The sequence below is a fragment of the Saccoglossus kowalevskii genome, chromosome 17, assembly GCF_978046115.1.
Source record: "Saccoglossus kowalevskii chromosome 17, keSacKowa6.1, whole genome shotgun sequence".
In the NCBI taxonomy this organism is placed as follows: Eukaryota; Metazoa; Hemichordata; class Enteropneusta; family Harrimaniidae; genus Saccoglossus; species Saccoglossus kowalevskii.
This window is the reverse complement of record NC_140657.1, coordinates 31,796,123-31,868,211: the sequence shown is the minus strand read 5'-3', so window position 1 is coordinate 31,868,211 and position 72,089 is coordinate 31,796,123. Positions and strand designations below refer to the sequence as shown.

Here is a 72,089-nt window from a genome sequence, read left to right as displayed (position 1 = left end):
ATTTTACACAACTGAGCAGGTGTACAATGCATTATGGGAGAGAAATTCATATTTTACACAACTGAGCAGGTGTACAATGCATTATGGGAGAGAAACTCAAATTTTACACAACTGAGCAGGTGTACAATGCATTATGGGAGAGAAATTCATATTTTACACTACTGATCAGGTGTACAATGCATTATGGGAGAGAAATTCATATTTTACACCACCGAGCAGGTGTACAATGCATTATGGGAGAGAAATTCATTCCTTACACCCCAGAGCAGGTGTACAATGCATTATGGGAGAGAAATTCATATTTTACACAACTGAGCAGGTATACAATGCATTATGGGAGAGAAATTCATATTTTACACCACTGAACAGGTGTACAATGCATTATGGGAGAGAAATGCATATTTTACACAACTGAGCAGGTGTACAATGCATTATGGGAGAGAAATTCATAATTAACACCACTGAGCATGTGTACAATGCATTATGGGAGAGAAATTCATATTTTACACTACTGAGCATGTGTACAATGCATTATGGGAGAGAAATTCATATTTTACACAACTGAGCAGGTTTACAATGCATTATGGGAGAGAAATTCTTATTTTACACCCCAGAGCAGGTGTACAATGCATTATGGGAGAGAAATTCATATTTTACACTACTGAGCAGGTGTACAATGCATTATGGGAGAGAAATTCATATTTTACACAACTGAGCAGGTGTACAATGCATTATGGGAGTGAAATTCATATTTTACACAACTGAGCAGGTGTACAATGCATTATGGAAGAGAAATTCGTATTTTACACAACTGAGCAGGTGTACAATGCATTATGGGAGAGAAATTCATATTTTACACCACTGAGCAGGTGTACAATGCATTATGGGAGAGAAATGCATATTTTACACCACTGAGCAGGTGTATAATGCATTATGGGAGAGAAATGTATATTTTACACCACTGAACAGGTGTACAATGCATTATGGGAGAGAAATGCATATTTTACACAACTGAGCAGGTGTACAATGCATTATGGGAGAGAAATTCATATTTAACACCACTGAGCATGTGTACAATGCATTATGGGAGAGAAATTCATATTTTACACTACTGAGCAGGTGTACAATGCATTATGGGAGAGAAATTCATATTTTACACAACTGAGCAGGTGTACAATGCATTATGGGAGAGAAATTCATATTTTACACCACTGAACAGGTGTACAATGCATTATGGAAGAGAAATTCATATTTTACACAACTGAGCAGGTGTACAATGCATTATGGGAAAGAAATTCATATTTAACACCACTGAGCAGGTATACAATGCATTATGGGAGAGAAATTCATATTTTACACTACTGAGCAGGTGTACAATGCATTATGGGAGAGAAATTCATATTTTACACAACTGAGCAGGTGTACAATGCATTATGGGAGAGAAATTCATATTTTACACCACTGAACAGGTGTACAACGCATTATGGGAGAGAAATTCATATTTTACACCACTGAACAGGTGTACAATGCATTATGGGAGAGAAATTCATATTTTACACCCCAGAGCAGGTGTACAATGCATTATGCGAGAGAAATTCATATTTTACACTACTGAGCAGGTGTACAATGCATTATGGGAGAGAAATTCATATTTTACACAACTGAGCAGGTGTACAATGCATTATGGGAGAGAAATTCATATTTTACACAACTGAGCAGGTGTACAATGCATTATGGGAGAGAAATTCGTATTTTACACAACTGAGCAGGTGTACAATGCATTATGGGAGAGAAATTCATATTTTACACCACTGAGCAGGTGTACAATGCATTATGGGAGAGAAATGCATATTTTACACCACTGAGCAGGTGTATAATGCATTATGGGAGAGAAATTCATATTTTACATCCCAGAGCAGGTGTACAATGCATTATGGGAGAGAAATTCATATTTTACACTACTGAACTGGTGTACAATGCATTATGGAAGAGAAGTTCATATTTTACACCACTGAGCAGGTGTACAATGCATTATGGGAGAGAAATTCATATTTTACACCCCAGAGCAGGTGTACAATGCATTATGGGAGAGAAATTCATTCTTTACACCCCACAGCAGGTGTACAATGCATTATGGGAGAGAAATTCATATTTTACACCACTGAACAGGTGTACAATGCATTATGGGAGAGAAATTCATATTTTACACCACTGAGCAGGTGTACAATGCATTATGGGAGAGAAATTCATATTTTACACAACTGAGCAGGTGTACAATGCATTATGGGAGAGAAATTCATACTTTACACAACTGAGCAGGTGTACAATGCATTATGGGAGAGAAATTCATATTTTACACTACTGAACAGGTGTACAATGCATTATGGGAGAGAAATTCATATTTTACACCAGTGAACAGGTGTACAATGCATTATGGAAGAGAAATTCATATTTTACACAACTGAGCAGATGTACAATGCATTATGGGAGAGAAACTCAAATTTTACACAACTGAGCAGGTGTACAATGCATTATGGGACAGAAATTCATCTTTTACACAACTGAGCAGGTGTACAATGCATTATGGGAGAGAAACTCAAATTTTACACAACTGAGCAGGTGTACAATGCATTATGGGAGAGAAATTCATATTTTACACTACTGATCAGGTGTACAATGCATTATGGGAGAGAAATTCATATTTTACACCACCGAGCAGGTGTGCAATGCATTATGGGAGAGAAATTCATTCTTTACACCCCAGAGCAGGTGTACAATGCATTATGGGAGAGAAATTCATATTTTACACAACTGAGCAGGTATACAATGCATTATGGGAGAGAAATTCATATTTTACACCACTGAACAGGTGTACAATGCATTATGGGAGAGAAATGCATATTTTACACAACTGAGCAGGTGTACAATGCATTATGGGAGAGGAAGTTCATATTTTACACCACTGAGCAGGTGTACAATGCATTATGGGAGAGAAATTCATATTTTACACCACTGAGCAGGTGTACAATGCATTATGGGAGAGAAATTCATATTTTACTCAACTGAGCAGGTGTACAATGCATTATGGGAGAGAAATTCATATTTTACACAACTGACCAGGTGTACAATGCATTATGGGAGAGAAATTCATATTTTACACTACTGAACATGTGTACAATGCATTATGGGAGAGAAATTCATATTTTACACCACTGAACAAGTGTACAATGCATTATGGAAGAGAAATTCATATTTTACACAACTGAGCAGGTGTACAATGCATTATGGGAGAGAAACTCAAATTTTTCACAACTGAGCAGGTGTACAATGCATATGGGAGAGAAATTCATATTTTACACAACTGAGCAGGTGTACAATGCATTATGGGAGAGAAACTCAAATTTTACACAACTGAGCAGGTGTACAATGCATTATGGGAGAGAAATTCATATTTTACACTACTGAACAGGTGTACAATGCATTATGGGAGAGAAATTCATATTTTACACCACCGAGCAGGTGTACAATGCATTATGGGAGAGAAATTCATTCGTTACACCCCAGAGCAGGTGTACAATGCATTATGGGAGAGAAATTCATATTTTACACCACTGAACAGGTGTACAATGCATTATGGGAGAGAAATGCATATTTTACACAAACTGAGCAGGTGTACAATGCATTATGGGAGAGAAATTCATATTTAACACCACTGAGAATGTGTACAATGCATTATGGGAGAGAAATTCATATTTTACACTACTGAGCAGGTGTACAATGCATTATGGGAGAGAAATTCGTATTTTACACAACTGAGCAGGTGTACAATGCATTATGGGAGAGAAATTCATATTTTACACCCCAGAGCAGGTGTACAATGCATTATGGGAGAGAAATTCATATTTTACACTACTGAACTGGTGTACAATGCATTATGGAAGAGAAGTTCATATTTTACACCACTGAGCAGGTGTACAATGCATTATGGGAGAGAAATTCATATTTTACACCCCAGAGCAGGTGTACAATGCATTATGGGAGAGAAATTCATTCTTTACACCCCACAGCAGGTGTACAATGCATTATGGGAGAGAAATGCATATTTTACACAACTGAGCAGGTGTACAATGCATTATGGGAGAGAAACTCAAATTTTACACAACTGAGCAGGTGTACAATGCATTATGGAGAGAGAAATTCATATTTTACACTACTGAACAGGTGTACAATGCATTATGGGAGAGAAATTCATATTTTACACCACCGAGCAGGTGTACAATGCATTATGGGAGATAAATTCATTCGTTACACCCCAGAGCAGGTGTTACAATGCATTATGGGAGAGAAATTCATATTTTACACAACTGAGCAGGTGTACAATGCATTATGGGAGAGAAATTCATATTTTACACCACTGAACAGGTGTACAATGCATTATGGGAGAGAAATGCATATTTTACACAACTGAGCAGGTGTACAATGCATTATGGGAGAGAAATTCATATTTAACACCACTGAGAATGTGTACAATGCATTATGGGAGAGAAATTCATATTTTACTCAACTGAGCAGGTGTACAATGCATTATGGGAGAGAAATTCATATTTTACACAACTGACCAGGTGTACAATGCATTATGGGAGAGAAATTCATATTTTACACTACTGAACATGTGTACAATGCATTATGGGAGAGAAATTCATATTTTACACCACTGAACAAGTGTACAATGCATTATGGAAGAGAAATTCATATTTTACACAACTGAGAATGTGTACAATGCATTATGGGAGAGAAATTCATATTTTACACTACTGAGCAGGTGTACAATGCATTATGGGAGAGAAATTCATATTTAACACCACTGAGAATGTGTACAATGCATTATGGGAGAGAAATTCATATTTTACACTACTGAGCAGGTGTACAATGCATTATGGGAGAGAAATTCGTATTTTACACAACTGAGCAGGTGTACAATGCATTATGGGAGAGAAATTCATATTTTACACCCCAGAGCAGGTGTACAATGCATTATGGGAGAGAAATTCATATTTTACACTACTGAACTGGTGTACAATGCATTATGGAAGAGAAGTTCATATTTTACACCACTGAGCAGGTGTACAATGCATTATGGGAGAGAAATTCATATTTTACACCCCAGAGCAGGTGTACAATGCATTATGGGAGAGAAATTCATTCTTTACACCCCACAGCAGGTGTACAATGCATTATGGGAGAGAAATGCATATTTTACACAACTGAGCAGGTGTACAATGCATTATGGGAGAGAAACTCAAATTTTACACAACTGAGCAGGTGTACAATGCATTATGGGAGAGAAATTCATATTTTACACTACTGAACAGGTGTACAATGCATTATGGGAGAGAAATTCATATTTTACACCACCGAGCAGGTGTACAATGCATTATGGGAGATAAATTCATTCGTTACACCCCAGAGCAGGTGTACAATGCATTATGGGAGAGAAATTCATATTTTACACAACTGAGCAGGTGTACAATGCATTATGGGAGAGAAATTCATATTTTACACCACTGAACAGGTGTACAATGCATTATGGGAGAGAAATGCATATTTTACACAACTGAGCAGGTGTACAATGCATTATGGGAGAGAAATTCATATTTAACACCACTGAGAATGTGTACAATGCATTATGGGAGAGAAATTCATATTTTACTCAACTGAGCAGGTGTACAATGCATTATGGGAGAGAAATTCATATTTTACACAACTGACCAGGTGTACAATGCATTATGGGAGAGAAATTCATATTTTACACTACTGAACATGTGTACAATGCATTATGGGAGAGAAATTCATATTTTACACCACTGAACAAGTGTACAATGCATTATGGAAGAGAAATTCATATTTTACACAACTGAGCAGGTGTACAATGCATTATGGGAGAGAAACTCAAATTTTTCACAACTGAGCAGGTGTACAATGCATATGGGAGAGAAATTCATATTTTACACAACTGAGCAGGTGTACAATGCATTATGGGAGAGAAACTCAAATTTTACACAACTGAGCAGGTGTACAATGCATTATGGGAGAGAAATTCATATTTTACACTACTGAACAGGTGTACAATGCATTATGGGAGAGAAATTCATATTTTACACCACCGAGCAGGTGTACAATGCATTATGGGAGAGAAATTCATTCGTTACACCCCAGAGCAGGTGTACAATGCATTATGGGAGAGAAATTCATATTTTACACAACTGAGCAGGTGCACAATGCATTATGGGAGAGAAATTCATATTTTACACCACTGAACAGGTGTACAATGCATTATGGGAGAGAAATGCATATTTTACACAACTGAGCAGGTGTACAATGCATTATGGGAGAGAAATTCATATTTAACACCACTGAGAATGTGTACAATGCATTATGGGAGAGAAATTCATATTTTACACTACTGAGCAGGTGTACAATGCATTATGGGAGAGAAATTCGTATTTTACACAACTGAGCAGGTGTACAATGCATTATGGGAGAGAAATTCATATTTTACACCCCAGAGCAGGTGTACAATGCATTATGGGAGAGAAATTCATATTTTACACTACTGAACTGGTGTACAATGCATTATGGAAGAGAAGTTCATATTTTACACCACTGAGCAGGTGTACAATGCATTATGGGAGAGAAATTCATATTTTACACCCCAGAGCAGGTGTACAATGCATTATGGGAGAGAAATTCATTCTTTACACCCCACAGCAGGTGTACAATGCATTATGGGAGAGAAATTCATATTTTACACCACTGAACAGGTGTACAATGCATTATGGGAGAGAAATTCATATTTTACACCACTGAGCAGGTGTACAATGCATTATGGGTGAGAAATTCATATTTTACACAACTGAGCAGGTGTACAATGCATTATGGGAGAGAAATTCATACTTTACACAACTGAGCAGGTGTACAATGCATTATGGGAGAGAAATTCATATTTTACACTACTGAACAAGTGTACAATGCATTATGGGAGAGAAATTCATATTTTACACCAGTGAACAGGTGTACAATGCATTATGGAAGAGAAATTCATATTTTACACAACTGAGCAGATGTACAATGCATTATGGGAGAGAAACTCAAATTTTACACAACTGAGCAGGTGTACAATGCATTATGGGAGAGAAATTCATCTTTTACACAACTGAGCAGGTGTACAATGCATTATGGGAGAGAAACTCAAATTTTACACAACTGAGCAGGTGTACAATGCATTATGGGAGAGAAATTCATATTTTACACTACTGATCAGGTGTACAATGCATTATGGGAGAGAAATTCATATTTTACACCACCGAGCAGGTGTGCAATGCATTATGGGAGAGAAATTCATTCTTTACACCCCAGAGCAGGTGTACAATGCATTATGGGAGAGAAATTCATATTTTACACAACTGAGCAGGTATACAATGCATTATGGGAGAGAAATTCATATTTTACACCACTGAACAGGTGTACAATGCATTATGGGAGAGAAATGCATATTTTACACAACTGAGCAGGTGTACAATGCATTATGGGAGAGAAACTCAAATTTTACACAACTGAGCAGGTGTACAATGCATTATGGGAGAGAAATTCATATTTTACACTACTGAACAGGTGTACAATGCATTATGGGAGAGAAATTCATATTTTACACCACCGAGCAGGTGTACAATGCATTATGGGAGATAAATTCATTCGTTACACCCCAGAGCAGGTGTACAATGCATTATGGGAGAGAAATTCATATTTTACACAACTGAGCAGGTGTACAATGCATTATGGGAGAGAAATTCATATTTTACACCACTGAACAGGTGTACAATGCATTATGGGAGAGAAATGCATATTTTACACAACTGAGCAGGTGTACAATGCATTATGGGAGAGAAATTCATATTTAACACCACTGAGAATGTGTACAATGCATTATGGGAGAGAAATTCATATTTTACACTACTGAGCAGGTGTACAATGCATTATGGGAGAGAAATTCGTATTTTACACAACTGAGCAGGTGTACAATGCATTATGGGAGAGAAATTCATATTTTACACCACTGAGCAGGTGTACAATGCATTATGGGAGAGAAATGCATATTTTACACCACTGAGCAGGTGTATAATGCATTATGGGAGAGAAATGTATATTTTACACCACTGAACAGGTGTACAATGCATTATGGGAGAGAAATGCATATTTTACACAGCTGAGCAGGTGTACAATGCATTATGGGAGAGAAATTCATATTTAACACCACTGAGCATGTGTACAATGCATTATGGGAGAGAAATTCTTATTTTACACTACTGAGAAGGTGTACAATGCATTATGGGAGAGAAATTCATATTTTACACAACTGAGCAGGTGTACAATGCATTATGGGAGAGAAATTCATATTTTACACCACTGAACAGGTGTACAATGCATTATGGAAGAGAAATTCATATTTTACACAACTGAGCAGGTGTACAATGCATTATGGGAAAGAAATTCATATTTAACACCACTGAGCAGGTATACAATGCATTATGGGAGAGAAATTCATATTTTACACTACTGAGCAGGTGTACAATGCATTATGGGAGAGAAATTCATATTTTACACAACTGAGCAGGTGTACAATGCATTATGGGAGAGAAATTCATATTTTACACCACTGAACAGGTGTACAATGCATTATGGGAGAGAAATTCATATTTTACACCACTGAACAGGTGTACAATGCATTATGGGAGAGAAATTCATATTTTACACCCCAGAGCAGGTGTACAATGCATTATGCGAGAGAAATTCATATTTTACACTACTGAGCAGGTGTACAATGCATTATGGGAGAGAAATTCATATTTTACACAACTGAGCAGGTGTACAATGCATTATGGGAGAGAAATTCATATTTTACACAACTGAGCAGGTGTACAATGCATTATGGGAGAGAAATTCGTATTTTACACAACTGAGCAGGTGTACAATGCATTATGGGAGAGAAATTCATATTTTACACCACTGAGCAGGTGTACAATGCATTATGGGAGAGAAATGCATATTTTACACCACTGAGCAGGTGTATAATGCATTATGGGAGAGAAATTCATATTTTACACCCCAGAGCAGGTGTACAATGCATTATGGGAGAGAAATTCATATTTTACACTACTGAACTGGTGTACAATGCATTATGGAAGAGAAGTTCATATTTTACACCACTGAGCAGGTGTACAATGCATTATGGGAGAGAAATTCATATTTTACACCCCAGAGCAGGTGTACAATGCATTATGGGAGAGAAATTCATTCTTTACACCCCACAGCAGGTGTACAATGCATTATGGGAGAGAAATTCATATTTTACACCACTGAACAGATGTACAATGCATTATGGGAGAGAAATTCATATTTTACACCACTGAGCAGGTGTACAATGCATTATGGGAGAGAAATTCATATTTTACACAACTGAGCAGGTGTACAATGCATTATGGGAGAGAAATTCATATTTTACACAACTGAGCAGGTGTACAATGCATTATGGGAGAGAAATTCATATTTTACACTACTGAACAGGTGTACAATGCATTATGGGAGAGAAATTCATATTTTACACCAGTGAACAGGTGTACAATGCATTATGGAAGAGAAATTCATATTTTACACAACTGAGCAGATGTACAATGCATTATGGGAGAGAAACTCAAATTTTACACAACTGAGCAGGTGTACAATGCATTATGGGAGAGAAATTCATCTTTTACACAACTGAGCAGGTGTACAATGCATTATGGGAGAGAAACTCAAATTTTACACAACTGAGCAGGTGTACAATACATTATGGGAGAGAAATTCATATTTTACACTACTGATCAGGTGTACAATGCATTATGGGAGAGAAATTCATATTTTACACCACCGAGCAGGTGTGCAATGCATTATGGGAGAGAAATTCATTCTTTACACCCCAGAGCAGGTGTACAATGCATTATGGGAGAGAAATTCATATTTTACACAACTGAGCAGGTATACAATGCATTATGGGAGAGAAATTCATATTTTACACCACTGAACAGGTGTACAATGCATTATGGGAGAGAAATGCATATTTTACACAACTGAGCAGGTGTACAATGCATTATGGGAGAGAAGTTCATATTTTACACCACTGAGCAGGTGTACAATGCATTATGGGAGAGAAATTCATATTTTACACCACTGAGCAGGTGTACAATGCATTATGGGAGAGAAATTCATATTTTACTCAACTGAGCAGGTGTACAATGCATTATGGGAGAGAAATTCATATTTTACACAACTGACCAGGTGTACAATGCATTATGGGAGAGAAATTCATATTTTACACTACTGAACATGTGTACAATGCATTATGGGAGAGAAATTCATATTTTACACCACTGAACAAGTGTACAATGCATTATGGAAGAGAAATTCATATTTTACACAACTGAGCAGGTGTACAATGCATTATGGGAGAGAAACTCAAATTTTTCACAACTGAGCAGGTGTACAATGCATTATGGGAGAGAAATTCATATTTTACACAACTGAGCAGGTGTACAATGCATTATGGGAGAGAAACTCAAATTTTACACAACTGAGCAGGTGTACAATGCATTATGGGAGAGAAATTCATATTTTACACTACTGAACAGGTGTACAATGCATTATGGGAGAGAAATACATATTTTTCACCAACGAGCAGGTGTACAATGCATTATGGGAGAGAAATTCATTCGTTACACCCCAGAGCAGGTGTACAATGCATTATGGGAGAGAAATTCATATTTTACACAACTGAGCAGGTGTACAATGCATTATGGGAGAGAAATTCATATTTTACACCACTGAACAGGTGTACAATGCATTATGGGAGAGAAATGCATATTTTACACAACTGAGCAGGTGTACAATGCATTATGGGAGAGAAATTCATATTTAACACCACTGAGCATGTGTACAATGCATTATGGGAGAGAAATTCATATTTTACACTACTGAGCAGGTGTACAATGCATTATGGGAGAGAAATTCGTATTTTACACAACTGAGCAGGTGTACAATGCATTATGGGAGAGAAATTCATATTTTACACCACTGAGCAGGTGTACAATGCATTATGGGAGAGAAATGCATATTTTACACCACTGAGCAGGTGTATAATGCATTATGAGAGAGAAATTCATATTTTACACCCCAGAGCAGGTGTACAATGCATTATGGGAGAGAAATTCATATTTTACACTACTGAACTGGTGTACAATGCATTATGGAAGAGAAGTTCATATTTTTCACCACGGAGTAGGTGTACAATGCATTATGGGAGAGAAATTCATATTTTACACCCCAGAGCAGGTGTACAATGCATTATGGGAGAGAAATTCATTCTTTACACCCCACTGCAGGTGTACAATGCATTATGGGAGAGAAGTTCATATTTTACACCACTGAAAAGGTGTACAATGCATTATGGGAGAGAAATTCATATTTTACACCACTGAGCAGGTGTACAATGCATTATGGGAGAGAAATTCATATTTTACTCAACTGAGCAGGTGTACAATGCATTATGGGAGAGAAATTCATATTTTACACAACTGAGCAGGTGTACAATGCATTATGGGAGAGAATTCATATTTTACACTACTGAACAGGTGTACAATGCATTATGGGAGAGAAATTCATATTTTACACCACTGAACAGGTGTACAATGCATTGTGGAAGAGAAATTCATATTTTACACAACTGAGCAGGTGTACAATGCATTATGGGAGAGAAACTCAAATTTTTCACAACTGAGCAGGTGTACAATCCATTATGGGAGAGAAATTCATATTTTACACAACTGAGCAGGTGTACAATGCATTATGGGAGAGAAACTCAAATTTTACACAACTGAGCAGGTGTACAATGCATTATGGGAGAGAAATTCATATTTTACACTACTGAACAGGTGTACAATGCATTATGGGAGAGAAATTCATATTTTACACCACCGAGCAGGTGTACAATGCATTATGAGAGAGAAATTCATTCTTTACACCCCAGAGCAGGTGTACAATGCATTATGGGAGAGAAATTCGTATTTTACACAACTGAGCAGGTGTACAATGCATTATGGGAGAGAAATTCATATTTTACACCACTGAGCAGGTGTACAATGCATTATGGGAGAGAAATGCATATTTTACACCACTGAGCAGGTGTATAATGCATTATGGGAGAGAAATTCATATTTTACACCCCAGAGCAGGTGTACAATGCATTATGGGAGAGAAATTCATATTTTACACTACTGAACTGGTGTACAATGCATTATGGAAGAGAAGTTCATATTTTACACCACTGAGCAGGTGTACAATGCATTATGGGAGAGAAATTCATATTTTACACCCCAGAGCAGGTGTACAATGCATTATGGGAGAGAAATTCATTCTTTACACCCCACTGCAGGTGTACAATGCATTATGGGAGAGAAATTCATATTTTACACCACTGAACTGGTGTACAAAGCATTATGGGAGAGAAATTCATATTTTACACCACTGAGCAGGTGTACAATGCATTATGGGAGAGAAATTCATATTTTACTCAACTGAGCAGGTGTACAATGCATTATGGGAGAGAAATTCATATTTTACACAACTGAGCAGGTGTACAATGCATTATGGGAGAGAAATTCATATTTTACACTACTGAACAGGTGTACAATGCATTATGGAAGAGAAATTCATATTTTACACCACTGAACAGGTGTACAATGCATTATGGAAGAGAAATTCATATTTTACACAACTGAGCAGGTGTACAATGCATTATGGGAGAGAAACTCAAATTTTTCACAACTGAGCAGGTGTACAATCCATTATGGGAGAGAAATTCATATTTTACACAACTGAGCAGGTGTACAATGCATTATGGGAGAGAATCTCAAATTTTACACAACTGAGCAGGTGTACAATGCATTATGGGAGAGAAATTCATATTTTACACAACTGAGCAGGTGTACAATGCATTATGGGAGAGAAATTCGTATTTTGCACAACTGAGCAGGTGTACAATGCATTATGGGAGAGAAATTCATATTTTACACCACTGAGCAGGTGTACAATGCATTATGGGAGAGAAATGCATATTTTACACCACTGAGCAGGTGTATAATGCATTATGGGAGAGAAATTCATATTTTACACCACTGAACAGGTGTACAATGCATTATGGGAGAGAAATTCATATTTAACACCACTGAGCATGTGTACAATGCATTATGGGAGAGAAATTCATATTTTACACTACTGAGCAGGTGTACAATGCATTATGGGAGAGAAATTCATTCTTTACACCCCACTGCAGGTGTACAATGCATTATGGGAGAGAAATTCATATTTTACACCACTGAACAGGTGTACAATGCATTATGGGAGAGAAATTCATATTTTACACCACTGAACATGTGTACAATGCATTATGGGAGAGAAATTCTTATTTTACACCCCAGAGCTGGTGTACAATGCATTATGGGAGAGAAATTCATATTTTACACTACTGAGCAGGTGTACAATGCATTATCGGAGAGAAATTCATATTTTACACAACTGAGCAGGTGTACAATGCATTATGGGAGAGAAATTCATATTTTACACAACTGAGCAGGTGTACAATGCATTATGGGAGAGAAATTCGTATTTTGCACAACTGAGCAGGTGTACAATGCATTATGGGAGAGAAATTCATATTTTACACCACTGAGCAGGTGTACAATGCATTATGGGAGAGAAATGCATATTTTACACCACTGAGCAGGTGTATAATGCATTATGGGAGAGAAATTCATATTTTACACCCCAGAGCAGGTGTACAATGCATTATGGGAGAGAAATTCATATTTTACACTACTGAACTGGTGTACAATGCATTATGGAAGAGAAGTTCATATTTTACAACACTGAGCAGGTGTACAATGCATTATGGGAGAGAAATTCATATTTTACACCCCAGAGCAGGTGTACAATGCATTATGGGAGAGAAATTCATTCTTTACACCCCACTGCAGGTGTACAATGCATTATGGGAGAGAAATTCATATTTTACACCACTGAACAGGTGTACAATGCATTATGGGAGAGAAATTCATATTTTACACCACTGAGCAGGTGTACAATGCACTATGGGAGAGAAATTCATATTTTACTCAACTGAGCAGGTGTACAATGCATTATGGGAGAGAAATTCATATTTTACACAACTGAGCAGGTGTACAATACATTATGGGAGAGAAATTCATATTTTACACTACTGAACAGGTGTACAATGCATTATGGGAGAGAAATTCATATTTTACACCACTGAACAGGTGTACAATGCATTATGGAAGAGAAATTCATATTTTACACAACTGAGCAGGTGTACAATGCATTATGGGAGAGAAACTCAAATTTTTCACAACTGAGCAGGTGTACAATGCATTATGGGAGAGAAATTCATATTTTACACAACTGAGCAGATGTACAATGCATTATGGGAGAGAAACTCAAATTTTACACAACTGAGCAGGTGTACAATGCATTATGGGAGATAAATTCATATTTTACACTACTGAACAGGTGTACAATGCATTATGGGAGAGAAATTCATATTTTACACCACCGAGCAGGTGTACAATGCATTATGGGAGAGAAATTCATTCTTTACACCCCAGAGCAGGTGTACAATGCATTATGGGAGAGAAATTCATATTCTACACAACTGAGCAGGTGTACAATGCATTATGGGAGAGAAATTCATATTTTACACCACTGAACAGGTGTACAATGCATTATGGGAGAGAAATGCATATTTTACACAACTGAGCAGGTGTACAATGCATTATGGGAAAGAAATTCATATTTAACACCACTGAGCAAGTGTACAATGCATTATGGGAGAGAAATTCATATTTTACACTACTGAGCAGGTGTACAATGCATTATGGGAGAGAAATTCATATTTTACACAACTGAGCAGGTGTACAATGCATTATGGGAGAGAAATTCATATTTTACACCACTGAACAGGTGTACAATGCATTATGGGAGAGAAATTCATATTTTACACCACTGAACAGGTGTACAATGCATTATGGGAGAGAAATTCTTATTTTACACCCCAGAGCAGGTGTACAATGCATTATGGGAGAGAAATTCATATTTTACACTACTGAGCAGGTGTACAATGCATTATGGGAGAGAAATTCATATTTTACACAACTGAGCAGGTGTACAATGCATTATGGGAGAGAAATTCATATTTTACACAACTGAGCAGGTGTACAATGCATTATGGGAGAGAAATTCGTATTTTACACAACTGAGCAGGTGTACAATGCATTATGGGAGCGAAATTCATATTTTACACCACTGAGCAGGTGTACAATGCATTATGGGAGAGAAATGCATATTTTACACCACTGAGCAGGTGTATAATGCATTATGGAAGAGAAATGTATATTTTACACCACTGAACAGGTGTACAATGCATTATGGGAGAGAAATTCATATTTTACACAACTGAGCAGGTGTACAATGCATTATGGGAGAGAAATTCATATTTTACATCCCAGAGCAGGTGTACAATGCATTATGGGAAAGAAATTCATATTTTACACAACTGAGCAGGTGTACAATGCATTATGGGAGAGAAATGCATATTTTACACCACTGAACAGTTGTATAATGCATTATGGGAGAGAAATGCATATTTTACACAACTGAGCAGGTGTACAATGCATTATGGGAGAGAAATTCATATTTAACACCACTGAGCATGTGTACAATGCATTATGGGAGAGAAATTCATATTTTACACTACTGAGCAGGTGTACAATGCATTATGGGAGAGAAATTCATATTTTACACAACTGAGCAGGTGTACAATGCATTATGGGAGAGAAATTCATATTTTACACCACTGAACAGGTGTGCAATGCATTATGGGAGAGAAATTCATATTTTACACAACTGAGCAGGTGTACAATGCATTATGGGAAAGAAAATCATATTTAACACCACTGAGCAGGTGTACAATGCATTATGGGAGAGAAATTCATATTTTACACCACTGAACAGGTGTACAATGCATTATGGGAGAGAAATTCATATTTTACACCACTGAACAGGTGTACAATGCATTATGGGAGAGAAATTCTTATTTTACACCCCAGAGCAGGTGTACAATGCATTATGGGAGAGAAATTCATATTTTACACTACTGAGCAGGTGTACAATGCATTATGGGAGAGAAATTCATATTTTACACAACTGAGCAGGTGTACAATGCATTATGGGAGAGAAATTCATATTTTACACAACTGAGCAGGTGTACAATGCATTATGGAAGAGAAATTCGTATTTTACACAACTGAGCAGGTGTACAATGCATTATGGGAGAGAAATTCATATTTTACACCACTGAGCAGGTGTACAATGCATTATGGGAGAGAAATGCATATTTTACACCACTGAGCAGGTGTATAATGCATTATGGGAGAGAAATGTATATTTTACACCACTGAACAGGTGTACAATGCATTATGGGAGAGAAATTCATATTGTACACAACTGAGCAGGTGTACAATGCATTATGGGAGAGAAATTCATATTTTACATCCCAGAGCAGGTGTACAATGCATTATGGGAAAGAAATTCATATTTTACACAACTGAGCAGGTGTACAATGCATTATGGGAGAGAAATGCATATTTTACACCACTGAGCAGGTGTATAATGCATTATGGGAGAGAAATGTATATTTTACACCACTGAGCAGGTGTACAATGCATTACGGGAGAGAAATTCATATTTTACATCCCAGAGCAGGTGTACAATGCATTATGGGAAAGAAATTCATATTTTACACAACTGAGCAGGTGTACAATGCATTATGGGAGAGAAATTCATATTTTACAGAACTGAGACGGTGTACAATGCATTATAGCAGAGAAATTCATATTTTACACCCCAGAGCAGGTGTACAATGCATTGTGGGAGAGAAATTCATATTTTACACTACTGAACAAGTGTACAATGCATTATGGGAGAGAAATTCATATTTTACACAACTGAGCAGGTGTACAATGCATTATGGGAAAGAAATTCATATTTTACACAACTGAGCTGGTGTACAATGCATTTTGGGAGAGAAGTTCATATTTTTCACAACTGAGTAGATGTACAATGCATTATGGGAGAGAAATTCATATTTTACACAACTGAGCAGGTGTACAATGCATTATGGGAGAGAAATTCATATTTTACAGAACTGAGACGGTGTACAATGCATTATAGGAGAGAAATTCATATTTTACACAACTGAGCAGGTGTATAATGCATTATGGGAGAGAAATGCATATTTTACACTACTGAGCAGGTGTACAGTGCATTATGGGAGAGAAATTCATATTTTACACAACTGAGCAGGTGTATAATGCATTATGGGAGATAAATACAAATTTTAGACAACTGAGCATTTGTACAATGCATTATGGGAGAGAAATACAAATTTTCCACATCTGAGCAGGTGAACAATGCATTATAGGACAGAAATAACAATTTTATAAAAGATGAAGCCTTTTATTAGAGAATTAGAATCTGGTTTATAATGAAAACATTTACTCTGGTTCCAACTAAAATAAAGTTCATTTGATTCTTTCAAATAGAAAAGTAAACTAATTGAGAAATGTTGATATATTTAAGATGACCAACGGCTACACACCAACTGCAGAGGTCGATTTGAACATGGAACTGCAAACTATTTTGTTCTCTAATATTGTTTTCTCCCATAGCGTCATATACATCAACACGTGAATTAAACAAGGCAATCAACAAACGGAGATTTAACACGGAATAGAAGAGGGCGCACATTCCTCGGTGAAACATGTTGGCTAGACTGGCAAAGTCGGGACTTCTTTTTTGTTTTACAAAAAGAAATAATTAATTGTTCTTTTAATCCTTTTAGCGTGATCGCGAAAATTAACATGACCGCTAAAGAAAAAAATTTCGCAGTCACGCTAGTTTTCGCGATCACGTTAAAATTGCTAAATTGACAATTAATTATATTTTTTTGTAAAACAAAAATCAAGTCCCGACTTTACCAGTATACCTGTTGGCTCTTCTAATAGAGCAAATACGATAACTGTTTTATTTGGAATAAACAATGATAACAGAAATGGTACTTTGGTATATGTTATGTATTTTATCCAGGTATAAAAATGGTCATACTTTTGAGCACTAAGGGGCACATCCACTACCCAGCAATGTATCAACTGCCCCAGGGCAAAAAAGCATGCAAAATAAATCCTAAAACCTATGGTTATATTTTAAATTATTCAACATGGGATCAAATGTCTAGTTTGCCAAATCTTCATAAAGAATACACACGCTCTAAATCACACTGTTTAATATATATTGCTCGAATTTAGTATATTTTTCAGTATTTGTTGTTTTCTCTAGGACCTATGTTAAAACAAATATTGTTTGTAAAAATCTGACAGATTCAAATTTTCAAGTGTTTTATCGTGAACTAAGACTCGTGAATCCACATGACTCCCGTTTCTTTTAACATTCACCAATTAGTCGCGATACTGCGCCGTCACATGGGCAAACTTTGAATATTCAATAATAATGGCCGAGAGAGGGCGCTGCGTCGAACCTTTGAAGATCATATATAGAAGATAATATTTGGTAATCGTAGTCCTAAAATAACTATTAAAAATAGCTAGACGTTTCGAGCAATGGCTCTCTATCGATAGCATAGAAGAAAATGTCTTTGAAAAAAATGATTCTTGGCATGCATTATTGTACAAATACACAAAAACAAAAATATTGTGTATTAATTTGGGCATAATTTTAGTAACTGTTTTCAGGCCGGTAATCATCTAAATCATCAGTTTAGGGTACTTTGTAATTTCTTTAGCGGTCATGTTAGTTTTCGCGATCACGCTAAAAGGATTAAAAGAACAATTAATTATTTCTTTTTGTAAAACAAAAAAGAAGTCCCGACTTTGCCAGTCTAGCCAACATGTTTCACCGAGGAATGTGCGCCCTCTTCTATTCCGTGTTAAATCATCTGTATCATGATCATGATGGCGGCGGTGTTGAAACTAGCGATACTGCTCTTTTTCTGTTTATTACCCAATTCTGTTGTTTATTCAAAGTTAGACCAGCCAGTTACCTTCAACTCATGCAAGTACAGCGTTTCTGGCCTTTGGAAATACAAGAGTAACAAAGAAAACAAAACAGATCGGTACTTTAGATTACATGTACATGTAGATGACGACCAGAGTGGCAGCACGTCGATCAGCTCATCTGAGATTTTTTTCAAATCGGCATCAAAATCTCACCATCTCCATAGTAACCAGGTTGAGAAGCAGGATGTAACAATTTCTTTGCACGATACCCATGTGAAAGTAAGCCTCTTGAACTCGATGGAGAGTATTTTTGTTTTTATGTATTTGTACAATGATGCATGCCATGAATAACTACAGTTTAGGTTCTCCCATTTGAAATTTGGGATGATGTAAGAATTTAGTTTGATTCAAATACAGATATGTTTATTTAGCATATTTTCCATTCTACAGCAGTTGTCCATTTTTTTGTCTGCCTCGACCATTTTGTTTTTTAAAAATCCTCCTGCCTCATCATTTTTCAAATATCATGTAACAGTAATACATTATACAGTTAAACTTAGCGGAAATAATGAATAGAATATTATTTTAAAGTTTCAGCTTAGTCATATGTGCAATCCTGCTTGCTGTACAGGTTGGCGGGGTAAAATAATTTGCTGAGAATTCTAAATATCGTTTATGCTAATTGTGGAAACAATAGAAAAATTCTTCATTGTATGAAGCTGGGGGAAATGCGTAATGTTTGCTTTTAATTCAGCTTGTCATTGTACTATTCATTGATATTTGAATTGTATTCAGTGTAACCGGCCTGAAAACAGTTACTAAAATTATGCCCAAAATAATACACAAAAAACGACTGTGCATTCAAATATTAAAATATATATTTAAAAAAATATATAAATATATAAAAATAATAATGCACAATAAATAGATACAAATATTTTTGTTAATTCCATTAAATATTGGTGTATACAGTGACAGGACTGGAACACATTTTAAAGGCATCAATATAATTATTTTCATCATAAAAATGATTAATCTTATCTTATCTTGTAGTAAACATTCATACAGAGACAAAACATGCCAGATAAAAACAAAAATTGGACTTTGATAGATTTCTGGCTTGATTTGCTTGGTGTGAACAAACTCTTGTCAATGTCTAGTGATGTTAATGTAAAATGAAGATTAAAATCTGCACCCATGCTTTTTGAGCAAATCAAAAATTCACCATTTCTTGTATGTGTAAATGCTCTAGAAACCTTACTCATTCTGTTGCATTTTACCATTTTTATAGAAGTTGTTGCTTTTAATACGAATTTAATAGTAATGCACATACCTTATTAGTTTAGCACTAAAATCTGTGCTTTTTATTACCCTTATTTGCATTAATTAGTTAATTTTAAGTTAATTGACACATATACATGTGTATGACTGAAATGAATAGTCCTCATTAATGGCTCACATATATGCATCTTGTTTAAATAAATTATAGAAAAAAACAGCAACATAAAATGTGCAAAATGTGCTGGAAATCCATTGGCGGGAAAACGGAAAACAGAGCATGTTTCATTAAATCTTGATTTGTTTATTTTTTGTCAACAAAATTTTTTTATATAACCACACAAATTATAAAACAAACAAAAGGTTTTTAAGATTTGATCATATGTGTTGGAATTTATATTAATTGATCATCAGAAATGAACTTAAATTTGATGTTTAGCTCTACAAATAATGCCTAGACATGATAGTTAGTTTATCTTATTAGCCATTCAAATGTATGTAGATTTAATCAAATTAATGTCATTGACGTGAGTCATAGCAAAGTGTTTTGCCTCACTATAGGTAGTTTATCTTATTAGCCATTCAAATGTATGTAGATTTAATCAAATTAATGTCATTGACGTGAGTCATAGCAAAGTGTTTTGCCTCACTATAGGTAGTTTATCTTATTAGCCATTCAAATGTATGTAGATTTAATCAAATGATTGTCATTGACGTGAGTCATAGCAAAGTGTTTTGCCTCACTATAGGTAGTTTATCTTATTAGCCATTCAAATGTATGTAGATTTAATCAAATGATTGTCACTGACGTGAGTCATAGCAAAGTGTTTTGTCTCACTATAGGTAGTTTATCTTATTAGCCATTCAAATGTATGTAGATTTAATCAAATTATTGTCATTGACGTGAGTCATAGCAAAGTGTTTTGTTTCACTATAAGTAGTTTATCTTATTAGCCATTTAAATGTATGTAGATTTAATCAAATTATTGTCATTGACGTGAGTCATAGCAAAGTGTTTTGCCTCACTATAGGTAGTTTATCTTATTAGCCATTCAAATGTATGTAGATTTAATCAAATTAATGTCATTGACGTGAGTCATAGCAAAGTGTTTTGCCTCACTATAGGTAGTTTATCTTATTAGCCATTCAAATGTATGTAGATTTAATCAAATGATTGTCATTGACGTGAGTCATAGCAAAGTGTTTTGCCTCACTATAGGTAGTTTATCTTATTAGCCATTCAAATGTATGTAGATTTAATCAAATGATTGTCATTGACGTGAGTCATAGCAAAGTGTTTTGTCTCACTATAGGTAGTTTATCTTATTAGCCATTCAAATGTATGTAGATTTAATCAAATTATTGTCATTGACGTGAGTCATAGCAAAGTGTTTTGTTTCACTATAAGTAGTTTATCTTATTAGCCATTTAAATGTATGTAGATTTAATCAAATTATTGTCATTGACGTGAGTCATAGCAAAGTGTTTTGCCTCACTATAGGTAGTTTATCTTATTAGCCATTCAAATGTATGTAGATTTAATCAAATGATTGTCATTGACGTGAGTCATAGCAAAGTGTTTTGCCTCACTATAGGTAGTTTATCTTATTAGCCATTCAAATGTATGTAGATTTAATCAAATGATTGTCATTTGACGTGAGTCATAGCAAAGTGTTTTGCCTGACTATAGGTAGTTTATCTTATTAGCCATTCAAATGTATGTAGATTTAATCAAATGAATGTCATTGACGTGAGTCATAGCAAAGTGTTTTGCCTCACTATAGGTAGTTTATCTTATTAGCCATTCAAATGTATGTAGATTTAATCAAATTATTGTCATTGATGTGAGTCATACCAAAGTGTTTTGTTTCACTATAGGTAGTTTATCTTATTAGCCATTTAAATGTATGTAGATTTAATCAAATTATTGTCATTGACGTGAGTCATAGCAAAGTGTTTTGCCTCACTATAGGTAGTTTATCTTATTAGCCATTCAAATGTATGTAGATTTAATCAAATGATTGTCATTGACGTGAGTCATAGCAAAGTGTTTTGCCTCACTATAGGTAGTTTATCTTATTAGCCATTCAAATGTATGTAGATTTAATCCAATGATTGTCATTTGACGTGAGTCATAGCAAAGTGTTTTGCCTCACTATAGGTAGTTTATCTTATTAGCCATTCAAATGTATGTAGATTTAATCAAATGAATGTCATTGACGTGAGTCATAGCAAAGTGTTTTGCCTCACTATAGGTAGTTTATCTTATTAGCCATTCAAATGTATGTAGATTTAATCAAATTAATGCCATTGACGTGAGTCATAGCAAAGTGTTTTGCCTCACTATAGGTAGTTTATCTTATTAGCCATTCAAATGTATGTAGATTTAATCAAATGATTGTCATTTGACGTGAGTCATAGCAAAGTGTTTTGCCTCACTATAGGTAGTTTATCTTATTAGCCATTCAAATGTATGTAGATTTAATCAAATTAATGTCATTGACGTGAGTCATAGCAAAGTGTTTTGCCTCACTATAGGTAGTTTATCTTATTAGCCATTCAAATGTATGTAGATTTAATCAAATGATTGTCATTGACGTGAGTCATAGCAAAGTGTTTTGCCTCACTATAGGTAGTTTAACTTATTAGCCATTCAAATGTATGTAGATTTAATCAAATGATTGTCATTGACGTGAGTCATAGCAAAGTGTTTTGTCTCACTATAGGTAGTTTATCTTATTAGCCATTCAAATGTATGTAGATTTAATCAAATTATTGTCATTGACGTGAGTCATAGCAAAGTGTTTTGTTTCACTATAAGTAGTTTATCTTATTAGCCATTTAAATGTATGTAGATTTAATCAAATTATTGTCATTGACGTGAGTCATAGCAAAGTGTTTTGCCTCACTATAGGTAGTTTATCTTATTAGCCATTCAAATGTATGTAGATTTAATCAAATGATTGTCATTGACGTGAGTCATAGCAAAGTGTTTTGCCTCACTATAGGTAGTTTATCTTATTAGCCATTCAAATGTATGTAGATTTAATCAAATGATTGTCATTTGACGTGAGTCATAGCAAAGTGTTTTGCCTGACTATAGGTAGTTTATCTTATTAGCCATTCAAATGTATGTAGATTTAATCAAATGAATGTCATTGACGTGAGTCATAGCAAAGTGTTTTGCCTCACTATAGGTAGTTTATCTTATTAGCCATTCAAATGTATGTAGATTTAATCAAATTATTGTCATTGACGTGAGTCATACCAAAGTGTTTTGTTTCACTATAGGTAGTTTATCTTATTAGCCATTTAAATGTATGTAGATTTAATCAAATTATTGTCATTGACGTGAGTCATAGCAAAGTGTTTTGCCTCACTATAGGTAGTTTATCTTATTAGCCATTCAAATGTATGTAGATTTAATCAAATGATTGTCATTGACGTGAGTCATAGCAAAGTGTTTTGCCTCACTATAGGTAGTTTATCTTATTAGCCATTCAAATGTATGTAGATTTAATCAAATGAGTGTCATTTGACGTGAGTCATAGCAAAGTGTTTTGCCTCACTATAGGTAGTTTATCTTATTAGCCATTCAAATGTATGTAGATTTAATCAAATGAATGTCATTGACGTGAGTCATAGCAAAGTGTTTTGCCTCACTATAGGTAGTTTATCTTATTAGCCATTCAAATGTGTGTAGATTTAATCAAATTAATGCCATTGACGTGAGTCATAGCAAAGTGTTTTGCCTCACTATAGGTAGTTTATCTTATTAGCCATTCAAATGTATGTAGATTTAATCAAATGATTGTCATTTGACGTGAGTCATAGCAAAGTGTTTTGCCTCACTATAGGTAGTTTATCTTATTAGCCATTCAAATGTATGTAGATTTAATCAAATTATTGTCATTGACGTGAGTCATAGCAAAGTGTTTTGCCTCACTATAGGTAGTTTATCGTATTAGCCATTCAAATGTATGTAGATTTAATCAAATGAATGTCATTGACATGAGTCATAGCAAAGTGTTTTGCCTCACTATAGGTAGTTTATCTTATTAGCCATTCAAATGTATGTAGATTTAATCAAATGAATGCCATTGACGTGAGTCATAGCAAAGTGTTTTGCCTCACTATAGGTAGTTTATCTTATTAGCCATTTAAATGTATGTAGATTTAATCAAATTATTGTCATTGACGTGAGTCATAGCAAAGTGTTTTGCCTCACTATAGGTAGTTTATCTTATTAGCCATTCAAATGTATGTAGAAATAATCAAATGAATGTCATTGACGTGAGTCATAGCAAAGTGTTTTGCCTCACTATATGTAGTTTATCTTATTAGCCATTCAAATGTATGTAGATTTAATCAAATGAATGTCATTGACGTGAGTCATAGCAAAGTGTTTTGCCTCACTATAGGTAGTTTATCTTATTAGCCATTCAAATGTATGTAGATTTAATCAAATGATTGTCATTTGACGTGAGTCATAGCAAAGTGTTTTGCCTCACTATAGGTAGTTTATCTTATTAGCCATTCAAATGTATGTAGATTTAATCAAATGAATGTCATTGACGTGAGTCATAGCAAAGTGTTTTGCCTCACTATAGGTAGTTTATCTTATTAGCCATTCAAATGTATGTAGATTTAATCAAATTATTGTCATTGACGTGAGTCATAGCAAAGTGTTTTGCCTCACTATAGGTAGTTTATCTTATTAGCCATTCAAATGTATGTAGATTTAATCAAATTAATGTCATTGACGTGAGTCATAGCAAAGTGTTTTGCCTCACTATAGGTAGTTTATCTTTTTAGCCATTCAAATGTATGTAGATTTAATCAAATGATTGTCATTTGACGTGAGTCATAGCAAAGTGTTTTGCCTCACTATATGTAGTTTATCTTATTAGCCATTCAAATGTATGTAGATTTAATCAAATGAATGTCATTGACGTGAGTCATAGCAAAGTGTTTTGCCTCACTATAGGTAGTTTATCTTATTAGCCATTCAAATGTATGTAGATTTAATCAAATTATTGTCATTGACGTGAGTCATAGCAAAGTGTTTTGCCTCACTATAGGTAGTTTATCGTATTAGCCATTCAAATGTATGTAGATTTAATCAAATGAATGTCATTGACATGAGTCATAGCAAAGTGTTTTGCCTCACTATAGGTAGTTTATCTTATTAGCCATTCAAATGTATGTAGATTTAATCAAATGAATGCCATTGACGTGAGTCATAGCAAAGTGTTTTGCCTCACTATAGGTAGTTTATCTTATTAGCCATTCAAATGTATGTAGATTTAATCAAATGAGTGTCATTTGACGTGAGTCATAGCAAAGTGTTTTGCCTCACTATAGGTAGTTTATCTTATTAGCCATTCAAATGTATGTAGATTTAATCAAATGAATGTCATTGACGTGAGTCATAGCAAAGTGTTTTGCCTCACTATAGGTAGTTTATCTTATTAGCCATTCAAATGTGTGTAGATTTAATCAAATTAATGCCATTGACGTGAGTCATAGCAAAGTGTTTTGCCTCACTATAGGTAGTTTATCTTATTAGCCATTCAAATGTATGTAGATTTAATCAAATGATTGTCATTTGACGTGAGTCATAGCAAAGTGTTTTGCCTCACTATAGGTAGTTTATCTTATTAGCCATTCAAATGTATGTAGATTTAATCAAATTATTGTCATTGACGTGAGTCATAGCAAAGTGTTTTGCCTCACTATAGGTAGTTTATCGTATTAGCCATTCAAATGTATGTAGATTTAATCAAATGAATGTCATTGACATGAGTCATAGCAAAGTGTTTTGCCTCACTATAGGTAGTTTATCTTATTAGCCATTCAAATGTATGTAGATTTAATCAAATGAATGCCATTGACGTGAGTCATAGCAAAGTGTTTTGCCTCACTATAGGTAGTTTATCTTATTAGCCATTTAAATGTATGTAGATTTAATCAAATTATTGTCATTGACGTGAGTCATAGCAAAGTGTTTTGCCTCACTATAGGTAGTTTATCTTATTAGCCATTCAAATGTATGTAGAAATAATCAAATGAATGTCATTGACGTGAGTCATAGCAAAGTGTTTTGCCTCACTATATGTAGTTTATCTTATTAGCCATTCAAATGTATGTAGATTTAATCAAATGAATGTCATTGACGTGAGTCATAGCAAAGTGTTTTGCCTCACTATAGGTAGTTTATCTTATTAGCCATTCAAATGTATGTAGATTTAATCAAATGATTGTCATTTGACGTGAGTCATAGCAAAGTGTTTTGCCTCACTATAGGTAGTTTATCTTATTAGCCATTCAAATGTATGTAGATTTAATCAAATGAATGTCATTGACGTGAGTCATAGCAAAGTGTTTTGCCTCACTATAGGTAGTTTATCTTATTAGCCATTCAAATGTATGTAGATTTAATCAAATTATTGTCATTGACGTGAGTCATAGCAAAGTGTTTTGCCTCACTATAGGTAGTTTATCTTATTAGCCATTCAAATGTATGTAGATTTAATCAAATTAATGTCATTGACGTGAGTCATAGCAAAGTGTTTTGCCTCACTATAGGTAGTTTATCTTTTTAGCCATTCAAATGTATGTAGATTTAATCAAATGATTGTCATTTGACGTGAGTCATAGCAAAGTGTTTTGCCTCACTATATGTAGTTTATCTTATTAGCCATTCAAATGTATGTAGATTTAATCAAATGAATGTCATTGACGTGAGTCATAGCAAAGTGTTTTGCCTCACTATAGGTAGTTTATCTTATTAGCCATTCAAATGTATGTAGATTTAATCAAATTATTGTCATTGACGTGAGTCATAGCAAAGTGTTTTGCCTCACTATAGGTAGTTTATCGTATTAGCCATTCAAATGTATGTAGATTTAATCAAATGAATGTCATTGACATGAGTCATAGCAAAGTGTTTTGCCTCACTATAGGTAGTTTATCTTATTAGCCATTCAAATGTATGTAGATTTAATCAAATGAATGCCATTGACGTGAGTCATAGCAAAGTGTTTTGCCTCACTATAGGTAGTTTATCTTATTAGCCATTTAAATGTATGTAGATTTAATCAAATTATTGTCATTGACGTGAGTCATAGCAAAGTGTTTTGCCTCACTGTAGGTAGTTTATCTTATTAGCCATTCAAATATATGTAGAAATAATCAAATGAATGTCATTGACGTGAGTCATAGCAAAGTGTTTTGCCTCACTATATGTAGTTTATCTTATTAGCCATTCAAATGTATGTAGATTTAATCAAATGAATGTCATTGACGTGAGTCATAGCAAAGTGTTTTGCCTCACTATAGGTAGTTTATCTTATTAGCCATTCAAATGTATGTAGATTTAATCAAATGATTGTCATTTGACGTGAGTCATAGCAAAGTGTTTTGCCTCACTATAGGTAGTTTATCCTATTAGCCATTCAAATGTATGTAGATTTAATCAAATGAATGTCATTGACGTGAGTCATAGCAAAGTGTTTTGCCTCACTATAGGTAGTTTATCTTATTAGCCATTCAAATGTATGTAGATTTAATCAAATTATTGTCATTGACGTGAGTCATAGCAAAGTGTTTTGCCTCACTATAGGTAGTTTATCTTATTAGCCATTCAAATGTATGTAGATTTAATCAAATTAATGTCATTGACGTGAGTCATAGCAAAGTGTTTTGCCTCACTATAGGTAGTTTATCTTATTAGCCATTCAAATGTATGTAGATTTAATCAAATGATTGTCATTTGACGTGAGTCATAGCAAAGTGTTTTGCCTCACTATATGTAGTTTATCTTATTAGCCATTCAAATGTATGTAGATTTAATCAAATGAATGTCATTGACGTGAGTCATAGCAAAGTGTTTTGCCTCACTATAGGTAGTTTATCTTATTAGCCATTCAAATGTATGTAGATTTAATCAAATGATTGTCATTTGACGTGAGTCATAGCAAAGTGTTTTGCCTCACTATAGGTAGTTTATCTTATTAGCCATTCAAATGTATGTAGATTTAATCAAATGAATGTCATTGACGTGAGTCATAGCAAAGTGTTTTGCCTCACTATAGGTAGTTTATCTTATTAGCCATTCAAATGTATGTAGATTTAATCAAATTATTGTCATTGACGTGAGTCATAGCAAAGTGTTTTGCCTCACTATAGGTAGTTTATCTTATTAGCCATTCAAATGTATGTAGATTTAATCAAATTAATGTCATTGACGTGAGTCATAGCAAAGTGTTTTGCCTCACTATAGGTAGTTTATCTTATTAGCCATTCAAATGTATGTAGATTTAATCAAATGATTGTCATTTGACGTGAGTCATAGCAAAGTGTTTTGCCTCACTATAGGTAGTTTATCTTATTAGCCATTCAAATGTATGTAGATTTAATCAAATTATTGTCATTGACGTGAGTCATAGCAAAGTGTTTTGCCTCACTATAGGTAGTTTATCTTATTAGCCATTCAAATGTATGTAGATTTAATCAAATGATTGTCATTTGACGTGAGTCATAGCAAAGTGTTTTGCCTCACTATAGGTAGTTTATCTTATTAGCCATTCAAATGTATGTAGATTTAATCAAATGATTGTCATTGACGTGAGTCATAGCAAAGTGTTTTGCCTCACTATAGGTAGTTTAACTTATTAGCCATTCAAATGTATGTAGATTTAATCAAATGATTGTCATTGACGTGAGTCATAGCAAAGTGTTTTGTCTCACTATAGGTAGTTTATCTTATTAGCCATTCAAATGTATGTAGATTTAATCAAATTATTGTCATTGACGTGAGTCATAGCAAAGTGTTTTGTTTCACTATAAGTAGTTTATCTTATTAGCCATTTAAATGTATGTAGATTTAATCAAATTATTGTCATTGACGTGAGTCATAGCAAAGTGTTTTGCCTCACTATAGGTAGTTTATCTTATTAGCCATTCAAATGTATGTAGATTTAATCAAATGATTGTCATTGACGTGAGTCATAGCAAAGTGTTTTGCCTCACTATAGGTAGTTTATCTTATTAGCCATTCAAATGTATGTAGATTTAATCAAATGATTGTCATTTGACGTGAGTCATAGCAAAGTGTTTTGCCTGACTATAGGTAGTTTATCTTATTAGCCATTCAAATGTATGTAGATTTAATCAAATGAATGTCATTGACGTGAGTCATAGCAAAGTGTTTTGCCTCACTATAGGTAGTTTATCTTATTAGCCATTCAAATGTATGTAGATTTAATCAAATTATTGTCATTGACGTGAGTCATACCAAAGTGTTTTGTTTCACTATAGGTAGTTTATCTTATTAGCCATTTAAATGTATGTAGATTTAATCAAATTATTGTCATTGACGTGAGTCATAGCAAAGTGTTTTGCCTCACTATAGGTAGTTTATCTTATTAGCCATTCAAATGTATGTAGATTTAATCAAATGATTGTCATTGACGTGAGTCATAGCAAAGTGTTTTGCCTCACTATAGGTAGTTTATCTTATTAGCCATTCAAATGTATGTAGATTTAATCAAATGAGTGTCATTTGACGTGAGTCATAGCAAAGTGTTTTGCCTCACTATAGGTAGTTTATCTTATTAGCCATTCAAATGTATGTAGATTTAATCAAATGAATGTCATTGACGTGAGTCATAGCAAAGTGTTTTGCCTCACTATAGGTAGTTTATCTTATTAGCCATTCAAATGTGTGTAGATTTAATCAAATTAATGCCATTGACGTGAGTCATAGCAAAGTGTTTTGCCTCACTATAGGTAGTTTATCTTATTAGCCATTCAAATGTATGTAGATTTAATCAAATGATTGTCATTTGACGTGAGTCATAGCAAAGTGTTTTGCCTCACTATAGGTAGTTTATCTTATTAGCCATTCAAATGTATGTAGATTTAATCAAATTATTGTCATTGACGTGAGTCATAGCAAAGTGTTTTGCCTCACTATAGGTAGTTTATCGTATTAGCCATTCAAATGTATGTAGATTTAATCAAATGAATGTCATTGACATGAGTCATAGCAAAGTGTTTTGCCTCACTATAGGTAGTTTATCTTATTAGCCATTCAAATGTATGTAGATTTAATCAAATGAATGCCATTGACGTGAGTCATAGCAAAGTGTTTTGCCTCACTATAGGTAGTTTATCTTATTAGCCATTTAAATGTATGTAGATTTAATCAAATTATTGTCATTGACGTGAGTCATAGCAAAGTGTTTTGCCTCACTATAGGTAGTTTATCTTATTAGCCATTCAAATGTATGTAGATTTAATCAAATTAATGTCATTGACGTGAGTCATAGCAAAGTGTTTTGCCTCACTATAGGTAGTTTATCTTTTTAGCCATTCAAATGTATGTAGATTTAATCAAATGATTGTCATTTGACGTGAGTCATAGCAAAGTGTTTTGCCTCACTATATGTAGTTTATCTTATTAGCCATTCAAATGTATGTAGATTTAATCAAATGAATGTCATTGACGTGAGTCATAGCAAAGTGTTTTGCCTCACTATAGGTAGTTTATCTTATTAGCCATTCAAATGTATGTAGATTTAATCAAATTATTGTCATTGACGTGAGTCATAGCAAAGTGTTTTGCCTCACTATAGGTAGTTTATCGTATTAGCCATTCAAATGTATGTAGATTTAATCAAATGAATGTCATTGACATGAGTCATAGCAAAGTGTTTTGCCTCACTATAGGTAGTTTATCTTATTAGCCATTCAAATGTATGTAGATTTAATCAAATGAATGCCATTGACGTGAGTCATAGCAAAGTGTTTTGCCTCACTATAGGTAGTTTATCTTATTAGCCATTTAAATGTATGTAGATTTAATCAAATTATTGTCATTGACGTGAGTCATAGCAAAGTGTTTTGCCTCACTGTAGGTAGTTTATCTTATTAGCCATTCAAATGTATGTAGAAATAATCAAATGAATGTCATTGACGTGAGTCATAGCAAAGTGTTTTGCCTCACTATATGTAGTTTATCTTATTAGCCATTCAAATGTATGTAGATTTAATCAAATGAATGTCATTGACGTGAGTCATAGCAAAGTGTTTTGCCTCACTATAGGTAGTTTATCTTATTAGCCATTCAAATGTATGTAGATTTAATCAAATGATTGTCATTTGACGTGAGTCATAGCAAAGTGTTTTGCCTCACTATAGGTAGTTTATCTTATTAGCCATTCAAATGTATGTAGATTTAATCAAATGAATGTCATTGACGTGAGTCATAGCAAAGTGTTTTGCCTCACTATAGGTAGTTTATCTTATTAGCCATTCAAATGTATGTAGATTTAATCAAATTATTGTCATTGACGTGAGTCATAGCAAAGTGTTTTGCCTCACTATAGGTAGTTTATCTTATTAGCCATTCAAATGTATGTAGATTTAATCAAATTAATGTCATTGACGTGAGTCATAGCAAAGTGTTTTGCCTCACTATAGGTAGTTTATCTTATTAGCCATTCAAATGTATGTAGATTTAATCAAATGATTGTCATTTGACGTGAGTCATAGCAAAGTGTTTTGCCTCACTATATGTAGTTTATCTTATTAGCCATTCAAATGTATGTAGATTTAATCAAATGAATGTCATTGACGTGAGTCATAGCAAAGTGTTTTGCCTCACTATAGGTAGTTTATCTTATTAGCCATTCAAATGTATGTAGATTTAATCAAATGATTGTCATTTGACGTGAGTCATAGCAAAGTGTTTTGCCTCACTATAGGTAGTTTATCTTATTAGCCATTCAAATGTATGTAGATTTAATCAAATGAATGTCATTGACGTGAGTCATAGCAAAGTGTTTTGCCTCACTATAGGTAGTTTATCTTATTAGCCATTCAAATGTATGTAGATTTAATCAAATTATTGTCATTGACGTGAGTCATAGCAAAGTGTTTTGCCTCACTATAGGTAGTTTATCTTATTAGCCATTCAAATGTATGTAGATTTAATCAAATTAATGTCATTGACGTGAGTCATAGCAAAGTGTTTTGCCTCACTATAGGTAGTTTATCTTATTAGCCATTCAAATGTATGTAGATTTAATCAAATGATTGTCATTTGACGTGAGTCATAGCAAAGTGTTTTGCCTCACTATAGGTAGTTTATCTTATTAGCCATTCAAATGTATGTAGATTTAATCAAATTATTGTCATTGACGTGAGTCATAGCAAAGTGTTTTGCCTCAGTATAGGTAGTTTATCTTATTAGCCATTCAAATGTATGTAGATTTAATCAAATTATTGTCATTGACATGAGTCATAGCAAAGTGTTTTGCCTCACTATAGGTAGTTTATCTTATTAGCCATTCAAATGTATGTAGATTTAATCAAATTATTGTCATTGACGTGAGTCATACCAAAGTGTTTTGTTTCACTATAGGTAGTTTATCTTATTAGCCATTTAAATGTATGTAGATTTAATCAAATTATTGTCATTGACGTGAGTCATAGCAAAGTGTTTTGCCTCACTATAGGTAGTTTATCTTATTAGCCATTCAAATGTATGTAGATTTAATCAAATGATTGTCATTGACGTGAGTCATAGCAAAGTGTTTTGCCTCACTATAGGTACTTTATCTTATTAGCCATTCAAATGTATGTAGATTTAATCAAATGATTGTCATTTGACGTGAGTCATAGCAAAGTGTTTTGCCTCACTATAGGTAGTTTATCTTATTAGCCATTCAAATGTATGTAGATTTAATCAAATGAATGTCATTGACGTGAGTCATAGCAAAGTGTTTTGCCTCACTATAGGTAGTTTATCTTATTAGCCATTCAAATGTATGTAGATTTAATCAAATTAATGCCATTGACGTGAGTCATAGCAAAGTGTTTTGCCTCACTATAGGTAGTTTATCTTATTAGCCATTCAAATGTATGTAGATTTAATCAAATGATTGTCATTTGACGTGAGTCATAGCAAAGTGTTTTGCCTCACTATAGGTAGTTTATCTTATTAGCCATTCAAATGTATGTAGATTTAATCAAATTATTGTCATTGACGTGAGTCATAGCAAAGTGTTTTGCCTCACTATAGGTAGTTTATCGTATTAGCCATTCAAATGTATGTAGATTTAATCAAATGAATGTCATTGACATGAGTCATAGCAAAGTGTTTTGCCTCACTATAGGTAGTTTATCTTATTAGCCATTCAAATGTATGTAGATTTAATCAAATGAATGCCATTGACGTGAGTCATAGCAAAGTGTTTTGCCTCACTATAGGTAGTTTATCTTATTAGCCATTTAAATGTATGTAGATTTAATCAAATTATTGTCATTGACGTGAGTCATAGCAAAGTGTTTTGCCTCACTATAGGTAGTTTATCTTATTAGCCATTCAAATGTATGTAGAAATAATCAAATGAATGTCATTGACGTGAGTCATAGCAAAGTGTTTTGCCTCACTATATGTAGTTTATCTTATTAGCCATTCAAATGTATGTAGATTTAATCAAATGAATGTCATTGACGTGAGTCATAGCAAAGTGTTTTGCCTCACTATAGGTAGTTTATCTTATTAGCCATTCAAATGTATGTAGATTTAATCAAATGATTGTCATTTGACGTGAGTCATAGCAAAGTGTTTTGCCTCACTATAGGTAGTTTATCTTATTAGCCATTCAAATGTATGTAGATTTAATCAAATGAATGTCATTGACGTGAGTCATAGCAAAGTGTTTTGCCTCACTATAGGTAGTTTATCTTATTAGCCATTCAAATGTATGTAGATTTAATCAAATTATTGTCATTGACGTGAGTCATAGCAAAGTGTTTTGCCTCACTATAGGTAGTTTATCTTATTAGCCATTCAAATGTATGTAGATTTAATCAAATTAATGTCATTGACGTGAGTCATAGCAAAGTGTTTTGCCTCACTATAGGTAGTTTATCTTATTAGCCATTCAAATGTATGTAGATTTAATCAAATGATTGTCATTTGACGTGAGTCATAGCAAAGTGTTTTGCCTCACTATATGTAGTTTATCTTATTAGCCATTCAAATGTATGTAGATTTAATCAAATGAATGTCATTGACGTGAGTCATAGCAAAGTGTTTTGCCTCACTATAGGTTGTTTATCTTATTAGCCATTCAAATGTATGTAGATTTAATCAAATTATTGTCATTGACGTGAGTCATAGCAAAGTGTTTTGCCTCACTATAGGTAGTTTATCGTATTAGCCATTCAAATGTATGTAGATTTAATCAAATTATTGTCATTGACGTGAGTCATAGCAAAGTGTTTTGCCTCAGTATAGGTAGTTTATCTTATTAGCCATTCAAATGTATGTAGATTTAATCAAATTATTGTCATTGACGTGAGTCATAGCAAAGTGTTTTGCCTCACTATAGGTAGTTTATCTTATTAGCCATTCAAATGTATGTAGATTTAATCAAATTAATGTCATTGACGTGAGTCATAGCAAAGTGTTTTGCCTCACTATAGGTAGTTTATCTTATTAGCCATTCAAATGTATGTAGATTTAATCAAATGATTGTCATTTGACGTGAGTCATAGCAAAGTGTTTTGCCTCACTATATGTAGTTTATCTTATTAGCCATTCAAATGTATGTAGATTTAATCAAATGAATGTCATTGACGTGAGTCATAGCAAAGTGTTTTGCCTCACTATAGGTAGTTTATCTTATTAGCCATTCAAATGTATGTAGATTTAATCAAATGATTGTCATTTGACGTGAGTCATAGCAAAGTGTTTTGCCTCACTATAGGTAGTTTATCTTATTAGCCATTCAAATGTATGTAGATTTAATCAAATGAATGTCATTGACGTGAGTCATAGCAAAGTGTTTTGCCTCACTATAGGTAGTTTATCTTATTAGCCATTCAAATGTATGTAGATTTAATCAAATTATTGTCATTGACGTGAGTCATAGCAAAGTGTTTTGCCTCACTATAGGTAGTTTATCTTATTAGCCATTCAAATGTATGTAGATTTAATCAAATTAATGTCATTGACGTGAGTCATAGCAAAGTGTTTTGCCTCACTATAGGTAGTTTATCTTATTAGCCATTCAAATGTATGTAGATTTAATCAAATGATTGTCATTTGACGTGAGTCATAGCAAAGTGTTTTGCCTCACTATAGGTAGTTTATCTTATTAGCCATTCAAATGTATGTAGATTTAATCAAATTATTGTCATTGACGTGAGTCATAGCAAAGTGTTTTGCCTCAGTATAGGTAGTTTATCTTATTAGCCATTCAAATGTATGTAGATTTAATCAAATTATTGTCATTGACATGAGTCATAGCAAAGTGTTTTGCCTCACTATAGGTAGTTTATCTTATTAGCCATTCAAATGTATGTAGATTTAATCAAATTATTGTCATTGACGTGAGTCATACCAAAGTGTTTTGTTTCACTATAGGTAGTTTATCTTATTAGCCATTTAAATGTATGTAGATTTAATCAAATTATTGTCATTGACGTGAGTCATAGCAAAGTGTTTTGCCTCACTATAGGTAGTTTATCTTATTAGCCATTCAAATGTATGTAGATTTAATCAAATGATTGTCATTGACGTGAGTCATAGCAAAGTGTTTTGCCTCACTATAGGTACTTTATCTTATTAGCCATTCAAATGTATGTAGATTTAATCAAATGATTGTCATTTGACGTGAGTCATAGCAAAGTGTTTTGCCTCACTATAGGTAGTTTATCTTATTAGCCATTCAAATGTATGTAGATTTAATCAAATGAATGTCATTGACGTGAGTCATAGCAAAGTGTTTTGCCTCACTATAGGTAGTTTATCTTATTAGCCATTCAAATGTATGTAGATTTAATCAAATTAATGCCATTGACGTGAGTCATAGCAAAGTGTTTTGCCTCACTATAGGTAGTTTATCTTATTAGCCATTCAAATGTATGTAGATTTAATCAAATGATTGTCATTTGACGTGAGTCATAGCAAAGTGTTTTGCCTCACTATAGGTAGTTTATCTTATTAGCCATTCAAATGTATGTAGATTTAATCAAATTATTGTCATTGACGTGAGTCATAGCAAAGTGTTTTGCCTCACTATAGGTAGTTTATCGTATTAGCCATTCAAATGTATGTAGATTTAATCAAATGAATGTCATTGACATGAGTCATAGCAAAGTGTTTTGCCTCACTATAGGTAGTTTATCTTATTAGCCATTCAAATGTATGTAGATTTAATCAAATGAATGCCATTGACGTGAGTCATAGCAAAGTGTTTTGCCTCACTATAGGTAGTTTATCTTATTAGCCATTTAAATGTATGTAGATTTAATCAAATTATTGTCATTGACGTGAGTCATAGCAAAGTGTTTTGCCTCACTATAGGTAGTTTATCTTATTAGCCATTCAAATGTATGTAGAAATAATCAAATGAATGTCATTGACGTGAGTCATAGCAAAGTGTTTTGCCTCACTATATGTAGTTTATCTTATTAGCCATTCAAATGTATGTAGATTTAATCAAATGAATGTCATTGACGTGAGTCATAGCAAAGTGTTTTGCCTCACTATAGGTAGTTTATCTTATTAGCCATTCAAATGTATGTAGATTTAATCAAATGATTGTCATTTGACGTGAGTCATAGCAAAGTGTTTTGCCTCACTATAGGTAGTTTATCTTATTAGCCATTCAAATGTATGTAGATTTAATCAAATGAATGTCATTGACGTGAGTCATAGCAAAGTGTTTTGCCTCACTATAGGTAGTTTATCTTATTAGCCATTCAAATGTATGTAGATTTAATCAAATTATTGTCATTGACGTGAGTCATAGCAAAGTGTTTTGCCTCACTATAGGTAGTTTATCTTATTAGCCATTCAAATGTATGTAGATTTAATCAAATTAATGTCATTGACGTGAGTCATAGCAAAGTGTTTTGCCTCACTATAGGTAGTTTATCTTATTAGCCATTCAAATGTATGTAGATTTAATCAAATGATTGTCATTTGACGTGAGTCATAGCAAAGTGTTTTGCCTCACTATATGTAGTTTATCTTATTAGCCATTCAAATGTATGTAGATTTAATCAAATGAATGTCATTGACGTGAGTCATAGCAAAGTGTTTTGCCTCACTATAGGTTGTTTATCTTATTAGCCATTCAAATGTATGTAGATTTAATCAAATTATTGTCATTGACGTGAGTCATAGCAAAGTGTTTTGCCTCACTATAGGTAGTTTATCGTATTAGCCATTCAAATGTATGTAGATTTAATCAAATGAATGTCATTGACATGAGTCATAGCAAAGTGGTTTGCCTCACTATAGGTAGTTTATCTTATTAGCCATTTAAATGTATGTAGATTTAATCAAATTATTGTCATTGACGTGAGTCATAGCAAAGTGTTTTGCCTCACTATAGGTAGTTTATCTTATTAGCCATTCAAATGTATGTAGATTTAATCAAATGAATGTCATTGACGTGAGTCATAGCAAAGTGTTTTGCCTCACTATAGGTAGTTTATCTTATTAGCCATTCAAATGTATGTAGATTTAATCAAATGATTGTCATTTGACGTGAGTCATAGCAAAGTGTTTTGCCTCACTATAGGTAGTTTATCTTATTAGCCATTCAAATGTATGTAGATTTAATCAAATGAATGTCATTGACGTGAGTCATAGCAAAGTGTTTTGCCTCACTATAGGTAGTTTATCTTATTAGCCATTCAAATGTATGTAGATTTAATCAAATTATTGTCATTGACGTGAGTCATAGCAAAGTGTTTTGCCTCACTATAGGTAGTTTATCGTATTAGCCATTCAAATGTATGTAGATTTAATCAAATGAATGTCACTGACATGAGTCATAGCAAAGTGTTTTGCCTCACTATAGGTAGTTTATCTTATTAGCCATTCAAATGTATGTAGATTTAATCAAATGAATGCCATTGACGTGAGTCATAGCAAAGTGTTTTGCCTCACTATAGGTAGTTTATCTTATTAGCCATTTAAATGTATGTAGATTTAATCAAATTATTGTCATTGACGTGAGTCATAGCAAAGTGTTTTGCCTCACTGTAGGTAGTTTATCTTATTAGCCATTTAAATGTATGTAGAAATAATCAAATGAATGTCATTGACGTGAGTCATAGCAAAGTGTTTTGCCTCACTATATGTAGTTTATCTTATTAGCCATTCAAATGTATGTAGATTTAATCAAATGAATGTCATTGACGTGAGTCATAGCAAAGTGTTTTGCCTCACTATAGGTAGTTTATCTTATTAGCCATTCAAATGTATGTAGATTTAATCAAATGATTGTCATTTGACGTGAGTCATAGCAAAGTGTTTTGCCTCACTATAGGTAGTTTATCTTATTAGCCATTCAAATGTATGTAGATTTAATCAAATGAATGTCATTGACGTGAGTCATAGCAAAGTGTTTTGCCTCAGTATAGGTAGTTTATCTTATTAGCCATTCAAATGTATGTAGATTTAATCAAATTATTGTCATTGACATGAGTCATAGCAAAGTGTTTTGCCTCACTATAGGTAGTTTATCTTATTAGCCATTCAAATGTATGTAGATTTAATCAAATGAATGTCATTGACATGAGTCATAGCAAAGTGTTTTGCCTCACTATAGGTAGTTTATCTTATTAGCCATTCAAATGTATGTAGATTTAATCAAATTATTGTCATTGACGTGAGTCATAGCAAAGTGTTTTGCCTCACTATAGGTAGTTTATCTTATTAGCCATTCAAATGTATGTAGATTTAATCAAATTAATGTCATTGACGTGAGTCATAGCAAAGTGTTTTGCCTCACTATAGGTAGTTTATCTTATTAGCCATTCAAATGTATGTAGATTTAATCAAATGATTGTCATTTGACGTGAGTCATAGCAAAGTGTTTTGCCTCACTATATGTAGTTTATCTTATTAGCCATTCAAATGTATGTAGATTTAATCAAATGAATGTCATTGACGTGAGTCATAGCAAAGTGTTTTGCCTCACTATAGGTAGTTTATCTTATTAGCCATTCAAATGTATGTAGATTTAATCAAATGATTGTCATTTGACGTGAGTCATAGCAAAGTGTTTTGCCTCACTATAGGTAGTTTATCTTATTAGCCATTCAAATGTATGTAGATTTAATCAAATGAATGTCATTGACGTGAGTCATAGCAAAGTGTTTTGCCTCACTATAGGTAGTTTATCTTATTAGCCATTCAAATGTATGTAGATTTAATCAAATTATTGTCATTGACGTGAGTCATAGCAAAGTGTTTTGCCTCACTATAGGTAGTTTATCTTATTAGCCATTCAAATGTATGTAGATTTAATCAAATTAATGTCATTGACGTGAGTCATAGCAAAGTGTTTTGCCTCACTATAGGTAGTTTATCTTATTAGCCATTCAAATGTATGTAGATTTAATCAAATGATTGTCATTTGACGTGAGTCATAGCAAAGTGTTTTGCCTCACTATAGGTAGTTTATCTTATTAGCCATTCAAATGTATGTAGATTTAATCAAATTATTGTCATTGACGTGAGTCATAGCAAAGTGTTTTGCCTCAGTATAGGTAGTTTATCTTATTAGCCATTCAAATGTATGTAGATTTAATCAAATTATTGTCATTGACATGAGTCATAGCAAAGTGTTTTGCCTCACTATAGGTAGTTTATCTTATTAGCCATTCAAATGTATGTAGATTTAATCAAATTATTGTCATTGACGTGAGTCATACCAAAGTGTTTTGTTTCACTATAGGTAGTTTATCTTATTAGCCATTTAAATGTATGTAGATTTAATCAAATTATGGTCATTGACGTGAGTCATAGCAAAGTGTTTTGCCTCACTATAGGTAGTTTATCTTATTAGCCATTCAAATGTATGTAGATTTAATCAAATGATTGTCATTGACGTGAGTCATAGCAAAGTGTTTTGCCTCACTATAGGTACTTTATCTTATTAGCCATTCAAATGTATGTAGATTTAATCAAATGATTGTCATTTGACGTGAGTCATAGCAAAGTGTTTTGCCTCACTATAGGTAGTTTATCTTATTAGCCATTCAAATGTATGTAGATTTAATCAAATGAATGTCATTGACGTGAGTCATAGCAAAGTGTTTTGCCTCACTATAGGTAGTTTATCTTATTAGCCATTCAAATGTATGTAGATTTAATCAAATTAATGCCATTGACGTGAGTCATAGCAAAGTGTTTTGCCTCACTATAGGTAGTTTATCTTATTAGCCATTCAAATGTATGTAGATTTAATCAAATGATTGTCATTTGACGTGAGTCATAGCAAAGTGTTTTGCCTCACTATAGGTAGTTTATCTTATTAGCCATTCAAATGTATGTAGATTTAATCAAATTATTGTCATTGACGTGAGTCATAGCAAAGTGTTTTGCCTCACTATAGGTAGTTTATCGTATTAGCCATTCAAATGTATGTAGATTTAATCAAATGAATGTCATTGACGTGAGTCATAGCAAAGTGTTTTGCCTCACTATAGGTAGTTTATCTTATTAGCCATTCAAATGTATGTAGATTTAATCAAATGATTGTCATTTGACGTGAGTCATAGCAAAGTGTTTTGCCTCACTATAGGTAGTTTATCTTATTAGCCATTCAAATGTATGTAGATTTAATCAAATGAATGTCATTGACGTGAGTCATAGCAAAGTGTTTTGCCTCACTATAGGTAGTTTATCTTATTAGCCATTCAAATGTATGTAGATTTAATCAAATTATTGTCATTGACGTGAGTCATAGCAAAGTGTTTTGCCTCACTATAGGTAGTTTATCTTATTAGCCATTCAAATGTATGTAGATTTAATCAAATTAATGTCATTGACGTGAGTCATAGCAAAGTGTTTTGCCTCACTATAGGTAGTTTATCTTATTAGCCATTCAAATGTATGTAGATTTAATCAAATGATTGTCATTTGACGTGAGTCATAGCAAAGTGTTTTGCCTCACTATATGTAGTTTATCTTATTAGCCATTCAAATGTATGTAGATTTAATCAAATGAATGTCATTGACGTGAGTCATAGCAAAGTGTTTTGCCTCACTATAGGTTGTTTATCTTATTAGCCATTCAAATGTATGTAGATTTAATCAAATTATTGTCATTGACGTGAGTCATAGCAAAGTGTTTTGCCTCACTATAGGTAGTTTATCGTATTAGCCATTCAAATGTATGTAGATTTAATCAAATGAATGTCATTGACATGAGTCATAGCAAAGTGTTTTGCCTCACTATAGGTAGTTTATCTTATTAGCCATTCAAATGTATGTAGATTTAATCAAATGAATGCCATTGACGTGAGTCATAGCAAAGTGTTTTGCCTCACTATAGGTAGTTTATCTTATTAGCCATTTAAATGTATGTAGATTTAATCAAATTATTGTCATTGACGTGAGTCATAGCAAAGTGTTTTGCCTCACTATAGGTAGTTTATCTTATTAGCCATTCAAATGTATGTAGAAATAATCAAATGAATGTCATTGACGTGAGTCATAGCAAAGTGTTTTGCCTCACTATATGTAGTTTATCTTATTAGCCATTCAAATGTATGTAGATTTAATCAAATGAATGTCATTGACGTGAGTCATAGCAAAGTGTTTTGCCTCACTATAGGTAGTTTATCTTATTAGCCATTCAAATGTATGTAGATTTAATCAAATGATTGTCATTTGACGTGAGTCATAGCAAAGTGTTTTGCCTCACTATAGGTAGTTTATCTTATTAGCCATTCAAATGTATGTAGATTTAATCAAATGAATGTCATTGACGTGAGTCATAGCAAAGTGTTTTGCCTCACTATAGGTAGTTTATCTTATTAGCCATTCAAATGTATGTAGATTTAATCAAATTATTGTCATTGATGTGAGTCATAGCAAAGTGTTTTGCCTCACTATAGGTAGTTTATCTTATTAGCCATTCAAATGTATGTAGATTTAATCAAATTAATGTCATTGACGTGAGTCATAGCAAAGTGTTTTGCCTCACTATAGGTAGTTTATCTTATTAGCCATTCAAATGTATGTAGATTTAATCAAATGATTGTCATTTGACGTGAGTCATAGCAAAGTGTTTTGCCTCACTATATGTAGTTTATCTTATTAGCCATTCAAATGTATGTAGATTTAATCAAATGAATGTCATTGACGTGAGTCATAGCAAAGTGTTTTGCCTCACTATAGGTAGTTTATCTTATTAGCCATTCAAATGTATGTAGATTTAATCAAATGATTGTCATTTGACGTGAGTCATAGCAAAGTGTTTTGCCTCACTATAGGTAGTTTATCTTATTAGCCATTCAAATGTATGTAGATTTAATCAAATGAATGTCATTGACGTGAGTCATAGCAAAGTGTTTTGCCTCACTATAGGTAGTTTATCTTATTAGCCATTCAAATGTATGTAGATTTAATCAAATTATTGTCATTGACGTGAGTCATAGCAAAGTGTTTTGCCTCACTATAGGTAGTTTATCTTATTAGCCATTCAAATGTATGTAGATTTAATCAAATTAATGTCATTGACGTGAGTCATAGCAAAGTGTTTTGCCTCACTATAGGTAGTTTATCTTATTAGCCATTCAAATGTATGTAGATTTAATCAAATGATTGTCATTTGACGTGAGTCATAGCAAAGTGTTTTGCCTCACTATAGGTAGTTTATCTTATTAGCCATTCAAATGTATGTAGATTTAATCAAATTATTGTCATTGACGTGAGTCATAGCAAAGTGTTTTGTTTCAGTATAGGTAGTTTATCTTATTAGCCATTCAAATGTATGTAGATTTAATCAAATTATTGTCATTGACATGAGTCATAGCAAAGTGTTTTGCCTCACTATAGGTAGTTTATCTTATTAGCCATTCAAATGTATGTAGATTTAATCAAATGAATGTCATTGACATGAGTCATAGCAAAGTGGTTTGTCTCACTATAGGTAGTTTCTACAGACGAGTGCTACTATGGAAAAGTGATAAACTGTGGCCACATATTATGGGAGGATGGAAACTCTTGGGTCAAAGTTCAGGATATCAACCATGTTCACATTGTATACATGAACCATTTGGGTGAGTTGATTTGTTGCCATGGTGATGTGGATTTCACCATCTCTCTTCTATTGCTGTTCCAGAAACTCACTGCGCATCTATCCTCATAAATCAAGTCATGTTAAAAAATCAAACTTGAATATGAACGTCCTTTTGCTTGTTAACCTTGCTCAGTGATCTCATTGACCAGTAACATCACCAACATGTTCAATGACCACACCAAGTTGTTGTAATCTTACCAAGCTTCTCAGTGACCTCATTGTGCACAGACACGTTTTCAAATTGATGTCTTTTTCTGAAAAATGTGTTCTTGTTTTCATGCTTCTTGAAATTCTAAGAGAAAAATGAAAAAAAAGCTGCGACTCACACAATTTCAACCAACGTGCGTGGACACAAGATATGACATATGTTTTTGTAAAGGCATGAGGTGTGTTCTAATAGGTATTAGTCGAGCAGGATTTGTATAGTCATATGATCAAATTTGTTACTGTGAGGAAGATCACGATTCATGACGGCTAAATTTTTAGCAATAGACGCTGACACTTGAGAACCTAAGAGAAATTTTCACTAAATTGCAAAATTGTTTTAAAAAAACCAAAACTGTTTACAGAGGTTTAGAAGTATGGTACAATGATGACTGTAACCACAGCAACCACAAAGCTAATTGTTAATTTTTTTCCGCATTACTTAATAGATGTTGGCTACAATGGTCTTACCACCGAGAAGGGATTTGTAAATAATGTGCTGAACCAATATTTTAATATTTACTACCCAAGAGCAATCCGAATTGCGAACACTCTGCGTTTACTTGGTGGTAATGAGACGTTCATTTATACGACCCATCCATGGCTGGTCAGTCTTTATTTAGACTGCCCTCCCAGTTTAGAACTTGCTGGTATTAAACTTATAGTAAGTTGTGCACAGATTAGATCATATGTTTTATTTGTAGCATCACATTACTTAAAAATCTCATGCTTTTCTCTTTTCTTGTATAAACGTTTATTCATATGTGAGACTTTTTTCAGACATCTCTCTCAGGGAATAAGCTACTTGTTATGAGTATACTTTTATTCTATCATTTTATCATGTCTGGTGTAGAATAGACTAGCACTCAGGACTGACCAGTTATTGTCATTCCCATCTCCCAAACCTAATACCACGTGTTTAGTTATCTGAGTAGAATGTACTCTGATGAATTTATACTTAGCAGACAACTAGGAGATCAAACTATAACATCCTTTATGTAAGGCACGGTTACTAAAAAAGACGGTTAGGAAACAAACCATGTTCTTTTCATCGGCTGCGTGTCGTGGGTAAACATTTGAAACAAAAGACGTACTAATCTGTGATAAAGATAGGCTAATCATTAACATAAAATGTAGACAGGAAATCACGCAAATATGACATCAGTTTTTCCAGAGTTCATTGCAATCAACAACTGCACGCCATTTTATTGTTCATCTGTGTCAATGTTTTAAGTTACTAAATTGTAAGTTGTTCCAGTGAATCCTGACAAACTCAATACAAATTTGCCAGTCTTGTATGGCATTTTCGTTTCTAAAGAACAAGATCAGCAGAAAACTGAAATAAAAAAACCAACAACACATGATCAGAAAAAAAGATGTCAAAGAAACCATACAAATGTTTATATTTCAGCCATGCGAAAGTTTTAATGAGGAGTCATGATACCACATACATTTGGTTTGAAATATGTGATAAGATAACTGAAATGACCCACCCATGCTCCACATGCTCTACGGTGTCTACAAAAAAAGTGTAAAGACTTTAAACAAAATGGCTGATTCAGTGACACGAAAGCACAACGATAACATTTACTCTAATAAGCCCCCGTATCACATACAACCGTCATAAGTATGCACAGTAGTATACTAAAAATTGATTTGGTAGTATTTTTTATAATATGCATTTTAAAATTAGATTTAGAATTTTTGTTTTTCTTCCGAAACCCAAGCCTACTTTCAACAGTGAAAACGATAAATGACGATTCTCGATTCTGAATGTTATTACAGTCACAAGAGTACTCATGCGAATTGTACGTATAGTTCTTCGTAGAGCCTGTGCACTAAATGTGGATATTCTATCGAAAACGAGCTGAAAATTTCAAGTTCACGGGACATCAAGTGATCGACACAAGAAAGAAACAAAATGGTGGGCCTTGAAATCTCAAGCGATAGATGGCATACACAGCGCGACACACATCCTTGAGGGATTAGGCAGAGTCACACCTCTTAACAATATCGTTTTTTTTAGTAACCGTGTGTAAAGTGATCATGCTAAGCACACAGTCAACTGAGAGAAACAAACACAGATTAAACACTTTGACACAGTTTTATCAAATCATTTTTGTATATCAATACATGAAAAAGTGACAATTATTTTATACAAAGAGTGAATTTTCTTGAAAAAATGATTTTTGCATTGGTTCCTATTATAACTAGAAATTATACACAAGGACATCAGATGAAGGATTCATGTATTGATATGAATTCTGATTTACAATTTAGAGTTTCCAGTGTGATAATATATATATTTAATTTTAAAGTTCATCCCATAATTCATAAGCTAAGTTAATGATCAGGAGATGCAATGTTTGAACCTTTTCCCACAATGAATTATTCCTATGCTCAGTAACATGCTCAGTAGATGCAATGCTTGAACCTTTTTCCCACAATGCATTATTCCTATGCTCAGTAGATGCAATGCTTGAACCTTTTTCCCACAGTGCATTATTCCTATGCTCAGTAACATGCTCAGTAGATGCAATGCTTGAACTTTTTGCCACAGTGCATTATTCCTATGCTCAGTAACATGCTCAGTAGATGCAATGCTTGAACTTTTTGCCACAGTGCATTATTCCTATGCTCAGTAACATGCTCAGTAGATGCAATGCTTGAACTTTTTGCCACAGTGCATTATTCCTATGCTCAGTAACATGCTCAGTAGATGCAATGCTTGAACTTTTTGCCACAGTGCATTATTCCTATGCTCAGTAACATGCTCAGTAGATGCAATGCTTGAACTTTTTGCCACAGTGCATTATTCCTATGCTCAGTAACATGCTCAGTAGATGCAATGCTTGAACTTTTTGCCACAGTGCATTATTCCTATGCTCAGTAACATGCTCAGTAGATGCAATGCTTGAACTTTTTGCCACAGTGCATTATTCCTATGCTCAGTAACATGCTCAGTAGATGCAATGCTTGAACTTTTTGCCACAGTGCATTATTCCTATGCTCAGTAACATGCTCAGTAGATGCAATGCTTGAACTTTTTGCCACAGTGCATTATTCCTATGCTCAGTAACATGCTCAGTAGATGCAATGCTTGAACTTTTTGCCACAGTGCATTATTCCTATGCTCAGTAACATGCTCAGTGGATGCAATGCTTGAACTTTTTCCCCATAATTCATTATTCCTATGCTCAGTAACATGCTCAGTAGATGTAATGCTTGAACTTTTTCCCACAATGCTTTATATATTCATATGTTCAGTTACATGCTCAGTAGTTGCAAAGCGTGAACTTTTTCCCACAATGCATTATTCCTATGCTCAGTTACATGCTCAGTAGATGCAAAGCGTGAACCTTTTCCCACAATGCATTATTCCTATGCTCAGTAGATGCAAAGTGTGAACTTTTTCCCACAATGCATTATTCCTATGCTCAGTAACATGCTCAGTAGATGCAAAGTGTGAATTCATAACTTCTTTTATAAACATTAGTAAAGTTCTGTGTTATTGCATAATTCTTATTTGTGAAAAAATTTAAAGACTTACTCACACCATTTCAATTTTGTTTTTAATTAAAAGTGTCCATCAAAAGAAGACAAGAATCGTTTTAAAAAAGCAGTCAAGCGAGGTGACATAACGTGGCATGCTGGACCAATGAACTTGCAGACAGATAATATTGACAAATCACTTTTTGAGTATTCTTTGACTATCAGCGAAGACTTGGATAAAAGATTTGGAATTGTGAGAAAAAACAGAGTTCTTAGTCAGCGTGATGTTCCAGGTATGTTTGGTATTTAATTTACTATTTTTTTTGAAAGATAACTATTAGTAAATACTTTTTAAAAAAGTGATGAAAGGTATGCAACTCCATGCACAGTGGTATGTGATGAAAGGTATGCAACTTAGATATCCATGCACAGTGGTATGTGATGAAAATTCCATTATATATGCAGGGTTCTGCCCAGCCTGACTTGAGTGTCAGTTGCTAATTAATATTCATGAGCTCATTAATATTCATTTTAATACTTGCGTCAGTTGAACATGTTCTAACCAATAGCATCACAGAATACAGTGGAGGCTCAACAAGTATGATTGCATAGAAATCAGCTAGTTTATAGTCTCATTCAAAACACAAGACAAATTTACATGTTTAGTAGTATATAAAAACATGACTTTGTAGTTTTATATTTCAGGAATTACACAGACAGTGATACCAAGTTTATTGAAACATGGAATACAAGCAGTGTCTGTTGGTGTAAATAGTATGAGTAGTCCACCAGCTGTACCCAATCCATTCATATGGAAATATTATAATGATTCAGTACTTGCCATGTGGCATCCAGGTAAGAATCTGTGCTTGCCATGTGGCATCTAGGTAAGAATCTGTGCTTGCCATGTGGCATCTAGGTAAGAATCTGTGCTTGCCATGTGGCATCCAGGTAAGAATCTGTGCTTGCCATGTGGCATCTAGGTAAGAATCTGTGCTTGCCATGTGGCATCTAGGTAAGAATCTGTGCTTGCCATGTGGCATCCAGGTAAGAATCTGTGCTTGCCATGTGGCATCTAGGTAAGAATCTGTGCTTGCCATGTGGCATCCAGGTAAGAATCTGTGCTTGCCATGTGGCATCCAGGTAAGAATCTGTGCTTGCCATGTGGCATCTAGGTAAGAATCTGTGCTTGCCATGTGGCATCCAGGTAAGAATCTGTGCTTGCCATGTGGCATCCAGGTAAGAATCTGTGCTTGCCATGTGGCATCTAGGTAAGAATCTGTGCTTGCCATGTGGCATCTAGGTAAGAATCTGTGCTTGCCATGTGGCATCTAGGTAAGAATCTGTGCTTGCCATGTGGCATCCAGGTAAGAATCTGTGCTTGCCATGTGGCATCTAGGTAAGAATCTGTGCTTGCCATGTGGCATCTAGGTAAGAATCTGTGCTTGCCATGTGGCATCCAGGTAAGAATCTGTGCTTGCCATGTGCCATCTAGGTAAGAATATGTGCTTGCCATGTGGCATCCAGGTAAGAATCTGTGCTTGCCATGTGGCATCCAGGTAAGAATCTGTGCTTGCCATGTGGCATCTAGGTAAGAATCTGTGCTTGCCATGTGGCATCCAGGTAAGAATCTGTGCTTGCCATGTGGCATCTAGGTAAGAATCTGTGCTTGCCATGTGGCATCTAGGTAAGAATCTGTGCTTGCCATGTGGCATCTAGGTAAGAATCTGTGCTTGCCATGTGGCATCCAGGTAAGAATCTGTGCTTGCCATGTGGCATCCAGGTAAGAATCTGTGCTTGCCATGTGGCATCTAGGTAAGAATCTGTGCTTGCCATGTGGCATCCAGGTAAGAATCTGTGCTTGCCATGTGGCATCTAGGTAAGAATCTGTGCTTGCCATGTGGCATCCAGGTAAGAATCTGTGCTTGCCATGTGGCATCCAGGTAAGAATCTGTGCTTGCCATGTGGCATCTAGGTAAGAATCTGTGCTTGCCATGTGGCATCCAGGTAAGAATCTGTGCTTGCCATGTGGCATCCAGGTAAGAATCTGTGCTTGCCATGTGGCATCTAGGTAAGAATCTGTGCTTACCATGTGGCATCTAGGTAAGAATCTGTGCTTGCCATGTGGCATCCAGGTAAGAATCTGTGCTTGCCATGTGGCATCTAGGTAAGAATCTGTGCTTGCCATGTGGCATCTAGGTAAGAATCTGTGCTTGCCATGTGGCATCCAGGTAAGAATCTGTGCTTGCCATGTGCCATCTAGGTAAGAATCTGTGCTTGCCATGTGGCATCCAGGTAAGAATCTGTGCTTGCCATGTGGCATCCAGGTAAGAATCTGTGCTTGCCATGTGGCATCTAGGTAAGAATCTGCTTGCCATGTGGCATCCAGGTAAGAATCTATGCTTGCCATGTGGCATCTAGGTAAAAATCTGTGCTTGCCATGTGGCAAAAAAAAGATATAAAAACACTTTATAACTGCAATTAAAAGCCCCCAAAATAATAATGACAAATGTGGAAATAAAAAAAAAGATAATTGGATTCTATACATCAGATTTAAATGTAGCACTGATTGCTGTTAGACAGTAGTTTTAACATCTGACTTTGTCTCTGTCTAGGTGGTTACCCTGATTCACCTGGTACTGGACCGCTTATTCCTGGTGGTTTATCACGTGATGATTGTGTGATTGTAGATGGATTTGATCATGCATTGTGTTTTGCTTTCCGTACTGACAATAGAGGACCTCCCTTGGATGCCTTGGTAGGTTGTATTATATTCCAAAGTTAATGTCAACATTTGTCACTTTTTACAAAATAAACCTAAAAAATAAATATTTCTATTTATATAAATATTGAAAAATAAAACTGCAAGCAATGATTAGGATTGGTTCCAAGTAGCTATGGTTTTATAAAATATTATTATAAATACCTGTATTTATGATGGTCATATATCTTGTCAGACAACACAATTATAGCAATGGTTGCATGTCCCTATCTGCAATAGTACTTATTACATTACAGTTATGCATATTAAGAAACACATATGAAACTAATAACAGGTAATTAATATGCATGGATGCATTTGTGGATTATTTAAAAACACCTATGTACCTAGTTTCATTAAAATTTGATCAGTGGTACTGTGATATTTGTGGAGCACCTATAAGTTGGTTAATTTATGCAAATTAGGTAATTAGTAAGTACAAAATTTAACCTGAACATGTATATGGCTTATCCCTAAGTATTTACCTGTGTGTGTACCAAGTTTTATTGAAATTGGTTTAATGGTTCTTGAGAAAATGCTTAAAATTTGCTAATTAATATGCTAAAATTTCAATCAAACTCAATCAGGTCTTCGGATTACTCCAGAGTACCTATGTACCAAGTTTCATTGAAATCTGTTTAATAGTACTTGAGATATCAGTGTTAGAGCTGAAAATTGTTTAATTATGCAAATTAGATAATTAATATGCATGGAATTCAACCAAAAACAAGTCAGGGGTGAACATTATTCCAGAGCATCTATTTAAAAAGTTTCATTAAAATCTGCTCAATAGTACATGGAACCACTCTTGCGCCTACAAAAGAAATTAGTCCGTCTCATAACTTTTTCAGATTTGTTTATCCTTTATCATTTCATATTATATTGTGTACATATTTGATGTTACCTGCATTGATACATATTTCTTTATTAGACCACCACCTCATTGAAATCATTTATTTTATCAAGTCACGGTCACAGACTAGACTAGCTCCTCAGAGTTATTTCTGTGATATTATTTCTGTTTCTCTTTACATATGAATAATATAATTTTATATTCTACAATTTCATTTATATTATCTGGTGTAAATAAATAAATACAGAAATACAAATACAGAAACAAGTGAAAATGCTTGAAAATCAGTTAATTAATATGCAAATTAGGTGATTAATACAGACGGATTTCAACCAAAAACTAATCAGCTCTGAGCATCTACCCAGAGCATCTATGTACCAAGTTTCAATAAAATCTGATAATTGGTTCTTGAGATACATGTATCAGTGGAACATACACACACACAGATGCACTAACCACAAAGACTCACATTGTGTGCTTCGCACACAGGAGTAACAAATTTCAATGAGGATAATATTCAATGTGTTAACAAGAATATAGTCTGTGTTTTTATCCTGATGTTAATGTTAGTTAAATGCATAATATTGGAAGTAAAAAGAGTAGCACTTATACAGGTTCCCATGGAAACAAACTTCTAAAAAACTATCAATCAAACTTTTCTATTTGACAGGAAGTGATAAGTTATTATAGAATATTAAATTCTGAATTTCCTGGAGCTCATATAGCAGCATCCACGTTTGAAGACTATGTAACTGCATTGCTACCATTTAAAGACAAACTGCCTGTGATTACTAATGAGATTGGTGACACCTGGATCCAGGGAATTATGTCAGACCCAAAGAAAATGGCTCAGTATAGAACATTACAAAGAACCAGAGAAGAATGTCTGTTAACAGGCAAGTTAGTTACACTGCAGTATGATATAATACAGTACAATAGGTGACTGTAATCTTGTATATACCACTAACAGGTGACTGTAATCTTGTATGTACCACTAACAGGTGACTGTAATCTTGTATATACCACTAACAGATGACTGTAATCTTGTATATACCACTAACAGGTGACTGTAATCTTGTATATACCAATAACAGGTGACTGTAATCTTGTCTATACCACTAACAGGTGACTGTAATCTTGTATATACCACTAACAGGTGACTGTAATCTTGTATATACCACTAACAGGTGACTGTAATCTTGTATATACCACTAACAGGTGACTGTAATCTTGTATATACCACTAACAGGTGACTGTAATCTTGTATATACCACTAACAGGTGACTGTAATCTTGTCTATACCACTAACAGGTGACTGTATTCTTGTATATACCACTAACAGGTGACTGTAATCTTGTATATACCACTAACAGGTGACTGTAATCTTGTATATACCACTAACAGGTGACTGTAATCTTGTATATACCACTAACAGGTGACTGTAATCTTGTATATACCACTAACAGGTGACTGTAATCTTGTATATTCCACTAACAGGTGACTGTAATCTTGTATATTCCACTAACAGGTGACTGTAATCTTGTATATTCCACTAACAGGTGACTGTAATCTTGTATATTCCACTAACAGGTGACTGTAATCTTGTATATACCACTAACAGGTGACTGTAATCTTGTATATTCCACTAACAGGTGACTGTAATCTTGTATATACCACTAACAGGTGACTGTAATCTTGTATATACCACTAACAGGTGACTGTAATCTTGTATATACCACTAACAGGTGACTGTAATCTTGTATATACCACTAACAGGTGACTGTAATCTTGTATGTACCACTAACAGGTGACTGTAATCTTGTATATACCACTAACAGGTGACTGTAATCTTGTATGTACCACTAACAGGTGACTGTAATCTTGTATATACCACTAACAGGTGACTGTAATCTTGTATATACCACTAACAGGTGACTGTAATCTTGTATATACCACTAACAGGTGACTGTAATCTTGTATATACCACTAACAGGTGACTGTAATCTTGTATGTACCACTAACAGGTGACTTTAATCTTGTATATACCACTAACAGGTGACTGTAATCTTGTATATACCACTAACAGGTGACTGTAATCTTGTATATACCACTAACAGGTGACTGTAATCTTGTATATACCACTAACAGGTGACTGTAATCTTGTATATACCACTAACAGGTGACTGTAATCTTGTATGTACCACTAACAGGTGGCTGTAATCTTGTATATACCACACACAGGTGACTGTAATCTTGTATATACCACTAACAGGTGACTGTAGTCTTGTATATACCACTAACAGGTGACTGTAATCTTGTATATACCACTAACAGGTGACTGTAATCTTGTATGTACCACTAACAGGTGACTTTAATCTTGTATATACCACTAACAGGTGACTGTAATCTTGTATATACCACTAACAGGTGACTGTAATCTTGTATATACCACTAACAGGTGACTGTAATCTTGTATATACCACTAACAGGTGACTGTAATCTTGTATATACCACTAACAGGTGACTGTATTCTTGTATGTACCACTAACAGGTGACTGTAATCTTGTATATACTACTAACAGGTGACTGTAATCTTGTATGTACCACTAACAGGTGACTTTAATCTTGTATATACCACTAACAGGTGACTGTAATCTTGTATATACCACTAACAGGTGACTGTATTCTTGTATGTACCACTAACAGGTGACTGTAATCTTGTATATACCACTAACAGGTGACTGTAATCTTGTATGTACCACTAACAGGTGACTGTAATCTTGTATGTACCACTAACAGGTGACTGTAATCTTGTATATACCACTAACAGGTGACTGTAATCTTGTATATACCAATAACAGGTGACTGTAATCTTGTATATACCACTAACAGGTGACTGCAAACTCTCCGATACTAGAATTACTGACTCAAGCCGATTTTTACTGAAAGTTGCTGAGCACACTTATGGATTAAATTCTGTTGATGATATTACTCACTGGACAAATGAAGAATTGAAAAAAGCACGATCTGGTAAATATAATAATTAGTTCTGCTTTTAGTAGTACAAAATGCTTGTTAAAGAATCAATCCCAATTTTCGATATTTGTAATAGAAAGACGATTTGAAGAGATTGAGTTATCTTGGTCTGAGCAACGTGAGTTCATACAGTTATCAATTGATGCTTTACAAGACCATCCCTTAAAACAGACAATTGAACAGAGGTTACAAGAATTAGAACCCAATGTACCAAATACAACAGGTAAGGATCATGCTGATTAATAAGGTTAAGTAAATAATGAATTGTGTAATGATTTTGATATAAATTACTAACTACAGATATGGATAATATTTGTGTTTTAATCCCCTATAAGGGACATACTTGTTTATGTTTTCATGCATACACATGTACTGTGACTATTTGTCAAAAAAATAGTTTAACTTAGAGCTCATGTATGTTTAGATATAATCACTCATTAGAACTGATCCGTGATGGGTGGCTCAAAACAAATTACATTACATTACATCATTCATCCAAATCGTTGAGATACATTTGTTTGTTTGTTCATATTTTGTTCACCTCCAATTTATTATAGGATATGGTAAAATCAGTGTCCCCACAGGACCTGTTAGCTGTGATGGCAATGTAACAATACGTCTCGGTCGTCATGGTGAAATAATACAGTTTCATGATAAAAACACTAATGTAAGGAAAATTCTATTTTTTTTATTATATTATATTATACTATACAGATATAATGTATTTTTAAATCGAATTTTTAAAACTTTCTATTAATATGTAACAGTAAATGTGTTAGAAGTCCATTATTTAAGAGTGTTTCTCTGAAACTGTTGATTTTGATGCTCAAAGTGGTAATAGCATTCTGCATATATGCTTTGCTTTCTAAGCTATATTGTTTTGTAAACATTCAGTGGATTTAATGGATATTGCATTGTTTCAGATATCCCAGTATTAATTAAATGCCTTTGCCGCACAAGTGATATTTTACCAAAGAGCATCAAACTTTTGCATTTTCAATGGCATTAACATCGTTTAAATGGTCCCTCATCATGCCCAGCCTCAGTTATAGTAATGTGAATATGAGCAGTAAAGTCTGTAACTTTTCATTTTGTGTTTTGTTCTTGTTGTTATTGATCTTGTTGTTAATTATTTACGCCAGTTAGTTTGAAACACTGTCATCAGCTCGCTGGTTTTCAGTCAATTTAGTTGATGATATTGGTGTGTCGCCATCATTAGATAGTATTTTTTAACTTTGAGTCAGGATGTACATGTTATCTTAGGGTTTACCCTGGAGCTGAGACAGAACCCCTTTTTTAAATCCAAGCTAAACTATCCCTGGTTGACATTGGGTTAACCTGTTCACACATGCTTAAAATTAACTCTGAGTGAATACTGTATTGACCCACATTTAAATATTTATGTTGCTTATTAGTCCCCGTTCAGGCGCAGCCTGAAAAGGGGAGTTATAATTCAGGTTTTGTCCGTTTTCCATCTCCAACATTTTCTCAGAAATTCTACAGCAGGTATCAGTGAAACTTGGTAGGTTGATGAACAAGTGTATTCCGAGTATGCACGTCATTTTTTTTCCAGATCTGAAAATCCCAAGTGGGTCTTTTTCACGATTTTTATCAAAAATTACCTCTCCCGGCAACATTGACAGAACGTCTGCGCATGCTCAGAATAAATTAATTACTGTAAAATACTTTATTTTTGCTTGCAACATTTTTTTGCTATTTTCGCTGAAGGAATGTTTCAGTTAAAATAAAATCCAGCGAATATTCCCTTTTTCCTATATTTTACAGTCAAACTTGTCAAAAATCAATGAAAATAAATTCAATACAAAAAACAGCCAGAAAAAGTCTTTTCAGCGAATGATAATTCCAGCTGAAATAAAATATTTTACAGTAGATTAGATTTGTGAGTAACGCTACAGCACGTGATTTTGTTTATTGCGTGCAATTTATTATAGTACTGTTTATACATGTATTCTGTTCGGCTCAGTGGTCTCATTCACTAGTTACTAGAAGAACTAGTAACCTTATTTGATTTCAAGAACTTCAAGAAGGCGGCATAAGAGACGTGTTTGCAAAGGTAAGTTCTCCAGTTTCTACAAAATTGAATGTATTTTGGGGTGCGATTGGTGTACATTTTGTGACGTACGTACGGACGTGAATATTATGATGATTGCCAGCTTTATATTCTTGTGAAAAGCCAAAAAAGCAAACAATTGTCTCCAATCTACGAAACTAGTTTGTAAATTGTATACCCTGTCAAATTATTGTACACGAACGATTAATTCATGGGGACATAGTTTCAAGTAAAATTGTTATCCGGTCTTTTGCTTGTGTCGCGATTTCTGAAATATCCACAACTCGGGGGGGGGGGAGATGTCCCTGTGTCGATCAACTTATTCATTATATAATAGTAGGTTGCCTATGATTATATTTGTATTTTTATGTTGTGAGCATTAAACTGTTAGTTGTAATGAAGATTTTGTCGATCTCTTGCGATTCATCATGGCCGATGTGCAGTGACAACACGTGTATGGACGGTCGGTCGAGTAGTCTACAACGGACCATGAAATCGCCCGGCGTTTTTTCGGCATTTTTTTTATAGTTTTTTTAAAAATATTTTAGATACTTTATTCACTCGTGGCGCCTACAAGAGTCTAATTTATATTGTACCATAGTAGTCATTGACACATATCATGTGAATAGCCCGAATGGGTAAGCTTCGTTTCGAAGCTGTTATTTCTGCGAACAATGTTAAATTATTCTTTGAATGCTCAGTTTATATTTTGAAAACAACTAATTTTTTGATTAAAAAAAAATCATGCCGTTTTCCCCGTCAAAATCAAAGCATAAAGATCTTGCCAGAACATTGGTAAATCCACTACCGCATTGCCTTCACCACGAGGTCACTGAACCATCATTAACATATTTAAATGAGCCACGTGTAAATAAGAACATGGCGGATATCGTATCTCTTCGAACATTTACATTCGACCGAAATCATTCGTTTACGATGAAACTAAGTTGAATATTACTTCCAATTTATATAAATTCAACGAATTAAATTTTTGTGCGTTTTTATAATCATTACTGAATAATAATCAACAATTACAATACTTCGAAAACAAGTAACTTATTCACTTGCGAAACACAGAATGACCAGATTGTGCTAGCGTGATCATTCGCTACCGGTACTAACGACTAAGCAATGTATTCGTGTTTGTATTTATTCGAAACTTCTTTTAGAACATACTTTACTTTTCGTTATCAACAAGATTATAAAAAAAATAATGCATGTTACAGTATGTGAATCTTTTGGGGGGATTCAATTCCAACATTTCGCGATGCCTATGAACCAAAGGCCTTTCACTCTTCTCTGAGTGTGACACCTAAACCAGAGGTTTTATGGTGTATAAACTGCCACTAAATGAAAAGGCTGTTGTACCTTATTAAAATTTATAAGTACATGTTATTATGCATTTCATTATGAAAACTGACTAAATTAAATGTGATCTTATTTTTAATTATGATTATGATTTATATCGGTAATGACGTTTTCATCCAATATTAATTGTGCAATTGTTAAAATGCACACATTTATTGTTTTTGTTTCTGTTGCCCTGAAATAGACATTTGTAAAAAAAAAAAAAAAAAAAAAGTAAAAAAATCATGCTTGATTAAAATAAAAAAATAAAAAGATGTAGTCATGTAGCCCCTTCCTGTTACCTGTTTTCAACTTCTTCCAAAGTAAAACTGACGAAGCCTTGTAATTGCCATACAATCATCATTTGTGGGAAAACTTGTATGTTATTGAAAATCTTTATTTTGTTGTCTGTGAATTAATATTATAATATTTGAAATGGCGTAATGGTGCAAAATATTCTCAAACAATCGGTCTTCTGATGACACTACACTGCACATTTATGCACAGTCAGTATCCCAATGCACGATCACAGCTAACTAAGTGATGATGGTGGTTGAAATGGAAAACTGAATACAAAAATCCAGTAATATCTCAAACGAATTTCCGTCTGCTGTGAATGCATGTTTCGTTGCATCAAATAAATAACCCAATTTTATGATAGAAGCTTGCAATCTTGTGCCATACAGGGTCAAGTGATTGAGCAATAACAAATGTGATTTTATGTATTAGGTCATTGAATGTATCCAAAAACATGGTACCAATGATCTGAAATTTCAGGAGTGCTCGCTGAAGGTTTATCAATCCTGCGTATTGTCTTGTTCTTTTTCAATCCTGCATTTCAGTTACTAGAATTCATACTAAAAAAATAGTTTCTGTTTTTCTTCTAATAGTTCGGCTACTTTCAAAAACAAATAATTTTCCATGGTCGAAATGCAAGAAGAATACAAAACTACTGTGATTTCATAGCGATACCTGTAGGGCCATTGTCAATTAGTTCGCCTGATCAACACAGCGTTATACATAGGACTGATATTTAATCACGGAGAGTAAAATCTTGTGATACTAATCTCTAGAACCAACTCAGATTGGTACCTATGTCTTATGAACCCACATGTGTATATCTTTGACTATACTTATTTTAAACTTTTTTTTTTTTACAGTGGTGCTGTGAACTGAATTTTTTCTGGGTTCCTACAACATGGAGTGTCAGGGACTTTATTGAAATGTTGTACACAAATTTCATAAAATCCTGAATATATCTAGAAGTCAAAATTAGATGGTTTACAGTATTTTATACCCATTAATAATTGAAATGCAATAATATCACTGCACTAAAAAGACTTCAAACAATTATTGTTACTTCTCCATTGAAGGTTATGAGCAGACCAACCTTTACTTGCTCTGAAAACATAGCTTTTACAATTGTTTAAATTAACAGATGTTGTTCTATGTACAATGAATACATTTTAAATAATAAACCTTACTGTGTTAATAACAAATTGTATTTGACAACATGAGAATGATTCTGATGCCCAGTGGTGATGTTCAAACAAACCCAGGTCCTGGTAATATACTAAGACCTGATTAACAAAGAAGTCATGTACATCAAGGTTCACTCAGATTTATGAATGCAGTTTCTTGAGAAAGTATACATGTATGACAAATAGTTTTGTTGCACTTGTGTACTCTGAGATTCTGAACATGGGTCAGTGGAAGTTTTTAGTTGTCAGTACAAAACTAGATCATCGGAAATCACTTTATGATGAGTTGTAACCACAAAGAGTACATATTTATTCACCTGTTTGCAGATGTTCTTTGTACAACTTTATAATCAAATAACGGGGACTGTGACATTTCATGTCTTGTCTGTTTCTAGATTGACTGGGCTAAATGTTCTTCTGATAACTGCGCACTTGGTTTAATGATGTATCATAGTTATAATGACACAGACATCAACAGCTTCAGTCAACAGTACAACTTCCATGGCTCAGGGGGTGCAGGCTTTCATAAAACAGGAATGACCAAGTTAGCCCACCCACAACAAAATACTTGGATCATGAATGTACAGGAAATGTGGCAGAAACAAGGTGAGTCTTAACCTTTGTTGAACAATGTGTATCAACAGTGTTCTAATTGGATTCAGCTATCCACCTGCTTTTGTTTTGGTCTTCAGAGTGACTCTGTTGGGTTTTGCAAGGTTTATATTTCTTGATGTAAAACAATGACCTAAGAAACCCCCATTTGTCAGTTATTTGATTTGGTATATTATGAGGATTTGAATTGGAGTTAAGTACTAGCCTATAAAGGTCAGTTGCAATTGGATGTACTCTTCATTCTCCAAAATTGATTTGACTGGACAGTCCCCAGACATATTTTGGAATGGCTAGTCTCCGGAAATTAATTACAATCACCAGTCTCCAGTAATTAATATCAATCACCAGTCTGCAGTAATTAACTGGACTAGCCTTTCACTAGTGTCACCAAAAATCAGCAGTTGTGTGTTTCATTCTCAGATGGTTCATGTAGCTTCATTACCAAGCTTTCCTTCCCTGACAACCAAAGTTGGGTATACTATGGAGCTCCTAAGGTTCTTTGGACTAAGATGGAGGTAACACAGATTAACAAGACTACAGGTATACTTAATTAATGTATTGAATTTTCACACAATTGTGATTTTCTCACCATTTTTAACCATCATATTTAATTGTCATTGATATATTATCATTATCATGTATGGAAATATGAAATTTATAAAATTTGATCTTGAACACCATTCCTAAAAGTTTGCAAATGCCTGCAACTTGCATTGGTAAAATCACATACAGACATTACTCCACCCAGGTCAAGAAAAGTAATTTGTTGCTGCATGGGAAGTTGGGTTACAATGGTTAGTTCATAATACGGAAAATATAAAAATTATGAAAATAATAATAGAAAATAATGATATGAAAATAATATTATTTAAGAATGAGGATTTTCAAGAATATCTACAAAATAAAATAGGCCCGTAACAGATAAGTTTTGAGTTTTCTTGGGTGCTCTGTTGCTGTGTTCGTGTCAGATTAGAAAGGCAATTTTATAATAAGCCTTTTTTTCATTTGTTGTACATCTTCCAGAAATATCTACCAAAATGTTATAAATCAACTTTTAGTAATTAAAACATTTTTTCCATATTAATATAAACACAAATATTAATAGGTATCGTGGATGTCTACAATACAAAGCAACATGTTTTGTACAAAACTTGTTATTGTTTAAAATTTATCTATTCCTGCTGACTGGAAGAAAATAACATGCACGGATACCCATTTTGTGGTAACTAAGCAAACTCAAACCCCACCATGAATAAACCTGATTAATTCTGCCAATAATTTATTTGCTTATAGGCATTGATATTGAGATTAACTATTTCAATAAGACATCTACAAGGTTACCAGAATCTATGATGTACAACTTTTTTCCTGCTGCCATGGCTGGTTACCAATGGAAACTGTATAAGATGGGAGGAGGACTTGTTGATCCAATGAATGTTGTTTTGAATGGAAGTCAAATGTTGCACGGTAAGTAAAAAAAGCAAGTAAGTCTCTACCTGTAATTTTCACCACCTTGCTCAGTTCAAGGAATCACATCTCAAATGGTTGCATGTTCCTCTGTAATGAGCATTTGAAATAAAACTTGGCACACATTCTGCACCACATGACATTTTAGTTTAGTTTGAGGAAGGTGACGTTTGATGATGAAATGATCAGTAACTTTAAATTATATAACTTGTTGATAAATATTGAAAATTTTATGTTTCAGGAATCCAAGATGGTGTACGTTATTCAAAACCCGGTTCTCATGGTATTAAAATAACCTCACCTGATATACCAGTGGTCGGCATAGTAACAGAAAATCATGCTGCTTCACCATACACTGTGCCTTTAAATCCGTTGAGTGTTTTGCCATTAGGAATGGCTTATAACTTTTTTAATAATATTTGGGACACTAATTATATATTATGGTATCCATTCCAGAGAGGAGATGAAAGCTTCAAGGCTCGATTTAGACTCAGTTTACTTTGAACAGCTTTTTGTATAAGAGAGGGTTTCAGGTTAAAGAAAGTTATCTCAGTGTTTGATCAGATTTTAATGTTCATCACCCAATGTTGATGATATATCTTGCAATGCAGGTGATAATAAACTAATACAAAAATTGCTTACCAGTGTTGTAGTGTCTGGTATGTCCTGTGTATGGAGTAGGGGATGAACTTGTGAACTTTGTGAAAAACATTCTTGTGGATGGGTAGATTAATTGGGGTAAATGTCAATTGTGAAGAAATTTCAAATTTCTCCACCTCACTTTTGTTTCAATTCGTTTCAAGTGGATAACCCCTTATTATCTTTGCCATCAGACTGTGGTTTGTCACTTCACCCAGATTTTCAGCTTTGGTACTTTTGGTATTTTGTACTGTTCCCAAAACAAGGCATTTTGAGATTCATTCAACCGAATTGGCAAAAAGTGCTTCACCTCGGGGGACTGCTGACATGTTCCTAGTTGCAGGAGAATATACTTCCATATTACTTTATGCAAAGCCTTTGCTAAAAGTAAGTGAGAAGAAGCAGGGGTAGAGATCTAGGTTAGATGCAAGAAAAATTAACAGTTACATGAATGTGGACAGCTCACAGGTGTGCTTGCATGACATGTATCAGCTTACTCCAAGAACTTTCTAGTGACTTTCTTGAGGAAAAAAAATGAGGAACAAGAAAAGAGTTAGTGTGGCAACATATGTGTGACAGGTCATAGTAAAGTAAGTTCATTGAACAGTGATCTAAACCCAGACACTCAGACTTGAAAAAACATCATTTTTGACCCGGACAACCACATATTGTGTCATTTGTGACCCAGATGAAAAGATATAGTCAGCTATGCATCTTGGTCCCAGTGCTTCTCCGTTTTTTATGCGTATATACAAGGCTTTCTAATTTCCATATGAATTCATCCACCTTTCAAATTACTACCGTTTCATCGTATCAAAGGCATAAATTTATCAACCTGTAACTTTGGTTGCCTATAATAAATCGTTTCAAATCAATGCAGCATCTTTGACCCTCAGCTATATTTTGTTCACCCACACCTCATCATCCCAACATGTTTTGTCTGTGGCAAGAAATAGAAAATCATAGTGCACCACAAACCAGCAGATCAATACAAACCAATACTACTTGGGCAACCCCAAGCCACAATCATCATCTGGTACTTCATCTGTATGTACATCACCTGTAAACTCAGCTCAGATCTGTTAGAAATTCAACAATGGTACACGCAGCAGTTCCTGTCAAGTCAGATGCATTCACAAGTGCCCTTGTATGCTCTGTCATTGACCATGGTTTGTAAAGTCACGGCAGTAGCTGAGCCAACATCACTGCACGCCATTGCACCATCTCTACCTGACCACCCAGACAAAGTATTTATGGCATCACAACTACGCAAATCTTGGTGTTCACCAGCATTTTAAAACTACATCCAATGCAAAATCTACACTTGACAAGCCATCACTAAATTCTTTCTGAAGGAGAGCACACCATTCGACTCACTGCCACTGCCTATTTTCTTAGTTAATTCTCTCAGTCTTCATCCAAAGAAGACTGGTGCTCCATACCTTTTCAACCAGCTAGCCAAAGCAATTCACCGGATCCTCACCCAGCAAGCAAACACACAAAATCTCAAATACGACTATTTGGCAGTCGCCCTTCCCTTACATGCATATATGCCTTCACATTGAACAATATGCTATCAGTCTACAAAGAACTGAGTGTTCCCATCAGCAAAAAATTTTCGATGGCCCCTTATCTACACGCACATTCCTCTGGATTGAATTGGACACAGTAAAAATGATCATCAGACTCCCAGACGACAAGTTACATGACTTACTACAAGCTCTTATCGCTTATTGGCACTTTTAGCTTTGCCAGCTGGACTAATTATTTTAGCCACATGATCAATGTCAGAACATTAAACAGCATCATAGGATTGACTGAAAACGTCCGACTATATGTTCAGTGGTGGTGCGATTTTCTACCATCTTGGTATGGCTCTGCACTGGTCACCTGGCCAGACGCTAGAAGTGTTCACAAATGCTTCAGGTTCCATTGGTTGTGGGGCTTTTACATTAGCCATTTGTTAAATATATCCATATTTCCCAACCACAATTGAGTGGAAAGAAATGTATTCTATTTTCATTTCTTATTCAATTCGGGGGAATTTCTGTCATGATCAACACATATTGTTTCGCTGTAATAATGAAGCTTTTGTAAACCTATGGAAGAAAGGATCAACACAGTATTCAAATATCATGCGCCTTGTTCAGGCAATCTTCTCTGTCACTGCAAAAAAGAACTTTATGTCATCATTGCCAATATTAGTCGCATTGATAACTCTATTGCTGATTCACTTTCTCCTTTACAGTTTCAATGCTTCGAGCAGCTGGTTTCAACAGCAGACCACGTCGCTACACCAATTCCACCTGATCTACTGCAAGAGCAGTTCATAGCTTAGAACTGCCGGCCACATATTCAAATGCACAAATCATAGCAGCCCAAGCACAATCATACATGCAATACAGCATCGCAGAGTCAACCCCTCAAACCTACCTATTTGGTCAAAACCACTTCTACTACTTCTGTTACCTGCACTGTTTACCAGCATACCCAGTCACACCACAAGCGACCATTCTCTACACCACACACCTAGCTCAGAATGGCCTAAAATACAAAACCATTAAAATCTACCTGACAGTCATTATCCATCTACACAGTGACTTAACCAGATAACACCTCTGATCATGTACAGTTGCAACAGACACAACTTGACATCAACAGATTGCTAGGGGATTTGACTAAAAAAACATGATTGACTTTCAACATTCTATGAAAGAATCGCTCCATTCACACAAATGACAAGTTCACGATTTGACAGTCGCCTTCTTCAAATTTCTGCAAGTCAGTAAATACTTCACAACATCCCCTCTGCATTTTGACCCATACCTTACTGGTAGAAGATATAACATGTGCAATCGAGCCACAAGTCCTGTTGCCTGTTTCCAAAACCGTTACATTTCACCATTGCTGTATCATTAAAGTTGCACCATCATTCACCTCAGTCTATGCCAGGCAAATAGGCGCGGATCTAGGATTCTGGAATGGGGGGGGGGGGCGATAAGTTGGCCGAAGTCAAAGTTCGCGAGCGCCGATGGCGCGAAGCCCTGTTGGTTGTTAAAAATAGGGGGGCCGCGGTCTCCTCGCCCCCTCTAAATCCACCAATGTGTGCCATTCATTCATACGCCTTCCAGTTTCATGTTGGCCCACACTGTTGACATGAGCCAGAATGCAACATCTGCGCCTATACACAACCCATAGCTTGGATGGGCAGTGACAACCATATCAGAGGCACCTTGTTGTGCTACACGAACTCTCAATGTCGCTTGTGACTTGCATGCTGGCATTTTGTATTCCAAATTATGTTTCAGTATTTGTGTCATTCTATGATGCTACAATTGGCCATCCAACACTGTACCTGCTCATTTTTACCTTGTTCCATTTATTTACAATGAACTGGATTTCGCTTTAGACATTTACCTTGACATTTCTTGTATCGTTTTTTTCACGTTCAGTTTTGTCCACCTTGTCTTTCATTATAAAAATCACGTGCAACATTACAGTTATGTAATTAATGCACAAAACATTTTCAGGTTCACCCATTTCCTTGGCTTGTTTACAGCCATCTCATAATTGTTGGCTTGTCATTGCAGTGCATGCAGGCAGGCACCACTCGATTTACACGCTACCACTTATTGTGAATAGAGTCCAACATACAAACGTGCACGGAACTGGTAACCACGATGATAGTCAAGTGGTTACCCCTGTGGTGACTGGACTCTATCGACTACCATGCTAATCTCTTCATGATGTGAATCAAATTTGCGGTTAACATCACGAAGCAGGTTTCGGATGACACTCACATCCCCTTCTGCTTTCAGCCAAGACGTTCTTAGCAGTAATTGTCATTCATTGTATTAGGGAATTACACCATCAGTCATATTGTATATGTAGGGTATCAACGAGGCACACACAGTCATGCCAATGTTAAAAAACAGTAGACACACTTTTCACGTACGTACTTTAATGAGCTGATCATAATTAAATCGCAAATGTGTTGAGAGGTAAGATATGACATAATTCAAAATGTATGCTGCTTATGTATATAAGAAGAGATTATAACAGTCGTTTAATTGTTTACACATTTTGCTCATTTTCAATCATTGTTAATGAAATATAAATGTTGCAAAACGAAGTTCACAACATCATTATATTTAAATAATTAGGTATGCGAACTCGTTAGTTTACAATATATGCATATAGCATTGGCACGTCTTCAAAAGGCATAATGAGTGTGTTATAATAATATTGTTATAAGTTGATTGCTATTTATTATGAAGCAATTTGGTTTAATTCTCTTCTTTCTCTATAGCAGATTCTGATGACGACGCAGATCCTGATGACGACGTCACTTCTTTACTAAACATTTCACGGTTTTCATATTCTGCAAAAATTCAATTACATAAATGGTAAATGATCTGCACGATCGTACACATTTATTATCACATCGTATCACAATACATATATCATTACATCATATGAAATTATAACCAATTTTGTATGGATATAATCAACAACATTAATGTGACAAGTATGTTTTGGTGTGCTTACCATGTGTTGTCAGTTCAGGTTGAATATTCTGAAGGTGAATATATTCATGTGATAAGCCAAGTTGTTCTGAAGGAGTTACACGTTCATGGTTTGTATCTGTTTTCAAAATCATACTGTATTAGTGTGATATATTTCTAAAATAGAATTATCTTAACAGAATCGTTATACAATGATTATAGTTCCAAAAAGAACAATAACAAATATATCAAGATTATAATACTTCACGTCTCCATATACGGAGAACATACGGATATTATTCTAAAAAATGCATGAATGTTGTGCAGTGATCGTGAATAATGTTGGGAGGACGTTGATGATGATGCTGTGCGGTCTAAACTTTCAAACACAATTGTACAGGGTTTTACAGATGATTGAATTTTCTTGTATTCCTGGTGTATGTTTATTAATATCATCACGTGTATTATTGGCACTAAATACTTGCACTGTCACCAGCACTGCAATTTGTACATAATTTATTGAACTATTACGATTAGTGACAACATTACGTACTGTCTAACTCACATTTCATCTCTATTATTACTACCACTTCTATGCACATATTCGGTACTTGGTCTCCTTGAATGTGACCATGACTATTAGAACCAACAGCTCCCTGTCATATGTCATCAATACTACTACCATCTCCAATACAATTTAAATTACGTACCTCCTTCGCTATCACCACCTTCTCTCATTTCAATATATTGTGAATTTTCAATATTATCAGGATTCATTTTAAGGTATTCTCCTAAATCCTGCTGCTCATCGGAACTGTTTGCAAACAAAACAAAAGAGAATTAAATAAATGTTTCCACGGCAACTAGCGCAATGTCTTTCCCAACATCGTGAAATATGTCCATAAATTGTTCTCTGGCAAAGGTGAATACTCTTTCCGACAATTCATGATGCAATGACAACTGGGTCTAGGTATCTACCAAGATATAATTGATTGGTCTTTGTATCAAGGACAATCCTTAAATGTTTAAGAATATTCGCCCATAACTTGTTTTAGCTAGTAGTGATGATAAGGACTTCCTAAAATGTCTATCTGCATCAATCAATTGAACATTGCCTAAAGGGTAACATCATCTAAAAGTTGACATGAACATTAGTCCACAATCTTTCCGGTTATCTCGCGTATGGACAAACGCCAGCAAAAATACAACATCCTTGCCAGATAAACATATATCACTTCCATATGAGATACAATGTTTAAGGTAAAGCACTTAGTGGTTATGGGATCTTTTTGAGCCCGAATGTCACTCATACATTGCAATACGAGTAAAGTAAACAAGATATAGTTACTCTTGATTGTTAATTGGTTGCTTATATGCATCTGATTTTGTTGGCGTCGTTGCAGTGTACATACTCTCATGGAATTCTACTTTCTTTCGAGGTGGCAGATTAGGTGCTGGTAGACCGAGGTTCTCCTAAACACAATTCATGAATCAAAACATAGAAATAGTCAATAATGCTCACCATTTCAATTATTAGCAATTTCTTATAATATACAATCGAAATTACTGGCACATATAAAAATATGAAACACGAGGAACGATTATATTTACCTGACTTTTCTGTTTAATTTTCTTCATTCTACAGCAAACAATAAAGATTTAAGTTAATATATTTAATTAGTTTTTCCTACTCACATATTTTTTTTCCAGAACGGGTGAAAATGTTATGACACATGCCATTCAAAATTATTGTTAACTTTTTCAATGTTTCTCTGCTATAAACACAATACAATATAAGATATATACATAGATTTGAAGGCATTATAATCAACAAATAATATAAACTGCACGTTAGGTCAATGCTGCTTCACACCTACCACTTAATTAATCTTTAGAAACTAATGGATTACATTAAAATGTTTGCGATGAGGTTTTGTTAGATACATATGTTGTATATATTTAGCTGCTATATATGTTCACATACTTATATTATAGTCACTGAAATGGGAAATTCATGTGGAATGTTGTTGTGATGAGGTGGAAAAGATGACAATGGTAAATTCAAACTAAATGGACCAATTCTAAATATAAGTTTAAGGTCAAATCAAAGCATCTTGCTCACTTTGATTGTTTTATGTATTGTTTGGTTACATAGAAAATGAATTCCATCATGTATAAGCAAACTATAAATGCCACGTTAATGATTTAAATTCCATATATTTTACACGTTTGTAAAATTCATCTCGACGATTTTCTGTTCATTTCGAGATTTCACGATTTTGAACTTGATTTTCGTTTTTATAGCTCCAAGTCGGAATGCCGATTATTAAGAGTGGAATATTGCATTGCGATATCTTTACTTTTTGTAATACCCCAAAACAATCGCGTTTATCGCATCCAACGTTATGTTTTTACGTCACTACGACAATATGACCTGTTTTACGTCCGATTTCAGGCAAAACAAGGATCTCGCAGTAAACGGAAGATGGTCTATTTTTTTTGTTTAATAATATAAATTGTCATTGCCTTAGTTCCTGATCAAAAGTTTGTTCCCAAATATTTTGTTTTTGTTAGTGTCGTCAAAGGTTTAATATCAGAGATGAAATGTTGGATGAACACTGAATGATGGTTTAATAATCTTCTTTACTGACAGTGCATGGTTTGAAATGATTACAACAGCGGAACCAATTACATGACGTGCGTGACAGTTCGCCAACCCATACTGTGTTGCTATGAGTCACGTGATACAAATGTACGTCAAATATTTTACCTACCGAAATACGTGTAGTACTACCACGACAACCAACACAATTACAAGGATTACAACCAGTGTTGTCATAGTGATTGCTAATATTTCAGTGGCTTGATAAAAAAAACATTTAAACACGTTAAATGCATAAGCTTAATTAAATTAATAACAAACTGTAGACTACAAATATATAGTAAGATATGTTATTCACACATAATTTACCTTTGCTCTGTGACTTTTCTGGTCTTTCCAAGTCATTATAAACTGTCAAATTGACAGTTATTTCTACCGATACATTACTGCAAGTAATGCAAGACTACGTTAATATGACTTGTCTTTCGGAGTATCATTAGTTTTTTGAAAACATATGCTATAGGCATATGCATTAGTGATTTAATAATGTGAATCGTTCGTTCCAAACAAGATATCCTATAAACAATATGACACACCTTGATTTCGGCCTTTCACCATTGTCTGTAGCATTCACTGTAAGATTGTAAAGTGATGTCGTATTGTATGGATCCAATTGATACATACTGCTTATTACTGCAGTGTTCTTATCTATAACAAATATACCCTAGAAACGAAACAAACATTATAGACAAATGATTCGACAGCTCAATGCTATACCATACAATGTAGACAGTGAACAAAAACTAATATTATTCCTACCCTCTCATTCCCTGCAGTTATTTCATATGTAACCATGCCAGCACTACCACCATCTTCATCAACTGCTTCAATATTCAACTGGAGGTCTGAACCAATACTTAGATCTTGTGGAACTTCTGTTCTGTATATATCTTTTTTTTCAGAAAAGAGTTCAAAAATACCGAGATATTAAAAGAATAAAGGTATCATGATTTTATTTCAATGTGTCTAGATACCGACTTGATAACTGGTTTCCAGTGAAGAGCTGTTTTATATCATTCAGCATTTGCTCATAACCTGCTATCATTTAGGTTTATATAAGGTCCGGGACAGAAGTAGAGTCAGTAATTGGAACTAATTACAGATATGAACTTTGCTAACAGACTGTTGTTTTAACACTTTGGCGCCCCCGCCCCCCGATTATAAGTTAACGATATTGATATGTGTAGTTTCCCAATATAGCGAACAATTAATAAAGTATATATGACGTGTTAAGTACTTTGTGTGATTGGTTACATGCGAGTGGAATGTGTGGAGGCCACGCCTCAAGGTCTTAAACTTCTATGTAAGGTATGCTGGTTGGTCACTTCTCCAGAGAGCGACTGAGACTAGAGATTGACACGAATTCCGTCTGTGTGTGTCTTTGCTTGGCTGAAGGGTTTGGGAACTCCTCGATCCTGGTAATCTTAATAACACGAGCGTAATCTTAATAACACGGGCATTAGGCTGTTACAAGGGCAATAAATATTTGTTTGCATAAATTTTACAAAAAACGTATTATGAAAATGTTTCCTTTCCTTCAAATATTTTATTTTCTTTAATTTGTGTGTCAAAACTGTGGATATATTCAATAACTATGTTAAATTCTAGTATGGATATTATTACTAATCACTAACATTTGTGTGGGGTACATCCATTAATTAAGATGAGTTGGACATTCATTGTGACTCAACTGTGTATAGTGTTGAGTAATTAGAGATGCATAGGCTAATGTATACAGTATGTATGATGAATTAGTACGAGGTTACATTTATGCAAATACACAAAACATGACTAACCTCTGATGAATTTGGGTGGGTTGATGTTGTAATCGTTGTAGTAGACCACCACCGAAAAGTGGCCGTAATTATTATAAATCCCATCGTTCACTTCCACAGATATCTATTCGTCAGATTACAAAAGAAATATACATGAGATTGAGTGTATGATAAGAACGATGACAAATAATATATGATTGCATTAATAACACGTTTTTATTCCTCTGATTATAATCGATGTGTTTATGATTCTTGCTTAGTCTTGTTACCTTTAAGTCGGCTTCTGGTGTATTGAACTCAGCTTTTGTTTCAATAACTCCGCTGGTCTCATTGATAGAGAACAGGTTCTTAATGTACGGTATACTAGGCGTCAGTGAGTAAGTGATTGTTCCTTCAATGTCTGGGTCTGTTGCATTCACATTAATCACAAAGGTACCAATTGGCGAATCCTGTTTCAGAAATAAACGATTACTCGTAAGGTAATATTATCACTATTATATTATTACATATACCCCAGAACGACCATTACGTGTAATAGGCAAACTATCAACCAGTTTGATTGCTATACCACCGGTTTTATGCCGGGGGTAGATTGGAACCTTTGTATTTCGATCGACAGTTATTCACAACTAAAAAGCGCGTACATGACACGTTTTAGATGGTCATATTTGGAATATGTCAAGTTAGAAGTCGACAATGTTGTTTATTTGTCCGATGAGTTACTGGATATGTTGTTTATGCTTTTAGACAGCCACCACGATGTCATCAAATCTGACTTTGGTGTGGTAAGAGTTTATCGTTTATTAAAATTATTCAACATAACTCTAACGTCTGAAGTACAGTATGTGGTAATCTTGCATACTCAAGACTCAAAACAGCTATGTAATAAACTCACATGAGACAGTTTTACTTCCATTTCGCTTGGATCAAATCTTGGCCTATTATCGTTTACATCTAATAGTATTATTTCCACAGATGCAGTGCTGCTTCTCTGTGGAACACCTCCATCGTATGCTTGTATTACCAAACTCACAGTTTCCTGCTTCTCACGGTCAATGCTAGAGTTAGTCCGAATTATTCCACTTCTTGAGTCGATTTTAAAGAATCCTATATCATAAGAGATAGATTAATTATTGGTAGCTGGCTTGGATGAAAAACCCACTATAGGAATCATATACCGGAAACATTCACAGCTAAGTAGTCTTAGTCGATTTAAAGTCTTCTAACACTAATTATATTCTCCTAGATGTCGATTACAATAAACCAACTTACTCGTCAATTTAGTACCTTACCATAATTAATCAAATGTTTGGAACAACTTTATTCATCGTGGTAAGATCCTAGATGATATTACATGCCATCAACCCAGTTTTGCATTTATTGGAAATGTTATAATAACAGCACTTATCACCATAGAGACGACATTGGCAATTTGTACAGCTTATTAAAGATGAAAGTTTACTGAACATAAATAGATGAAATCTTAACTAATCTTACAATAACTTTCTAATCAAATCTAAACAAAAATCCAACTAGTTGAAGAAG

The 72,089-nt window shown here is 34.4% G+C and overlaps 1 protein-coding gene and 1 long non-coding RNA gene across 2 annotated transcripts; one reads left to right on the top strand and one right to left on the bottom strand.

Annotated features, from left to right (window-relative positions):
• Window positions 1-19,184: 19,184 nt before the first annotated feature.
• LOC102807935 (uncharacterized) lies at window positions 19,185-61,604 on the top strand. The gene is made up of 14 exons (XM_085491995.1): window positions 19,185-19,508; window positions 43,490-43,619; window positions 44,293-44,507; window positions 47,427-47,628; window positions 48,041-48,190; window positions 49,951-50,093; window positions 51,620-51,845; window positions 53,842-53,979; window positions 54,062-54,208; window positions 54,543-54,652; window positions 59,280-59,490; window positions 59,917-60,036; window positions 60,790-60,963; window positions 61,205-61,604. Exons 1-14 carry the CDS (start codon window positions 19,185-19,187, stop codon window positions 61,465-61,467), a joined length of 2,553 nt encoding a protein of 850 aa, XP_085348121.1. The 3' UTR covers window positions 61,468-61,604.
• A 7,278-nt stretch (window positions 61,605-68,882) lies between these two features.
• On the bottom strand, window positions 68,883-69,157 carry LOC144352407 (uncharacterized). The gene is made up of 2 exons (XR_013420610.1): window positions 69,079-69,157; window positions 68,883-68,969 (listed from the first exon to the last, which is right to left on the bottom strand). It is a non-coding gene; the product is annotated as an uncharacterized LOC144352407 (long non-coding RNA).
• Window positions 69,158-72,089: the final 2,932 nt, after the last annotated feature.

What these genes read in the sequence shown, in the direction of transcription:
- LOC102807935 (XM_085491995.1), top strand. Translation starts at nt 19,185, where the DNA reads ATGGCGGCGGTGTTGAAACTAGCGATACTGCTCTTTTTCTGTTTATTA. An exon ending in GACCTCCCTTGGATGCCTTG is followed by an intron (nt 50,094 to 51,619) that starts GTAGGTTGTATT and finishes TCTATTTGACAG; the next exon opens with GAAGTGATAAGTTATTATAG. An exon ending in GGAAATGTGGCAGAAACAAG is followed by an intron (nt 59,491 to 59,916) that starts GTGAGTCTTAAC and finishes TTTCATTCTCAG; the next exon opens with ATGGTTCATGTAGCTTCATT.